The 72,089-nt window shown below is 43.6% G+C and overlaps 2 protein-coding genes across 2 annotated transcripts in view; both read right to left on the bottom strand.

Moving 5' to 3' along the window:
* Positions 1-19,348: 19,348 nt before the first annotated feature.
* On the bottom strand, positions 19,349-51,205 carry LOC308314468 (uncharacterized protein; the record flags this gene model as incomplete). The annotated part of the gene is made up of 4 exons (XM_080762099.1): positions 19,349-19,644; positions 35,067-36,047; positions 45,660-47,298; positions 51,197-51,205. 4 exons carry the CDS (start codon positions 51,203-51,205, stop codon positions 19,349-19,351), a joined length of 2,925 nt encoding a protein of 974 aa, XP_080618225.1.
* Positions 51,206-63,867: 12,662 nt separating this feature from the next.
* The window catches only part of uri1 (URI1 prefoldin like chaperone), a 13,589-nt gene continuing 5,367 nt past the window's right edge, over positions 63,868-72,089 (bottom strand). The window contains exons 5-11 of the mRNA XM_080762009.1: positions 72,004-72,089; positions 71,844-71,895; positions 71,102-71,324; positions 69,444-69,672; positions 68,617-68,765; positions 67,864-68,098; positions 63,868-65,404 (exon numbers count right to left, since the gene is read on the bottom strand). The exon at positions 72,004-72,089 is cut by the window's right edge and continues 6 nt beyond it. Of these exons, the coding sequence (XP_080618135.1) occupies positions 65,216-65,404; positions 67,864-68,098; positions 68,617-68,765; positions 69,444-69,672; positions 71,102-71,324; positions 71,844-71,895; positions 72,004-72,089 (1,163 nt within the window). The 3' untranslated portion in view covers positions 63,868-65,215. The remainder of the gene's footprint in view (positions 65,405-67,863; positions 68,099-68,616; positions 68,766-69,443; positions 69,673-71,101; positions 71,325-71,843; positions 71,896-72,003) is intronic.

The raw sequence follows: 72,089 nt of genomic DNA, 5'->3' as shown, positions 1-72,089 counted from the left end.
AACATTGAGCGCTCGGTTGCAGCGCTTCAACGTTGGAGTGCCTCACTGGCCCCTTGGGGCTAGCGCCTGTCAAAAACACTTCCTGAAACTAAATCCGAAGTCGTCATTATTGGTTCAAATGCCCTCACCCCCTCCACTCAAAACTTCAAAAGATGGTTCCATTGTCACCCCCTCCACCCAACTACCTCTGTACTCCAACCTCTCTGCCCCTTCCCGCTCCCTCAAGTGTGGCGATGCCAACCTCCTGGACATCCCCAAAACAAAGAAACGCACCTGGGGCAACAATTAAGGCTTTCTCAGTTGCATCCCCTGCTTATTTCAAATCCTCCTTGATTACTATAGGCAGAAAGGAGGATGATTTCTATAACTATAATAAGTTAATAAACCTTAAATAAATACAGAAGGGTTATTAACTTATTATAGTTATAGAAATCATGATCCTAAAAGTGGGACTGAGCCCAGCAAGGGCAGGTGATATAGGATGAACTAAGGCTTCAGGGCCTACTGGGTCCTCTGAACAAGCAAATAAACAAATCCAAACAATCTAAATAATATGCAAAACCAAAAGCAAACAAAGTAATTAAAGTAATCACAGCAAACAAAATCCAAACCATGCACTAATAATTAATTGCCCAGTATACATTATGTCAGTATACATGATGTCAAATTCATCACATTATACAAACTGTAGCAAAATGACTAAAATACAACAAAATACCAAAACCTGCCCAAAGTGAATATACTCAAGGCTCCCACTGAATACCCACTGGCACAGGAGTGGATGTGGCCAGGAAAGGACCTTGAGGCTCTGGATAAATTAGGCTAACAGTTGACTAACATTTGTCCCCATGTCAAAAACCCTATTAAAACCCATTCCCCTACCTACCCTGACGGGTGACTCTGGCAGCTACATCCCAGCTCCCCCTCACAAAATATCACAGTCACCTGCCGAACTCTAAATGGAATATAAAATGTCACTAATTTAAATATATACCCATATAGTTTAAATGAATTGTCAAAGCATCAACATTTTGTTGAGGTCACCTCATGCCTCCAGGTCCCCAACAAACACTCAAATCAGGCTGACCAAACACAGGCCTCTTCTTCTTCTATTGGGGTTTCCGGCAGTGACGCTGCTGCGTATTACTGCCCTCCACAGTTCAGCAGGGTGATATTCCGCTCGCTGTTCTATATCCTCTCATAGAGGTCTGTATTGCGGAGAGTCTTATATCCTCCAAAGTGGAAATTCCAATATTGTCCAGTTCCTCACATAACTGCGCTCTTTCTGCCCTGTATTTCTCACACACAAATAGGATGTGAACAACAGTCTCTTCCACAGTCACGCAGTCCATCAGGATGTTTCCTCACTGTTTAGGCGACTGGCTATCCCACAATGCCCAAATGTTAGCCGAGTCAGTTTAACAGAGTCTCTTCTGTCCCATATACAGTCAGTAGGCCTACATGCTTTTCCTTTTGACAGATGCCTGCTCTGAGAAATACAGTCTCCCTCTTTCTTCATTATTCCACTCCTCTTGCCACTGTTTCTCAAGCCCCTCCTTTATGGAACAATAGAATTGAGGTTTTCCCAACAGAATGCCCACAATCTAAATTCTGTCTCTTCAGTGACATTTTGGCCTGCTTATCAGCTATTTCGTTCCCCTATACCTGTATGCCCTGGGACCCAAAGGAAACCTACATCAACCCCCACTTTCTGTATCCTAGACAGACTTATCATGGCTTCATTCACCAGGGCTAGCTATAGATGTCCCACTCCTCAAGGCCATCAAGGCGTCAGCTGAGTCCGAGCAGATTATTACTTTGTTTGGCTTAACTTGCTCAATCCACAAATAGTGCCCAAATTATTGCCATTAGCTCTGTGGCAAAAACAGATGCTCCGTTTGTGACGCGCAAGCCTTGCTGGACTTGAGGCCCCACTAGATAGATTCCACACCCTGCCCTTAATTATCTGGATCTTTAGACCCATCTGTGAAAAACATGCATGTGTGTCCCCCATGATGCCTCTTTTTCTGGTGACTTACCAGTCAGTGACGCACACAACTTAAATATTCATCAAGTAATAAAGTGATAACATATTAGATCTAAAGGAAATACACATCTCAGACTGTGTTTCACTGTCTCTCCTATCTTTGGACTGAGCAGAAAACTCTCATCAAGAGCATTGGGGGCACCTCGACCTGTCACCTGAACTACGGTAATCAGTGCAGCTGCACTGAATGACAGTCAATTGTCAATCTAGATGAGGGCATTTTGTACAGGTATCCTCCTTCTACCTGTGAGCTTGTGATGTCTCCCTGCTGCTTCCAGTCTATGTTTCATGTACAGTAGGCTCTGGGAGCAGCTACACTGGCACAGCTGACCAGAACTGAACGCATGTACTAGGCCTACTTTATCTACTCCCACTCTCTCAGCCAACTCTCTAGCGCCAGCTAGGAAGTTTTCTTTTTTCTCCCAACTCTCGTTCACTAGGCACTTGGCTGAAAGACTCAAAACACTCAAACCTGGTCACCCCTTGCATGCACTACACTTAAAGGGGCAGTGCTACATAATTGTCAAAATGTTAACCATTTTGTAACTGACACTCACACTCTTTCTTTCTTTCTTTCTTTCTTTCTTCAAGACAATTCAATCATATTCCAAAGTTTAACCCAAAGAATTGCAGTGAGCAATATAGGGCTTACAGTAAGTGGAGAAATAGTGGTTAAGTGTTTTCCCACAAATGAGGTGTTAAACACTGCTGTAGCGCCTTGTGTGCAATGTAGTTGTTATTATTTTTTGCTGTGACTCAGTGACTATATCCTATGCAGAACCCTGAACAGTGTTTGAATATTTGAGCAACAGTGCGTCTTGACTACGTGTGGCTACTGGGGGCCACTGACAGTAAGCTGAGTTGTACAACGTGGCCCCTGAGGGCTGCTGACACAGTAAGCTGGGTTGTACAACATGGCGTGACTATTGTCATGCCAGACTCTGGAGCAACCCGTGACCCCTGGAGGCCCCTGGCAGCAGAAAGTTTGGTTGAACAATGTGGCCCCTGGCAGCAGTAAGCTGGATTGTAAAACATGAACCCTGGTGGGACTATTGGAAGAACATATGAGTGGTCTGTGCCACATTTGGTGCCGTTAGAGCAGCCATGCGCCTTGCAAGTCCGGGTGTTATGTTTGTGACATCTTCCGTCCACTCTCTCTTCCAACCTTCTAGGCAATTTTAATATATAGGATTGCATTTAATTTCCTGTATTGGGTACATAGTACCCTGCAAGCTGCAGTGTGTTTTTAACACAGCTTAATGACATTTTATACCTTGGAGAGTCTGTGAGTAAAACTGAAATAGGCCTTTAGTAGTATTAAACTAAAGTGTTTAAGAAGTATATTCTCACTTACAACTTCACTTGTTCAGCCTGAAAATGTATTTTTGTTTTCTAAAGAGCTGCAGAGACGGAGACCCCTGTTACTATGAACACTGAATTAGAGGGTTTGTTTGAAAGTGTCTAGAAATGTCAGTTTATTAAAAAAAAAAAAAACAATGGAAAGTAATATCACTTACGCAACCTTTAACAGTTGATTTAATAAAGCAGCTTGCTTCTTTGTGACATCTAGATCTGGGTTTTGTATTAAAACGACATCATTTATGTTGTACTATTTACCGTTTTACAAGGTCAACCCGAACTACAATAGAAACCATGTACCCTTTTCAAGAAATTACTTTATTATCGGTGTTGGTACGCAGTCTTTGCACATACTGTAGACACAAAGTGTGAGGACAGAATATTCTGTGTCAACTCTCCTGTACACGCACGCACGCACGCACACACGCGCACACACACACACACACACACACACACACACACACACACACACACACACACACACACACACACACACACACACATCGGTATGAGCATGAGCTGTCAAGGAAGTGTTCTCTCTTCTCTCCAGTGTCATTTTCATCAAATCACGAACAAGAGATAGCACTGCACTGTCCGTCAGACAGTCAGACATACTGGAAGAGGCCTGGCGGAAAAATGTGCAGAGACAGGAGAACGTGAGGTAAAAAGGAAAAAGAAATGAAAACAAGTAGTGAAGTAGTGAAGTAGCCTATAAGTCTTTGTATAAATGTATAAGGAAAAGGAAGACATGGTTTGATGGGTATATTGTCGTCGTCCCCCCCCCCCCACCGGAAACACTCCTGGTTGAAGTCTAACTTTCAATGTCCTTGTGTTGGTCTGTCTGGTGCGTGTTGTCGTGTGAGTGTGTGTGTGTGTGTGTGTGTGTGTGTGTGTGTGTGTGTGTTGATGCCAGTATGGCTGAGATTACAATGAATGTCACCCTCCCCTCCTCTCTCAATCATCCACTTCCAATCCATCGCCGTCCTGGGGGTTGTGCGACAGCTTGGCGATGATGCCAGTAAAATGGGATCAATAGCATAGGGAAAAACCGACCAGACAATCTCTTACCCCCTTGAACTTCGTACCCATGATTGATTTGTCCTCTGCCACAGGAAAGGAGACATTAGAGACAAGAAACATGTGAGTGTGTGTGTGTGTGTGTGTGTGTGTGTGTGCGTGCGTGCGTGTGTGAGTGAGTGAGAGAGTGTGTGTGCACGTGCAAGCAAACATATGTGACATTGTTGTGTATGTACTCTACACGTGTGCAAGCATGTTTTTGCAAGCATTGTGAGCTTGTGTGTGTGACTGTGTGTGTGTGTGTGTGTGTGTGTGTGTGTGTGTGTGTGTGTGTGTGTGTGTGTGTGTGTGTGTGTGTGTGTGTGTGTGCGCGCACACTAAGCTCAGTGATTGATGAGCTGAAGCGCACACACATCATCAGCGAGGCATTTGCGAGGTGTGTGAGTCAGGCGCTGTCATCTCCCTCAGTCTCCCCTAGCAGAGGCCTCGCCGGCTGATTTATAGTAAATCATTAAAATCTGCTTATTATTGCAGCAGCTCATCACCCGCCTCCTCCCTCAGTCCCCATAACCTGCCCCTCCCCTAAAACTTACCACACTGCTGCAGAGAGAGAGAGGGAGAGAGATATTACCTGACCACATATTTCTTCACAGGTGTGCATGTGCATGCCGCATGCCCAAAATGCACATGCACAAGTGGATACTTATTAGTGGGATCGTGCTTTTCCGTATAGATATTAAAGCCACAATCTGGATTTATAAATAATACATTCTTATTTAACCAACCTGTATGGTAGCAATCCGACGTTTCTGCAAACCACTGAAACATTACATGTCAATGTTGATACGTTGCATGTCAACATTTAGGTTTAGTTCATTAGATCACAGTTCTTATAATATAAGATCTTATAGATCTATCTTAGATCGCATCATCCTATCAGGTATAGGGATATTCAATATAGAAAAAAGAGTGAAGAGTAAAGTAATACAATAGAACTAGTAGGCCTACATCTACAGTGGTTTGTGGAGACCTGCATTCGAATCCTGTACGTGTTAGAGTTGTGATGACCTCTTTGTTGGGATAGGACATCATAATTACAGATTTGTAGCTTCAAGGTGTTTTCCACTCTTGTGTATGTTTTACTAAGAATATAAATCCAGCATCATAAACATTGATTCCAGAGGTGTATTATTCAGTGCAGCTGCCCTCGACTAAAGAAATTCTCGGCCGGCTTACATAGGACTTTGTAAACAAATTACTTATTGTGAAAGGGTCCATGCTAGAGCTACAAGAGATGTGCTTGTCCTTTTGTTGAGAAATAACTAATTGAACATTTAAAAACACATCAAAGCTAAAATCGCCTACTATTATGATGGGACATTTGTAATTGTAACCGTAGGTCGCAGATTACCATGAAAACCTGCAAAACCCGTCCGTCAGTCATGTCACACCTCCATACGGGTTATCAGACCATCACGCCTTGTGACATCACGCCTCATGACATCACGTCTCCATATATGGCCTTCTCCATATATGAGGATCACGACACTGACCTCATCAAACCCTGGATAGCCATACATGGAGAAGACTGGATCATCACCTAGATCTGCATATACATATGGAGCCGGCCAGCAACTACATCTGATCTCAAACCTCAAACCCTTAGATCTCTATATATGGAGCTGACCTAGTTCTGACATTCCATATGTTGATCCTTTTAAGGCCAAAATTAAGGCCCGGCCCTACCTCATCAATCCCTGTACACTCAAGACACTGCCCCCGCTGAAACCCTAAGCACCCTTATATCTCCATATATGGAGCTGACCTGTTCTGACATTCCAATGTTGACCTCATCAAACCCTATATACACTCAAGACACGCTCCATGTGTTGATCTGACCCCCAATGCCAAAGCACCAGCCCAGCAGTCTGTCATCACCCAGGCGGATGCGCGTACGCAACCTCGCTCTTTAGGGTCCAGGTCGCTTCTCGCCCTCAGGGCGTCTTACGGTATTATTAAGCATAATGCATTTGTACTGTATAAACTTAACTTTTACAACAGACATAAATGTTTGCCGCACACACACACACACACACACACACACACACACACACACACACACACACACACACACACACGCACACCTCCTCAGTCTCATTGTTGTGAAAGTGACAATGTGATGTGACTTTACCCAGTGACAGGTGTATTTGTCAAGGATGTGGCTGTCTCTTCAAATCTGCAGACAGAAGCATCCAAGTAGAGAGAGAGAGAGTTTCTGACCTCGGATCGTATCAACAGCAAGCCCTCCTCACGCAGATACATGTTTGTGGCTTTTGTGCCTTTATTGATAGTTACAGTGAAGACTGACAGGAAAGAGGGAGAGAGAGAGAGGGGAAAGACATGCAGCAAAGGTCGTCATGAACGGGACTCAAACACGCAACGCGCTGTCAGGCCTGAGCCTATATGTGGCATGTGCCTGGACCGCTAGGCCAGCGGGCGCCGCTCCATTTAACTGAGCATGGAGGGACTAAGACTTAAGTGCTTAAGAACAATTATTCTCACTGTGAGGTTCAGGGGTTGTCGTGCGTTCCCTTGAATAGTTTTTTGTATTTTTGTTTTCAAAATGTTTTTGAAAATGGCCACTCTACAAGCTTGCATCGTGTCATATATTCGCCACAATTTTTCATGCAGTATTAGTGATTGTTGGTCTAACGTGTTATTATTGTTCAAATCAAAACATATTGTTCAAATTCTAAACACTGTTTATCTGTATGAGACCATTTTTGTTTTTATTGTTTCATATATACTGTACTCATACATACTGTATTATTAGGAATGTGTTCTACTTGTTGTTTCATGATGTCTTTAATAGTTTTTTCTACACTCTACACTCAATCAGGTTGAAAATGTATGTTGAATAAATGTTTTGGGGGACAGTGTTCATATTGGTCATAAGCAAATTAGAGTGCTGAGCATCTCAGCATTCCATTGTTTCTAATGTAAAAACAAAGAAAAAAGGAAACAGTTTTCCAAAAGTATCAAAAGTTGTTATAACTCATTTTATAGAAAGGCAATGTGACCTAACACCTTTGAAAGTAATAGCTAAAAAACCTCACCAGTTGGCACCACATTCCCATTGAAATCAATGGACGGGGAGGAGCGCTCGCTGATTCTAAATAGTCACCATCTTGGAAATGGTGCAAATGATAGTTTATAGGTCCAGACACTCAATCTCAGGGAGAAGCATTCCAACATTGAAACAGACACCAGGGTTTTATTCGTAGCTCATCAGGTTCAAAAGTTATGGCCAAAACCATTTTCAGGTGGCAGCCATATTTGGATTTGTCTGCTATGGCGACCCCGAAGGTCGCTGGCTCAGGCACCCTCGCTAAATCACTAGAGCTTGCCCTAGGAATACATCTGGGCCAAATTCGACTGATTAGCACGGAAATATTCCCGAGAGCCTGGACTAGTAGACCTCTTCTCACAAAATCACAAATCTTTTAAGTGTGAGTGTGAAGGTCCTTAGATTACTGCCGTGTATTGAGTGCAGCCCACATGCACGTTGCTCTTGTTCTGGAACGTGTTCGTCTCGGCACACAACAATGATACAGTAGTAGCCAGTAGCCTATAATCACAATCACATTCTGTCCACAGACCACATGGATGTAACTCTGGTCCATAGCTCTAATGCGTGCATTAGAGCTATGTTACTCTCAATTTCCGCCGCTCGCATGAATGCAGACCAGCCTCTACTCTTTAGTGTAAATAAAAAGAACGTTTTTGCTACTCACCAAAACAAAGGCGGGTTGTGTCAATAGAAAGACTACTTTCCTTAGTGGAAGCACTCTGAGCCCCCCACCACACGTATAAACTGTACTTTTTGGGCAAAAAGGGATTTTGTTTCCACCGGAAAAAAAACATTTTTAGTTACTCCGCTGCGCCCTCTACTGATATTGCCCAGAGAACTGCCTCATAGAGAATATTTTTCCTCCGGTGAGGAGGAAAATCCCTTTTTGGCCAAAAAGTACCGTTTATACGTGTGGTGGGGGGCTCAGAGTGCGTCCACTAAGGAAAGTAGTCTTTCTATTGACACAACCCGCCTTTGTTTTGGTGAGTAGCAAAAACGTTCTTTTTATTTTCGCCAAAGAGGAGAGGCTGGTCTGATTTCGATTTGAGATTTAAAATTGAAAGTCCCATAGCCTTGTACTGCGCATGGCAGAATCGTAGAAGCAGTAGAAGGTTATGAATCAGAGCTAACATGGATGGTGCAACCGGGCCTTCTATGAGTGACATCAGGCTTGATGGGTGGCAGTGGGAATGGATGCCCTGGGCTGCTCAGCTCAGCTCTGAATCTGAATTGCTATAGCAAAAAAAGTCATAAAACTGCAACTCTTGCAAGAAAATCCATTCTAATATTAATTGAAAGGCTGTATCTGTTTTTATGGATCCTTAGCATAGAAAAAGTGTAAGAAGCACTGTTTCAGAGATGTCCTGTTCAATAAAACTACACAAGCCACCGAATGCAACGCAGACAAACATTTCCGGTGGATAACTCGAGTGAGAGCCTCGCAGCTTGACTATTGTCGCTTAACGATGCACGGTTTGTCAAATGTATTTCAATTATAGTCTTTAACTTCAGGGCACTCTCACTTCGCCATGAAGAGATTTTAATGGAGTTTTCGTGGCAGTGCAAATGTTTGCCATGCAAGACGGTGCTTATCAGCGAAGAGCAGAAAAGAAGAAAGCTTTCAAAACTCAAATGGACTTTGGAGGATAATGTGACATGAGTGGCTGAGCATCAGAGTAACTGCACTGTAAAGTGCCGGACTCAAATTTTGCTCAATATCTGTCATTGCTGTCTGAGTGAACATGTGTACCGCACAATATGGAGACAAGGTTAATCTCCAACACATACGCCGCGGATACAAACATGGGTGCTGGCATCCCATTTGGCACAGAACGTCAGATCCGCCATTCTGTGGGACATGAGTTCTGTCTCCAGCAACACAATCATCAAAATCATCATCATCATCATCATCATCATCATCTCTGTCTCTCTCTCCCTCTCTCTTTCACCCATTCTCACACATAGTAGACTACGATAAAACGTCTCCTCTCCATTTTGTCTCTAAAGTCTCTGGATCTTCCGAGCACAGGTGCAAGCCTGTCGGGCTGCGGCCCACAGGCCCAGGACGCTGTAACAGGAGAGGCGAGCCGGCACGAGAATTACAACACCTCCATTTCTCACACTGACATAATCCCTGCGTTTTATTTGTCCCCTTGTAATTCTTTTTATATCTTAGCGCTTATGTTCTTTGGCATCCTTTCAATCCGGGGCCTCGGGATACAGCGGGTGCGCCTGTACCAAGCCCATATGTGTGCCGTGCTCCAGTTAACGCGTATTAGTTCCATTGTAACTGTGACTAAACTGGCACGTCTCACACGGGAGATGGGCTGGCTTTGATTGACAGCCCGTGTCTGGATCCTGTACTTTGAGTCTCACGCAGACGTGTCAAACACGGGCTCTGTCAAAAGCAACGCTCACTCCGCTCCCCGCCTGCATGTCTGTCAACACACCATGGAGAGCTACAAGGGGTTCACAGCGGTCTGTAGCCTACTGTATGTCTGTACATTACCGTACATTTTGTGTGTGCGCGTGTGCGTCCATGTGTGCATGTGTGTATGTATTACTATACTCCTCACAATTAATATAACTTAGACACAAGTACAACTCAAGTTTTATGGGTTAAAGGGTCCCCCAAAAATACTTATTTTCTATCAATTGCATAACAAATGAAGCATTGAATTAATGGAGAGTTTTTGTGTTTTTGTCACATTCCTAAGCCAATAATTTGATGACTGATTAACCTGCAGTTCAGTCTCCGCTGGTGTGTGTGCGTGCGTGCGTGAGTGCGTGCGTGTCTCTCCCCCCCCCCACTCTCTCTCTCTCACTTCACTGAATGTTATCTCACACTTCACTGGTTTACCATTCAGAGTTCCTGAGCAGAAACCAAATGAAAGAGGAGACAGACATGAAAAAGCAGTCTGCACCAACCTCATGTTTTTTAAACCAACTTGCTTGAGATTTGTGTGCGGTTCTGATTTATTTGGAGCTTTAAAGGAAATCTGTTAACTCTGTGCCACGTGACACCAACGGTCTTAAATATTGTTTTCACAACTGCACAAAGCTAATTACCGTTAATTTTTCATCTGTGCTCCAAGGGTTGTAAAGAGGCTGTGATTAGTGATTCATTACTTCTCATTACCTGCTCTGTCACAGTGTTTCCTTTACTTCTTCAGGCTGATTAGCAGAACCCGCCTCTACCATTGAGCCTGAGAGAGACCTCAGACTCTGAGGATTACCCTAAAAATACTACTGTTGTTGTTGTACTACTACTACTGTACCTCTACCATTGAGCCTGACAGAGACCTCAGACTGCTCTGAGAATTACCCTAAAAATACTACTGTTGTTGTTGTACTACTACTACTACTACTACTGTACCTCTACCACTGAGCCTGAGAAAGACCTCAGACTCTGAGGATTACCCTAAAAATACTACTGTTGTTGTTGTTGTTGTTGTACTACGACTACTACTACTACTACTACTACTGTACTACTACTACTGTACCTCTACCATTGAGCCTGAGAGAGACCTCGGACCAAGTCTGCTCTGAGGATTACCCTAAAAATACGATTGTTGTTGTTGTACTACTACTACTACTACTACTGTACTACTACTGTACCTCTACCACTGAGCCCGAGAGAGACCTCAGAGCATAGGCGGCGGGTGAGTTTTACCTTTGGGTAGGCTACAGAATTGCGTTTGGGGGAGGACTCTCGCGGCCGAGCGAAGCGAGGCCGCCGCCGCGGATTTATTTATTTATTTATTTCCCAGATGGTCTAAAAATGAGTTATTTAGCATACTTTTACCAATGAATTAGCCTATACACAGACAACGACTTTTGGACGTCTTTTTCTCAAGTCTCGAGTCAGTCAGTACTCAGTGTAGATTACCCGGCGGTGTTGCTGCCCCTCCGGGAGTCGCGGCTCATGGCTCTACAGACGGCACAGAGACAGCAGTCACTCCGCTGAACGTGTCAGTGTTACTGCAGTGGTGTGAACTGTGAACCGTGCAGCCTAGGCACTGGTGCTGCTGAGTTCTGACACAGCCGACTCACAGCTTCTTCTTCTGAATTAGGCTACTTTATATTTGCATTGAAAAATACATTTTGCTGTTTCCCAAAACAAACCAGCGCGCGGCCGCGCGCTACTCTTTGCTACAAAGCGACTGGAAGGACGAGGTTTACAGACATACCAATAGTAGTCAATCATATGCTGTATAGTGTATAGCCTATCCGATCAGCGATCACCATGGGGGGCAGCGACAACACACACACACACACACACACACAATAGCCTTCTATAATGCTGCGCACATATATTATATATATTTAAAAAAATATCCAGCATAATTTTTGGGAAGGCTAAGCCTTCCCTAGCCTTATGCACCCGCCGCCTATGCCTCAGAGTATTACCCTAGTATGTAAATACTACTGTAGTATTACTATAATAGCAATGTACCAACCACAGATGATGTGATTGAAAGAAAGAAAGAAAGACAGAAAGAAAGAAAGAAAGAAAGACAGAAAGAAAGAAAGAAAGAAAGAAAGAAAGACAGTGACAGAGTGTCTGAATCTCAAGTCAACAAGTCTAGGGTTTGACAGAGAAAAAGTCAGTATAAGCCTCTGGAAGGCTGTGGTTGATCAATCATGTCTGTCATGCATTCTCTTTTATCTTATTGGGTGGTCCTTAACCACTTTTTATATACCGGTACTTATCTACTATCTAATCAACTGATTACTGTGAGACTATAGGGCTACTAGCAGGGCTTCTTTTGTTTGTTTGTTTGTTTGTTTGTTTGTTTGTTTGTTTGTTTGTTAGTTAGTTGGAGCTGGAATCGAACTAACTATAAATTACAAAATTACATTGAAAATGTAATTCAACTCAAAAGTTCAAAACTATATAGTGACCTTGCTTGTAACATACTTGACAAAGCAGGTTTTGAAGAATTTGCATTAGTGGCTCACCTGAAACTGGCTCAGCTTGTTGTTAATGTTGGCTATAACCTTGGCTAAATTAATGCAGACCAAAAGAAGACAATGCAATCACAATTATTGTCTAATATTACAATGTTCAATTTTAAAATGACAAAGAAAACTAACATTGTGCAGTGCAGGGTCATTAACACTCCCTTATACTAATTATTTGATCTGAGATGTTGCAGTTAATCACGGCATTATTGAACTGTGCAGTTTGGTCCAAATTAAATTAATAAATACGCAGAAATTATTCATTAATATTGCAGAAATGTCTCAGCCAAGGCGGATAGCAATTCTCTAAGGTAGCATACCTTGATTATAATGCACAGCAGGATAATCTGTACTGAGAAGCATTCACACTACTGTGGCTTAAAAATAAATCTTCCCAGGTTGTTCATTTGAAAGTATACGGCCGGACGGTGGTGCTACAGGAAAGGTCATGGGGTCACCTAAAACAATAGATTGGGAGCATGAATTTACACAAAAACGTAGGTGGTCACAAATAGCCAAACAGACGTTAAGGTTAATGTGAAAGAATGGTAGCATTACTTTTCATTCAAAACAGAAAAGCGCCGGCATAAAGTAGAAAGGTTTTATCCTAACTGGTTGGATGTTGAGCCGCACATTTTTACTTTCGGAAGAGAGAGAGAGAACATTTTTGATGACATAACAGTTGAACAATTGACTGTCTGTGAGAGTGAGGTCCGTCTGTCTATTTCCAGGTGGGTGGAAATTAAGATTGACTTACTGAAGGTAAACAGTGTGTAACTTTGAACAAAAGGCCAGGGTTGAGCTAAAGCCCACCTATCATCTCTACATCTCACCTGTCTCCAATAACATTTCAGTCACGCCAGTCAGCCTGCAAAGCCACAGCAGACCTTAACCTTTCATAAGCCTGCTGCATGCTTGATGCCGACTGTGTGGTGTACGTGGCATTTGGGGCAATATGAGACAATGGCAGCCTCAGTGCCATGCAGGCACACAGAGAGACTTGTGGGAGGTCTGAGTGAGGATAGCTGCGCACCTCCTAGATCAGTGTTTCTCAAACTTTTTTGGGCCAGTGTCCCATATCCAATATCCAGGTCCTTTACCCCCCACCCACACACACACACACACACACACACACACACACACACAAGCACACAATTGAAATGTAAGCTTTATTTTTTATTATCTATTGTTGTATATAATTAATAAAATATCTGATCAATTTCCACATTTTGTATTAAACTGGACTGTTAGTGACTGTTGATTCGGGAACTCTGTCATTTTTGTACCCTTTCGGACGCGGGGCGACTCGCCGGAACCGGGACGGCACCCTGGGCGTGTTCCAGTGTTTAATCTCTGGGATCTCCGTGTTAATTTATTTCTGATAATGTATACACATGGAACCAAATGGACTAGTAAGGGTCCATTTGGTTCCACATGAACCCCTGGAGGTTCACGAAGTTGAGAATCAGTGTCCTAGATTTCTAGCCCCTCCTATGCCCATGCAGCTTTGAGGGTTTGTGTGAACACAACATTGGCTGACGATTGGCTGATCACCCCATAGTGATGATTTGATTGGCTGAGAAAAGTGATGATAAAAGTGAGGGCAGAAGTGATTTGATTGGCTGAGCACGGAATGTGATGTATGATGATAAGAGCGCCCCTCACTTCACATGAGTGTGATTTCTAACTGCACATCCAGGGTGCACAGACTGTGTTGACATTATTGGATGGACACCACTAGACTACAAAAACACAGCAAATACAACTAAGTCCGTTGCTATGGTGATCATCTTTGAGCCGCTCTGATGCAATAACTACAAAATGTACCCTCACTGTCAAAACCACACAGACAAGAAGCACAGACCAGGCTAATAATGGCATCTTTAAAGCTACAATAAAACATGACACTGACCATGATTCTGACATGTTACTGACATGACCTGACCATGATTCTGACATGTTACTGACATGACACTGACCATGATTTTGACATGTTACTGACATGACACGGACCATGATTCTGACATGTTACTGACATGACACGGACCATGATTCTGACATGTTACTGACATGACACTGACCATGATTCTGACATGTTACTGACATGACACTGACCATGATTTTGACATGTTACTGACATGACACTGACCATGATACTGACAACGGACGTAACACTAATGGAACAGCACCCTCCGTCATTCTATTATTCCTTGTATTTAAATGTATACCTTCCTGTGCATTAACAACTCTGATAGGCTACATAACACAATTAAACATCGACCCTGCCACACTGAAAAACTGCAGCACTCTCAGCACGACATTGGCTAAGGTATTGAGATGTCAACTGCAACATTCATCACCATTAGGTGTAATTAATAAACTTCTCTAGGATTAATTAATGGGGACCTGCTTTGAGGGAAACAGTGCTTAATTAGGAGCTTTGACAGGATGAGGCCATGGGGATGACTCACATCCAGGGGGCAGCGTTGTTCGGGTCACAACTCACAAGTGACATTTCTCGTTTTCGTTGCCTTTTCTCCTCCCAACACTATACCAGTGGTTTGGTGTCTGTGTTTTCATTTCAAGGATTCTCCCATTAATATGTACTAGACCTGTACGTGCCCATGCCCCACCGGCCGGCCTACTTGGGAACGATACAACTTGGGAACCTAATGATATACGTTGTCATAGCACCCGCTTTAACTGTCAGCCGGTGTCCCACATGGAGATGTGTATGTGCCTGCCTGTGTGCCTGTGGCAATCAATTCGGCCCACTGGCAGAGGCTGATTGGTTGAGCCTCAATTGGCTGAGGCAGAGGAAATTTGCACAGGTGAAAGGAGTTGGCCTCATTAGGCACACTGGCAGAGCCTGACCAGAGCCTTTTTGTGGTGGTTCTGGAGAACCATGGGTCCGACCGACTCTATACCTGGCACTGCACTCCCTGCGGGGGTGTGGATTGCGTGTGGCAAATTTGAAGTCGGTGGGTCAAACGGTTCTCGAGTTACGTGCATTACACACACACACACACACACACGCACACACACAGACAGAGATGTGCCAGAGGCGCAACCATAGAGTATTAAAAGGGCGCAACACGGACCGAACCGAAAAACCCGTCCCCCCCACCATAGGGGAGGGGGGGATGGGGGGGTCTAACCACAAAAACGTGGGGTTATGGTTAGGGTTTGGGGTCGGACTACAGAGAGGTTGTTCCAGTGACTCAATGCACATACAAAACTGCGTTTTGGCACAGTTATTATTATTATTATGAATTACCTGGCTGTGATTCCTCCTCCTTAGGAAAAAGTTTAACCACATTATTAGCAGTGCCTCGAACAGGTCAAAACTCACTGACCATCTGATCTGTAAGTTAGCCTATCCTATATAAAATGTACAACACCTGGGAAGTTTTCAGGAGGAGGTTGTAGGCTAGTTAGTGTTAAACCCATGCAACTCGAGAGGAAAGAAAACCTGGCTGCAGCTTACCTGGTGTTGACAGTTGTGGTTTCATTAGCGTCGTCGATCTCCTCCTTTCCCCATAAATCCCAAAATGGTGTAATATAAATGGCGCATTTATAGTAGGACTAGACCTGTACATGCCCATCACAGTCGGCTACCGGCCTACTTGGGAACAATGCAAAATTTGGAACCTAATGATATATGTTGTCATAGCACCCGTTTTAACTGTCAGTCGGTGTCCCACATGGATATCTGTGTATGTGCCTGTGTGCCTGTGTCTGCACAGGTGAAAGGAGTTGGCCTCATTAGGCCCACTGGCAGAGCCTGGCCCAGGTGAAAGGAGCCTGACCAGAGCCTTTTGTGGTGGTTCTGGTCAGAACTGTGGGTCCGACCGACTCTATACCGGGCAATGCACTCCCTGCGGGGGTGTGGATCGTGTGTGTCGAATGTGAAGTCGGTGGGTCAAACGGTTCTCGAGTTACGTGCATTAGACACATGCACGCAGAGACGTGGCGCATTTATATTAGGATATGGCCACAGACCCCCATCTGACAGTGTTAAATACCAGATATGTGTTAAAATGTTGCAAAAATATATATAAAAAAAAAAAAAGAAGATTTGGGTATTTTCAAACAGCTGATACTGTAAGTTAAAGTTTAAACTGATTTTCATGCTATATATTAACTAATTTAGCTGCATGGGGACTCCCTGGAACCCACTCTTCAAGGAAGTCTGTCTGGGGGTCCCTGGCCCCTGACTTTGAGAAGCGCTGAACTTTGCGTGCCCTTGGGTCTACCACTCCCAACAGCGAACGTGGTCTTGGTCTGGCCCGTCCTGGCCCGGCATGGCTCAGAAAAGGTATTGACAGTTATGACAGCCTTCTGATTAGCCAGTCAGCTGGAGGGCCACGGCCTGTGTCACCTGTCAGGTGGAGAGATGGACGATGAGTGAGCCAAGCCGAGCGCTGGAGCTCAAGGGGAGGATGAGGGAAGAGGAAGACACTGGTAGCGCCACGGGGGTGTGAGAGAGAGAGAGAGATAGATAGAGAGAGAGAGAACAGTGACATTGGGAGGAAAAGGAAGAGAGAATGTCACCAGCGGCGGCGATGGCATCCGACGTTCAGGACGCAAGCACATACAAATACGAGAGGCCCCGGTGACAGTCGACACCAAGATATCACAGAGACACCTGTGTTTGTTGGTTGAACTCCATTAAAACAAGAGGAGCGCTCGAAGATGACAAATGTAACCCAAAGTGTCTGTGATGGGATCTGGGATTCGGAGAGGCTATAGGGACTCTGAAGGGAGCCGGGGGAGAGAGAGAAAGAGAGAGAGAGAGAGAGAGAGAGAGAGAGAGAGAGAGAGAGAGAGAGAGAGAGAGAGAGAGAGAGAGAGAGGAGAGAGAGAGAGGAGAGAGAGAGAGGAGAGAGGAGAGGAGAGAGAGAGAGAGAGGAGAGAGGAGAGAGAGAGAGAGAGAGAGAGAGAGAGGAGAGAGAGAGGAGAGAGAGAGAGAGAGAGAGAGGAGAGAGAGAGAGGAGAGAGAGGGGAAGAGAGATAAATAGAATGGGGAGTGTTGAAGTTGGGAGGACAGTAAACGGATGTCAGACTACCCAGGCAGAGAGACAGAGACACAGAGAGAGGATGGGTGGGCTTTGACAGACATGTCTCGCGCAGGCTGACAGCTCCGTCAATAGCCCCAGGATGGCCGCCTTGATTGACAGCTAGCAGGTGGCGCCTGAATGGAGTTGTCAGGTGGACTGTCAGTCAAGCTCACGCCGACCGTGGCTACAAGGCCACAGCTGCACCGCCGCACAGCTGCCCAAGGTGATCTCTGGTCGTACGGGCAGGATGTTGGCACGCCGATCCACTGCTACACAGTTACATCCTCAGCGTCTGTTCATCCTTTTGTAACTTAAGTGTGGAAATCATTGCACACTCTCTGAGTTGAAGGGGATGTAAGCTAGTATAAGTGTTTGTTCTTTCCAGCTCTTTGGTAAAGAGAAAATAAATCTTCCACTCTCACAGAACTGAATGTTAGGGCTGTCATAGCCCTATCACAGACCCTGTCATGTGACATGATAAGTATCAGGGTCAATATCATGTCACTATCATGTCAGTATCGGGTCAGTGTCATGGTCAATATATTGTCAGTATCAGGGTCAATATATTGTCAGTATCAGGTCAGTATCATGGTCAATATCAGTAGCATGGTCAGTATCATGTCAGTATATCTGGTCAGTATCAAGTCAGTCTCATGGTCAGTATCAGGTATCATGGTCAGCATCATGGTAAATATCTTGTCACATGATACTCACATTCTCTCTGTCTCTCTGTCTGTCTGTCTGTCTGTCTGTCTCTCTCTCTCTCAAAAAACACACAACCCCCTTAAAAGTGGTGTAGTGTATTCGAATTATGCTCAAATCTCCAAATCACTACAGAAGCAGGCTGCATGCGGTAGCTTTTTGTGTGTAGATTGGGCCTTATTGTGCTGTAGCAGATATAAAATATAGACTTTCCTCCATCTGCAGAGGGGAAATAAATAATTAGAGTGCATTATCAATGCATCTCTGCTTTTTCCTCCACCATCTCCTTGGTTCCTCTTAATTGAGCATTGTTCCAGTGCTAGGGTATGAGGCATTGGAGTTAATGGCCAATAATTATACATGCGCAAGGCTTTCTCCCTAGAGTGGTATCCAGAACAAATGGATGCATTCTACTTCATTACATCTGCCACGATTACAGCCTGAACATCTGGTATACCATATTCTGACAGATAGACAACACTTGTGGACTGGAAGGGAAATCGAGAGACATTTTACCAAGAAGAAATCTATGGGTTTTAGGGCTGCAACTATTGATTATTTTTTGAATAATCAAGAAGAGCACTTTTTTGTGTGAAAAAGTTCAAATATATTCTTTCATAAGTGATTTCCTGAGTGATCTGAGTGATTATTTCATAACTAATCATCTGATTAGTGTGATTAACAACGTCAGCCCTTTTTTGTTTCACCTTGCAACGGTGTCGCACAAAAATAACAAAAATAGCCGATCAACAAGTTCCCATGTTACAATGCTACTGTTATTCTTACCATATTCTTATGATTTCACAGGCTAGCAAATACTCTCTTTTGACACCAAACACTCTCTGTCTGTCCACTTTCACGTCACAACATTTTATTATAGACAGCTTCTTTGTTACAGATAAATACATATGGTGTCTCTTCAAGTAAACACTGGAATGTACATCAAGATTTATTCATATTTTTGTTTTCTTGTTTTCCTTGTTAACTTGTCATATTTTCACCTCAGTCCGCCGGTCCTCCGTGGCCACGAGGCTCAAACAACATCCATAACTTAAGTCTGAAACAGCATCAAGTGCCACACGGTGACGCCACCGCGGCGCTCCGCTCTCTCCCTGGCGTGGTGGGAGGCGTGTCCTCATCCAGATCCAGCGGCGGCGGCGGGGGCGAATACAGCTGGTGGGGCGAGGGCTTCTGGGAGGAGGAGGAGGAGGGGGAGGAAGAGGAGGAGTGTGAGCGGCGCAGGCGGCGGTCGGGGTAGAGGCTGTTGTCGAAGGGCCTGCGGTGAACACACAGCACGTGAGTCTTCAGGTTGCCCTTCTGAGACGCGCTGTACGAACAGTACCTGCACTGGAACGGCTTCCCACCTGGGAACACAGTGACACAGAACACCCCTCCCCCCTCTCAGTATGTGGACTGAACTCAATCCTAGTTTAATTTTGTCGCCGTCGGGCAGTAAAGTTCTCTCCATATTTCATTCATTTCAAATTAATGGCCCTTTTAAAACTTAAAGGGTCAGGACACCATCCCCCCCCAGGCCCAGTCACTGTTGAATCTGTCAAAACCGAAGCCTCAGTTGAGGTGGAGGATTTTCCACGATCCTCCGGAATGCATGGAGCCTCGTGAAAGCACACGAACGGCCCATCGTGAAAAATAATACAATTAATAAATCCTAATAAACCAATTGTAAATAGTACTAATAATATAAAAGACTAACTTTGAAGAAACTACTTGAATTGTCCAACGTGCCCAGGATTACATTAGATAATTGACACTGGGTGAAAAAATTAGTTGCAAAATCGTGGGATAAAAGATTATAAAAAAATTAAAAAATATATACGAGAGGCAGGTAGAAGTGTGTAAAGCAGGAAACAGGGAGGCACCGAGACAGGCGACGAGCGGAGGTGTAAGGACAGTTAAACCAAGCCCCCCTAATCTAGATAAAAACAAACAAATATTAATTAGATATGCCTGTATATCACGTCACAGAAATCGAACAGAGTGAGCAAATATATGTAATGAGTGGCTCCAAACATTTCTTTTCTACCCAGAAACTGGAAGTACACAGAAATATAGCTACAGAAACAGCAGAAAGCTCTGAATCCACAAGCCTATGAGCAAATTGTATCATATCATTGCTCGCTATCACAAGCAACACATTTATACTATAAAATGTGATTTTGGGTGTCCTGAGCCTTTAAAAGTATCGAAAATACAAGATTGTTGATTTGTTGTTTTTGATACTTTTGACATTACATGCAGTGCCGGCCTTATAGGGTCTGCCAAAATCTCCCGGAGGGGGCGTTAACATATGTGTCACGTGGTAGCGGCCGCCATGTTGGCAGGCATTTCTGCTTTGTTTACATTCAGCGACCATCCGTGTGCGAACACCAGAGGGAGTTCAACGCTCGTTCCTGGCGACAACACTATGAACAACACTAGAAACCCTATGAACACACTGACTGAACAGAGGATTCGATCTTCTATCACCACTAATGCGACTACATTTAATGCTTGTCCTTGTAAGGTATGTCGAGGCCGACGTTTTTTCTTTCCATCCTGGTGTTGGCTCACTGTGTTGTCGCTAGGAACGAGCGTTGAACTCCCTCTGGTGTTTTAAAATTAGAACGCACACGGATGGTCGCTGAATGTAAACAAAGCAGAAATGCCTGCCAACATGGCGGCCGCTACCACGTGACACATATGTTAACGCCCCCTCCGGGAGATTTTGGCAGACCCTATATATGTTTCAATCGTTTCAATTGAAACGGGCCTCGAGCCTCCAGGGGCCAAAAATAAATAAAAATAGTAGTAGTAGTAGTACTAGTAGTATTAGTAGTAATATTGCATTTGCATCGCGGCCTTCCAATCATCCATGTCAATATTCGGCCTCATCCTGTATGTCCACTTAGCAGTACCACTGTCATGTCAAGTTTGTTTGTAATTGTTCCCACTTCCCAGTGTGTGCACTCGCTGCACTAGCAGCGCTGAGAGTTGCGATTGCATCATTGTATAGCATATGCTGCCTCCCAGTTATACCTTACAGTAATTTCAAGACAAAGTAAAATTGTTTATCAAGCTGCTTTTGTGTATTTTTCTACTTGGCTGTGCTGTATGCTGTTCATGCTTTGAAAAAAATATATATATATCATTATTAATTATTAAAATTATGACGTCATGAACGGGGCCTCCTAATCCTTTAGGCCACCCCTGTATACATGCATAACATGAGTGAGGCCAGGTTCAAGCAAGGTTAAGTCTGTTTGGGGGTTTTTATAAATATTTAACCAGTGAAAATAAATAATATTGCAGACCTCTCAGCCAATGGAATATTAACAGTACAACAGTACACAGCAAGTGACAGGGTGTCAAGTAATTTTTCACCCAACTTTTTAATGCTTTCTTTCTTTATAAAGAAAGTACAGAACTCTAGTATAGGCCTACTTTAACTTAAGGATACATGTGAAAGAACAATTTTAACTTGTAGTTGAGTAATATTTGACTGGGAGTAGGCTACTTTGACTAGCGTATACTGGGATTGAGTCGTTTGTCCACCACTGGCCATATAATACAGTACAGTCAAAGAGTGTTGAAGCTGCAATTTATATTTCCAAATGTCTATACCTCTCCTCCAAAAAGACATCCATCTTTAACTCTGAGAGTGGACAAACATATAACGTCCATTTCGTTACATTTTGTCCACTCCGAGTTACAAACGGTAACGGTGGAGACTACAAGAGCCATTACAGACAACACACTCATCTACAGTTCCAACTCTTTAAGTTATGACTTAATGCGTTTGATTAATGGGACAATCAACGGCTCCGTTTCAGACGGACGGATACATAGCATAAGGTCTCACGTACGCTGTGCGATGTGCCGGGGATATTAATCTACTGCCGTCATTCACCGTTTTGTGATTTATCAGGAAAAGCTGCCGTGTGTCAAACAGTGACATCATAGCAGTGATACTTCACAGCCGTGTGTTAGTCAGTAGTGGGCGGTTTATTTTTGCACTTTTTCTTATGGAATGCCAGCAAGTTAGAATTCATTGGAATAGATTTCTTGTCCGTGGTAATAAACACAGACGCGTCCCGTACATGCACCCACTCACACACTCCATTGTTTTACAATACTATACTTTGAGCACATCAACATTTTAGGACAGCAATTTTATAAAATACACGTTTTTTTTGTTTGGCCATTTTACCCCTATACACAGGATTTTCAGAAACACTATGTATTAACGTTAAAATAAATAGGTAAATAAATGTCCACTAACCCTGAAGCCTGGCATGCAATACAATATCACTCAGGTACAACTCTATAACACCATCCTAAACCTATACTAAATACTATATAACTATATATTTATAAAGTATTTGCCCATAACTTAGCATAGCATTTCTCACAGACTGTCCACTTGCCCAATTCTACTGTACCTGCTGTGGGGACTTATGACCCCGTCCCTTACAAGAATACGCACACGCACGCACACACGCACACACCAAGCGAGTGCACAAACATAAAGGCACATAAACTGTGGGCTGAGTGTTGGACTGAGGAATGACAGGCATGTGGCAGCTGGCCGATGACAAGCAGGCGTACTTCCTGTCTGCTCCTCTCGTCCCCTCCCTCCTTCCTTCCATGGAACTATTCCACTCCAACTAACATGCAGCACTGCAAAGTGACTACAGTAAGTACAATTACTCCAGTACTGCGTACTAAGTACGATTTTTAAGCATTTTTACTTTACTTGAGTGACTCTACCTGGCTAAATTTGACAGCTACACCTGTACAGATTTTGAGATTTACTGTAGATTATTGATGATACAAAACATACTAGTATTCTGTGCTATTATGTTAAGCCACCCAGCAGCACATAAAGTAATTACAATCAGCCCCATCATTACCAGCTGCAGCATTAAAGTGAATGCATTACTAATTACAATAATAATAACATGATTGTGAAAATGGGACATTCTGCATAATGCCGGCATGTGCACTTAAGCCTCTCCAACTGATCCAAAATGCCGCAGCTTGCTTGGTCTTCAACCAGCCAAAATTCTCACACGTCTCCCCCTCCATTGGCGCCCGGTCGCTGCCCGCACAAAATACAAAACTCTGATGCTGGCATTCAAAGCAACCAAAGGTATGGCCATATCTTACAAGTATGATAGAACCCTACAAACCTTCCCACGCACTCAGATCAGCCAACGCAGGGAAGCTGGAAGTACCTTCACTATAAACCCTAGGGACAATGCTCCACACATCCCAAACTCTTCTCCCTTCTGGCTCCAAAACTATGGAATGCACTTCCCATTGCAATCAGAACTGCAGCCTCACTCCCAATCTTCCGCCGTAGTCTGAAAACCCACCTTTTCAGACTCCATCATGGCACGTAGCACTTGCCCTAGCCCCTTAGATAGCACTTCATGTAGTTTTAGATAGCATTTTATACATACATAGCATGTTACCTAGACAGCACTAGAATTGCATTTTATGTAGTCATAGCACTTTATACAGTAGGCCTACATATAGTAGCCTATGTATAGTTTATATATAGTTTCATTACATAGATATTCCACTGTTACGTTCTTAGCTTACGCATGTTTCATGATAACTGATGTATGCCTTGCTTTTTGTTATTGCTTAATGTAAATCGCTCTGGATTAAGAGCGTCTGCTAAATGCCTAAAATGTAAATTGTAATGAGTACTTTTACATTTAGTACTGTAAGTATATTTTGATGCCAATACTTTTGCACTTTTAATCGAGTACACTTTTGAATGTTGGTATTGCTAGGTATTGCTATACTTTACTTAATCTGAGTACTTCTTCCACCATTGGTAAACTCTAATACTAACATAGCAGGCCTGTTTGTTAGTTTGATTCAAATCAACTTTAAAGTCCCTTTGAAGTTGTATAATTTGGGGACCCAGTACCCACCTGCGTCATGGATAATTCCAGTGGCTTTAAGATCAATAGAGGGCTTTGTGTGCTGGACTAGTCATTAATTAAGCTTTGGGTTTACAAGTCACTGGTTCTCAAAGTGGGGTCCAGGTACCTCCCAGGGGCCCTTGAGGGAGTTCGAGGGGGTCCCCAAACAAAATGAGGAAAAGTTTAACCACTTACCGCTCTATTTCATGTTTTTGACCCTTCGTAAATAGCCTATGCAAAAGCTCACAACGCGTTGCATGGTGACATGTTGACGTTGTGAGCTTGTGTTCATGCTATGTTCAAAACAAGTTGACAAATCTTATGGGCTGCTTCACACAAAACCTATTTATTTTGACATGAAAATATGTGAGTGCACACTGTCTTATGTGGCTGTGCATCCTTGTTCACCGTGGTGCTATTTTAAGCGTGGGTTAGCTCACATAATGACTTTTCCCTCTCAGTCTGTCTCTGTCTAATATTTCAGCGTGTCATCATTGAGTGGTTTGTTTTGTCATGATTCATGGCTTACAGTAAACCATTAAGTGATGATGTCACCGGACATCACTTCCCAAAAAAATTTAATCCGTCACAACCTCTTCACCCCCTCCCCCTGTCTATCTCTCTCTCTGTATCTCTCCCATTTACTCTCACTTTCTCCTCTCTCTCTTTCTCTCTCACCCTCTCCAAATTCTCTCTCTCCCACTTTCTCTGTCTCCCTATGCCCCCCTCTCTCTCTCTCTCTCTCTCTCTCTCTCTCTCTCTCTCTCTCTCTCTCTCTCTCTCTCTCTCTCTCTCTCCCGTCAGGAGAGAGGGACAGCTGTACAGAGCTGAACAGTCTCTTTCATATCTACATAAAAAAAGTTTTTTTTGAAGGGGGTGGAGTGAGAAAGCTCACAGAAGGTGTGAGCGATAAAAAGTAATGCTCCATCTGTTGGTGTATAATAACCTGCTGGCCATAAAGGACACACACACACACACACACACACACACACACACACACACACTCACACACACAGAGAGACACAGACACAAACACACGCATGCATGCACGCACGCACGCACACACACACACACACAAAGCCCTGTCTGTCATTTCAATGGTATTCAGATGTGTCAGACCTTCCTGTGTGTGTGTGTGTGTGTGTGTGTGTGTGTGTGTGTGTGTGTGTGTGTGTGTGTGTGTGTGTGTGTGTTTGGGGGCTGAAGGGGGCGTCTATGACTAGTCCCGTCCATGGAAGCAGGGAGCTGTGTGCATGGAACAATAGTAAAGGAAAAGCTTTGTCAGTATCCAGGTACACAAGAGAAAACAACCTTGTCGCTGTCGGGCAGAAAGCTTATATCTTGCATATTATTTAAACGATTTATGGTTAAAAAGAAAAATGTAAATGAATGGCCTACTTGATCATACTACAGTGTCACACAAAAGTATCAAATAAAGCAGATTCACAAGCTCAAAATGCGATGCATTGCGATGTCTCAAATCTGTTTTTATCCTGAAAAAAGTACACGTTTTGGACATAAGAGGTTTCCAAACGACAGCATGAGGACATATCACCGTGCATCTGCTGTACATGTTCCAACTCCCAGCTCTCCCCTGTCTCGGTAAACGTGTGCATTGAGAGGAAACGGGAGGGCGGACGGACAGCTTGAAAAATAAACAAAACAAAACAAAAAAAAAACCCACCAAGGAATTCCTGAGACCTTTCTTTCACCTACTGGCTGATCATATACGTACTTTGCCATACGATGGTGTCACGTGGCGAAAATAGCCCAAAAAATATAAGCAAGTCACTGACAATGTGTTATGAGAGGGAAGGAGGCACTGGAGCAACTCAGACAGTTTATAATCCCTTATTTTGTTATCAGGGTGCAAGAAAAAAAGCGACAGACAACGTTTCGATGTATCAGTCACATCTTCGTCAGGTCATCGATGTGTTATGAGCTTGTAGATCCACTATTTTCAGGGCGCGACGCGCCGTCATACGACTGGCCATAAATTAGCCATTAACCTACACAATGCAACCATGAAATTGTAGCCACTCTCGACTTGCTCATAACTAACCCTTTAACGACTCAACGTGAACCCATAAAACTCTCGGAACTGAGGTATGAAAAAAAAACACAGTAAGTGAACTGATCTACAAGCTATGAGCTTGTAGATCTGCTATGTTCGATGCACAACACAGACAAGGCAACTAAATATAAATCAGGCATGAGCCGCGAGTTCTCATGTCTACATCAAATGATTTGTTTTGGTCCTGCTGTCTCTCTCTCTCTCTCTCTCTCTCTCTCTCTCTCTCCTCCTCCTCTTCCGGGCCGGCCATTCTTTCTTCTCCTCCCACCAGAGGAGAAGGCAGGTCCAGCAGAGGGCAGCCTCCAAATAAGTTCCATTAATCACCGGCCAGAGTCTAATGTAACTAATATTTTACAATTAGAGGAGACAGCAGTGGGCCCAGAGCCATCCATCTCTGCACCGCACCGTCATCCATTCATAGGCTGCTGTACACAGCCCGGCAGAGAGCAACCACAAGCACACACACACACACACACACACACACACACACACACACACACACTGCACACATGCACTCTCACATACAAGCACAGTGATGCACACGCGCACATATATCCACACATGCATGCACGCACGCACAGGCGAATGCACACACACACACACACACACACACACACACACACACACACACACACTTATAGGACAGCGATTTTGTACTGTTTTTTCCATTTGTCTTGCCATTTTGAACCATAACCCAAACCCTGCGATGCATTGTGAGCTCATAGATCGTCTATTTTAGAAAATCTTCGCTGAGAGAGATGAAGCAGGGACCCCCACTACACTTTTTTTTTTAAATCAGGAATAATCGCAACCCTTAAAAATAACCTCTAAATACCTAATCCTAATTCTAACCTGAGTCTTTTCCTGATTGTACTGTAAATCTAGCTCAAAAGATCTTATTTTTTAACCATAAAACAACCAGGAAAAAATTATATTTCTCAAATTCTCTACTATACTTGTGGGGACATTTAGCCCGCACAAGTAGAGAAATAAAAGTACACACACACAACCACACGTACTTGCACAGATGTACACACACGTTTAGCAGGAAACGAGAGGGTGGGAGGGGAGGAGGAGGGGGAGTCATGTAATGTGAGCATCTCTGGTTCTTAGTGGCGCGCGCGTACAGAAACACGTGTGCACGTCTGAGCTCACATCTAGTGTGTGCGTCTGACAAAGTGAGAAATGAAGAGAGAGAGAGAGAGAGAGAGAGAGAGAGAGAGAGAAAGGGGAGAGAGAGGAAGTGAACCACATTTCGCACACAAAACTTGTGAGATGTGTCATCTCTGAGCAGAAGTGTGCAGTGCATGGTGGAAGAAAAAAAAATGTTTTAGTATTGGCATCAATATAGAGAGAGTACCAAAAAATAAATTAGCTACTTTTAAAAACAAAAAGACAATCTACAAGCAGTAGTACAAAATACAACAGGCCTATTTGTCTCTGAGGTGGAGTAGAAATATCAAGTAAGAAAACGATGGGAACACTCAAGTAAATTAACAACACCTCAAACATTGCACTTACTGTACAGAATAGGCGAGTAAACAATACTCTGTTTCTTTCCACCCTCTGACATTGTGTGGCGCGCGTGCGCGTCCTGCGGCGGCCATGCGCGTTGGAGGGGGTCACGGTCTGAGATAATGACCATGATGACAGTGGCGGGGCCGGGTGGGGCGGGGGGGGGCAGAGCTGAATGGTGACGGATGACACGGCGCTGAGCTCTGATGGCGCTCAGACAGTGAGTGATGAGTGCACATCCATCCCCTGGATGCTCCACCCTTCATTATCTCAATGGGGAGACGCCGGGGCCACAAAAGGCAGGCCGCGCTGCCCTCTCGCTGCCCTCAAACGACATCTGCTCACAGGGACGGACACTCTTTCACCTCGCTGTCTCTCCATCTATCTCCATCTATGGTGATCTCTCTCTCTCTCTCTCTCTCACCCCGTTCCTCTCACTTCTCGCTCTTTCGGCCTCTCACTGTCATGCGCGCCGCGGAGGGTACCCAGCGGTCAGACAATGAGTTAATGACTCACCCCTTTCAGATCAGCCCTTTTCTTCTCTCTCTCCCTCCCTTTCTCTCCCTCTCTCTCTCTCCCACACATACACACTCAATCTGCCCTCTCTCTCTCTCTCTCTCTCTCTCTCTCTCTCTCTCTCTGACTCCCACACATACACACTCAATCTGCCCTCTCTGTCTCTATCTTTCTTTCATTCTTAATCCCTTCTTTATTGATCGTCTCATTTTCACTTTGTGTTGGTGTGTCTCTCAGAGCCCTGATCTGATGTCTCCCATATGTGGAGGCGGGGACAGCCAGGTCTATTCATGATAGCTGGTTGCCTGGCTGCCTGGTAAAGTTAGACAAAAACTCTGCCACCTCTGATCAAAGCCGCCCACCTTCCTCCCAAGTTGTGTTGAAAAGATATACAGTATGTGAGATGACAAGCAGTGTGGGGGAAAAAAAAGTTTGTGTGTGTGTGTGTGTGTGTGTGTGTGTGTGCCAAGCGTGAGTGTGTGTGTGTGTGTGTGTGTGTGTGTGTGTGTGTGTGTGTGTGTGTGTGTGTGTGCCAAGCGTGAGTGTGTGTGTGTGTGTGTGTGTGTGTGTGTGTGTGTGTGTGTGTGTGTGTGTGTGTGTGTGTGTGTGTGTGTGTGTGTCAAGCGTGAGTGTGTGTGTGTGTGTGTGTGTGTGTGTGTGTGTGTGTGTGTGTGTGTGTGTGTGTGTGTGTGTGTGTGTGTGTGTGTGTGTGTGTGTGCGAGTGTGTGTTTTACTTATTTCGACATGGGTGTTGTTTTTATGTTTTTTTCAAAATAGATATTCCCCCCCCATGAAAACATAGGGTATAATAATAAGTGGATAAAGACGGCAAACTAAAGAGAGCAAAGTTTTAGTGGTATCTGTCGCCATCTGGTGGCCGGTGCTGAGCAGTGCATGTAAAAGAGTGTGGGTCGCTGTTGTTAAACAACAAGGGGAACAGCTCCATGCACTAATGAGCATGCAGACAGGTTCAACCGGGGGTCACCATCTGGCCAATTACCACTGCTGGCACACTGGAGTCGACCTGAACTGTCATCACAAACACATCACTCCATGTCCACGGTGGCCGGCAATATGTCACTGTGCCACTCGACGTGCCATACAGTATGGACGGGACGGGATAGGGGGGGGGGGTTGACAGGAGGAGGCAGGGCCCTTGACAAAGCCACCTGGTCAGCAGGACAGGCTGGTGGGATGAGAACGATGCCGGACCACCTGCCTCGCCCGCACGTAGAGGACGAGACTCTGTGGACGCCCAATGTCAATTAGCTGTCTCTGCGTTTGGGTCACGAATGACTGACGGATGTTCGCGGTGTCACGCGTGTCTTTGACGACGTCCAGCGGTGGACAAAGTGTACACTCAAGGAAAGAGTCATAGCAGTAGCATTCAAAAGTACAAATTACAAATTGCATTTTCTTTTTAACATCATGCATTGCTGTGTTGAAATTTTAAAAACACCCCAAAAAATGTACTTACAGTACACAGTACTTCACTGACTGTGTGCTACCTCGGCGCTTCACACCGAACCATCCCACGAACAAATGAGCATCATGCGAGACATGATTACTGTAAGTGACTTTTTCTTTTAAGCTTAAGCTTTAACAAAAAGAGGAAGACCCTAGCTCTGGTCCATAGCCCTAATGCCGTTGCTGCCATTGCATTTGAGCTATGGGACTTTCAATGTATTGATGAAATGCACCACAGCCTCTCGACTTCTGCTAAAATAAAAGGATCGTTTTCGCTACTCACCAATACAAAGACGGTTTTGGTCATTAGAAAGACTACTTTCCCCAGTGGACGGACTTTGAGCCCCCCCACCACAAGTATAAAATGCACTTTTTGGCTATAGGAAAGGATTATTGTTTTTTTCACCTGAAGGAAAAGTCTTGTCTATGGGATTTTCTCTTGGCAATATTATCGGTAGAGGGAGCAGTGGAGTAATTACAAGTATTTTTCTTCTGGTGAAAAGAAAATCCTTTTCTGGCCAAAAAGTGCATTTTATACATGTAGTGGGGGGCTCAAATCAAATCAAATCAAATCAAACTTTATTTATAGAGCAGTTTATTCAGTGGCAGAACAGAGAACAGGCTCAGAGTGAGTCCACCGGGGAAGGAGTCTTTCTAATGGCAGAGCTTGAAGTCAAGACAAGTTTACAAGCTGAGAAGGCATACACAGCACGCACTCACACACATGCACACACAGAATAATGAAATTTAAAGATTACGTAAATTTGATTTAGCAATAATTAATTTACAAATACATGTTCAGTCTCTGTTCTTCACTGGATATGCTCATGTTAACCACTGGTTAGATACATTGAAGCTATATAGTTTTATAAAAGCAGTTAACATGGACTAGGGCTACGCTTGCATGCGGGCCCTTTGTCTAAGACAAATTTCTTCCTTGGGAGACTAATAAAGTATATCTCTATCTCTATCTCTAAATCCTGGATAAAGGTTAAAGCTGTACACTTTACAAGATTCACGGTTCAGGATGTTTATTAAACTATAACTTCCCATGAAATGGGGCAGGCAAAACAAGGACACAATAAACACGCTGACATGAAATGGCGATCTGACAAGGGACTGAACAAACTGGGGTATATAAATAGACAAAGACTAACTAGACACAGGTGAACTCAAAAATACAATCAAACACAGGATAGGCTAACAGGACAAAGAGGACACAGGTGAAAACACTGACACATCACAAGGTAGGTGAGACAAGGCAGGGAACAGCAACTAGGCAAACAAGAAACACTAGGGACCATACTACAAAATAAGATACACAAAACCAACAGGGTAGCCTAACAGAAAACCAAACAGAACAAGACATGGTAAAATACTGACCATAAAACAACCACATAACCAAAGGTCAAGCCACATATTAGTCCAGTGGTTTGGACCTAAGTCAATGCTCAAATACAAAGGCAGAGGAGCGAGGCGTGACACTTTCAACCTCTTTTGGGCATAAACATTTAGATTTTTGAGTGGTGCAACCACTCCAAGGAACAGCAATGTCTGTGTTAACCTATGTATGTGACTATGTGACTATGAGTACCAGACCAGTAGGGGCAAAAGTAGCGCTGTTGTGCCAGAAACAGAGAGAGAGAGAGAGAGAGAGAGAGAGAGAAAGAGAGAGAGAGAGAGAGAGAGAGATAGTGTTGCACTGTTGCCTAGTGCTAATTACAGAGAGAGAGAGGCAGGGGGAGAGGGGAGTTGCACCACTGAGTTCACACAGGTGTGATTTTTTTTAAAGAAAAAACACTGATCTACAAACTCATAATGCGTCACACCGCAATTGTCACACCCCTGTCTCAGGTGAGGTTATATGTGACCTTTTGCAATCTCAGTTCGATCAGACAATTAGCCCTTCGCTAAATCCCACCCCAAAAAGCGATTGTACAATGCCAATCCAAATAGTTTAGCAACTGTTGCTATGCAGGTCAAGCTTTCGCCACCGCATAGCGCGATAGCTGTCAATGTTATTTTGCATGGCTGTGTTGTTGAACATATATATATCATCGGGAAAGTTACACGCCTGACCCACCCAGGTGATGGCAATAATACTAATGACCGTAGTCTTACCATGCAACATGAAAACTCCTGTTGGGTAGTCGTTAAAAGTTGATTTCTCAGTTCCTTGTATTTCTAGTTTATTTAAATAGTGTCATGCAAATTTGTCCATTGCATAGCCTACTGCAGGCCTGGTAGACTAGATTTAGAAGACATTTGATGCTCTTGCTACTGAAATGATGGAATATTTATATGGAGAAATCCCATCATATATATATATATTTCACATAATAGTAAAATATTTTATATTTAATAATGGAAGTCAATTTGAAACCTTACAAACAACGGCCATTTTGCTCTCACGTCATTTGCGGGTTGGGAAGAAATGCCACCCCCGGGTGACACATATGGAGTCATGATGTACATCATAAACATGTCATAGACATGATTGATGTCACAGGCGCATGGAGTTCCAGATCCACATTGGAGTAACGCCATTCCCACATGATTACATTTTTTGCAAACCTACAAAACATGTCAGTCAGTCAATCTGTTATCAGTCAGTCCGTCCGTCACACCTCCATATAATTGTGTCCAAATTTGACTGAGGGACTGCCATTGGATTTTTTGGAATTTTAGTTTTTTCATGTCATATGAAAGCAGGGAATCATAGCTTCAAATTGACATATTGGTTGCTCAGTTTGACCCACCAGTTTTGGTTTTTATAGCTACCCTGCCCAAAAACGTCAAAGAAAAGTCCATATGGGCATTCCCAGACCTGTAGTTTCAGCGCGACCTCACCCTCAGGGCGTCTTACTGGTAGTATACCTATAAATTAAGCGGGTAAAGGCAAATTATAGAACGCTTGTGCCCCATCAAAACTATGGCTGCTTATGTGAATATTATTAGAGTATTTTTCATTCAATTGGCCTCTGGGGCAATACAGTATATCACTATTATATCAATATTGTGATACGAGACTAGAAATCATCTGGGATTTTTGGATATAGGATGGCATAACTGTTGTCTTGTCCTGCTTTGAATCACTCACAGTAGCTAAAATAGACGATCTCCAAGCTCACAACGCTTTGCATCACGATGGATTGTGAGCTTCATAATTATGATCGGGATCACCTCTTTTTCTGCATTAAAAAAAAATGCTTAAAACAAATAAAACTTTTTTTTTGCGAGGCTATTCTTTTAATATTGATATGGAGATCATTTATAAAAAAATATTGTGATATTGGATTTTGTCCATAACACTATAGCCCTACCCATTACAGCATGTGCAACACACAGAAGACTTGGAACATTGTATGAACAGTATGATGACCATGACAGTAGTTTGGGGGCGGGTGGGGGCTATTATAATAACCATCTGTAGGATACGTTCAAATGGAAAACTACATCTTGCTGTTAGAATCATAAAGAAAGAGGAACAGATGTTAATCCCTAATGGAGCTGACAGGCTCTTCCCTGTCTTTCACATGAGCATATCGAGTTTCTGAATAAGAGAGAGAGCGGGGCGGGGGGGGATCAGAGGGAAGGTGTATCGCGTTGCACTCGTAACACATGCATATCAAAGGCCCCAGCTGTTAGATTCGCTCTCTTGAGAGACGGCATTATTAAATCTGCACTATCCGTGAGCAGCACATCACACTGGAGCGTTGAGCTATAAGCCTCTCCATCGGGTTTGGTTTGATTTGTGACCCATCACAGGAGATGAGAGATTATATCATCTCTTAACCGCGTGAACCCTATCGTTCCTAGTCTGGGGGGAGTGAACGTTCGGCGGAAATGTAGCAGATGAGATCTACAAGCCCATAACGTTGTGATCTTGTAGATTGGTTATGTGAGCTTGTATTGTATATTTTCGCTATGAACACTATGAAATGTTATCCGATAAATTATTATTATTACTTTCTCCGGACTGGAGGAAACACACCTGAAATCTTAGTTTCTGTAAAGAGCTGGAGGGATCAAGGAAGATTTTTCTGACGAAAATGTCGGTCTGGATGCCGGGGATGCGCCATGACGCTTTCATGGATGGCACTGGCAAACCTTGCATCTGAAGTTTGATGAAATACATGGCAGAGATTGGAGCCGGCTGGACCAGCTCATGAACAAGTACTATTCATGAATGATTGAGACCTTTGTCATATAATCGGTTCAGGAATATAAAAGAAGACATATCACAGTTTGATTTCTAATCACTTTCTCTTCGATGTGCTCAGTAGAATGTATTGAGGATCTAAACAGCGGCAGGTATCGTTTCTGTCTCTGAGGTATCGCGGGATTTGGTTGCCAGACAACGGTGGACAGCCTTGCAATACTTGGCTTTGTGCTCTTTAGATACCTCTATAAAATTACACAATGTACACATCAAAAAACAAGTGCTATACTGTATGTCTTATTTTATTTTCCAGAAGCGATAACGGAATTTTACAAAGGTCTCAGTCATTCAGAAAAAGTGTTTGTTTATGAGCTGGTCATAAAAGTTTTTTGGAGTCTCATTGACTCCAAAAAAAATTCCGGGGGCAGTTTGGGTCCTAATATACCTTGGTAGAGATGAGGAGATTACAGTAAGAATATGGAGCTTTAACTTTCTTTTGACCAAAACTTTTCACTTACAGCACATTTAAAGTGTACTGGTCACACCACCTGCGCCTCCTTCAGCTCTTGTTTAAATTCATAAATATGACACTCGTTCACGTTCATGAAACAATTCAACCACAACCCTTTAAAAATGCATTAAGAATCAGGTATTTGGCGAGAAAACTACACAAAAGGAATCTAATAATGTTCCTCAGGTAACCAAGGACCATATCATAGTCAGATGGCGTGTTTGGATATCCGCTATCTGGAGATCTGCAAAGGTTTTCCCAGAATATGAATGCTGGGGTTCAGCAGAGACACAAATTCTGATTGGCCGGAAATTAGATGATGTATGATGATGTACGATGATAAGAGCGCCCCCACTTCACACAAATTTTTAGTAAAATTAAAAGAAGTTTGCATTTTTACCTTCCACGCAAATTTCCACCTATGACATGCCCAATATAGTATAGGGACACCTAGGTTGAAAGTTGAAGTCAGTGGAGTACCTGCATTTGTCCAGTAGATGGAAGCATACTCTTTCAAATACAAAGGTTGCATTGAGCACTATGGGACAATGGTTATGAGACACAAAAAGCTGAACTTTAAATATACATAAGTTAACAACACTAACCTGAAGTGGCTTCTTTGTCCAGGGCCCCGTCCGCGTTCAGAGTGGCAGTGTGACTGTTGGCGGACAACAACATGTCGCTGAGGCCCCCAGAGGACCTCAGGACGGACAGCAGGCTCCTGTGATGCTGCAGTGGATGACCTTGGCCTGGTGTGACTTTTTCCAGAGAGGAGATGGGAGACTCGGTGACATCTCTGCCCCACTTAGGCAGCTTCTCGCGGGGAGGTGAGAGGGCCTCGTCGGACCCCTGGAAGTCAGTGGGAACCTGTGGTTTTGGCTCCACGGTGTTGTTCTTCATCATCATCCAATTGCTCATGACCTCTTCATCTTCTTCATCTTGATCCTCCGGGTCAAAATCAACGTCCTCAAATCCACCCATTCCGTTTTGATCTGCAGGGTCGCAGTGAGGCAGGCCTGCATAGTTCTTGTGAGTCTGGATCAAGCAGTCCTCTCCGGCTCCTCGTGCCAGCAGATCACACTGTTGCGCCGGTTTCACGCCAGGCTCATGTGAGTAATTTCGCAGCCTGGGAGTTGTGGCAAACGAGGAGTTTCCGTTACCATAGAGACTGGCCGCCACAGGTACCAGCACGCCAGGACACCTGTCCGCGTGGGACATGACGGATTCCGGACGGACGGACAGATCCAACGGCTCGTACTCACATTTCCCCGTCTGGCCTTTCAGAGAGCCGTTCACGACCTGGTTGCCGAGGTCAGGTTGTGTGTTGGCATGAAGGGCGTCGTCACCATGGCTCTCCGCGGCCAGGTAGAGACCCGCGTCCGGGCTCCAGTTCTCCCTGGATCCGGGTCTGAGTGTGTGATTAGGACTGGGCCCGGGGCTGGTGCTCGCCGGAGGCTGCAGTGGTGATGAAAGATCCCTGGCGCTTTGCCAGTGAGTGAAGTGGTAGCGGTCCATATGGAAACCCAGGGACGTTGGCTGTGTGCTGGTGTAGTCACTGGGCAGGGTGCAGCGGTAGGCCTGGTCACCTGTCACACACACAGTCACACACAACACAAATGGATCAAAAACAGATTTTGATGCTTCTGTCTCTATTTTGGGCACAATTCTAAATGTTTACACCTTTAAGCCGCCTCTGGTATGTGTGTCTGGGGGACTAGGAGCTAATCTTGCAAACCACTGGACTGATCCGTGCCAAATGTCTTAGCTGCCAGTAGGCCACAGTACCAACTACCTCCACTAATTTAATTTCATTTCACATATGTTTTATACTTTGAAATATTCATATACTTTAATTTTATAATGGAAGTCACTTATCAGACTAAAACCTTGCCCAAATTATTTTTTTGTTGAAAATAGCAGATCTACAAGCTCACACCACATTGCAATGTGACTCGTAAGCTTGCAGATCTCTTATTTTCACTGCATGATATGAAGTATAAAATAAAAGTTTTTAAAGGAGCACTTCACCTATTTTGAACCATATTTTCATATAATTGGTCCTAATGCTCATTATAAGATGGCACCATTTCTGTCTCTCTCACCAGTGGGCATTGTAGCCCTCCTCTGTGACAGAGAGTGAGTAGAAAGAAATGGTGCCATTATGGGAGGAATGGGAGGTGGTCCTTTAAGTGGCTAAGAAACACATTCAGATTCAGGTACAGTATAGGGAGGTTCTTCTGACCTGATATAGAGACTCACAACAAAAGCATAACAGATCCAAACTCACATTTTTATACTAAGCATGCATGTGCATATCAAGCATACAGATTTTTATTTTATTTCTCTTCTTCCTGGGAAGCGCATACACAGTGCAGTAACACACCGTTCTGCAAACATGAAAAATGTTGCAATCCCATACAAGGCTGAGTTGAATGATTTAAGCCCTGCGCCCATAGTAAATCAAGCTTGTAATCAGCTTTCAGCTCCAGTGATCCATCATATCACAGTATGGATACGACTCCTCCATGTGCAATAAATACACTCAAAGATGTTAACACCAAACAAGATTCTTCCTCCAATAATTACCCAGTCACACCGCAAAGCAACGAGCGGGTTGGCAGATGTCGCAGACAGGAACCTCATTCCATCAAAACCAGTAACGGGGTTTCCCAGTCAAAAATAACCAACTGTAACATGTGGTGCATACTTTTTGAATAACTTACGCCGCGCACTTGAGTTTATTTATGCTGCATACCAGGAAATAACCGGCGTATATAATTCAAAGAGTGCAAAATGAATTACCATGCAAAGTAATAAAGGGGTTTTGCTTTGTTCTGTTTTTCTTTTTTGTTTCTTTTTCAGACCATGCATGATGTTCATTTAAATGTTCAGATTTCATCCTCCTATACACAGTATGATACTTAGAATTACAGGTGTTTGGCGTAATTTCATTCAGTTCAAATATAAAGTTGCAATCCGTAACTTTCACATCCCACCCGGCATTCAAACCCAGGTTCTTCCGAATTAGCACCAAAATTGTTAGTGTTAAAGGAAAACGCATTTAGGAAGATCATCATGAGATATTTCCCTTTGAATTTCATGCAATACCTCTTGTCAACCTGTAGTGTATCCTAGGAGCAGGGTTCAAATGTCCTAATGGAAGAATAGGGATTAATACTCTACTGTACAGACTGGTTACAATAACAGGTTATGGAATGGGGCTTAACCCTTTAAGACCTGAGGCCGATTCTACAAATGCCTTCTAAATCAGTAGTTCTCAAACTTTTTCTTGCCAAGGACCCTCAAAATCATATATATTTGGCCGTGGAACCCTCATCTGGAAATGTTTTGTGCCAGGGACCCCCAGAAGAGACGATTTGTGAGTAAAAAAAAGTTCACAAAAATAGCAGATGTACAAGATTATATCTGCAATTTGTGAGAACCACAGTTTTTCCCGGTTTGATTGGGTTTTTGAGCTTTTTTGAGCTACGGAGATCATGTCCAGAGTGCTACACATGCACTGAGTGAGACGCTTATGCTCAATGATTGTGGGTGTGTGATCATGATGTGTATGTCTCTCTTCTCTGTGCATAGAACTATTCAAAAGTTGAATTATATCTTCAGCTCCGCAAAAAAAAGAACAATGCGCAGTGCTAGGAAGAGGGGTGCTGTCTGTACTATAGATATGCAGAAATGTAATCGCTAGCAGCTTAAACAATGCTTTCCCATTTCCTGTCAGCCTACTGTCTGTCCCAGAAAAAAGCTTTCTGTGACTGTTGACAGTGGACACTGAACCAGACCTAAGCCCTATAGTGTATGAACAGTACGTTGGTGTATGACCAATAGCCAAAACAGCCGATATGCAGCGCATTCTTCAGCTTCTGTTATTTTTTGTCCCCCTGATCGCCGACAACAAGCGCGCAACAGAAGGTTCTCGAGACGCGTGAACTACAGACGGAAGGACGTACAGACGTGCAGAGGTGATGTTCAGGCTAGGTACCCTCAACAAAAACATGCAGTAATCCTGGTCTCTAAACAGGCTGCCTGATGGAGGGGAAAGGAACAACGTGTTCCTTCCATGCGCTACGTCCGGCCGGGGAAACCCCCCCGTCAGGTGAAAAAAGCAGGTTGGACTACTCATGCATAAAAGGAAGCATGAAGTCAGTCCGCTGCCCCCCAGGTTGGCAGAGGAAGTGTAGCGCCCAGGATTACATTCACACTGGTGAAAAAATGGTTTGCAAAATCGTGGGATAAAAATGTAATTAAAAAACAAGAGGTGATGTTCAGGCCTCAATGCGCCCCTCACATCTACATTTTCAGGTCTCCATGCATCCATATATGGGCATGCTACGTTTGTGACGCCCACCGTCCACCCAAAAGGCAATTATGTAACCTATAGGAAAGGATATAATGATTATGCCCAAAATACTAAAATAGGGACGCCATGGTTGAAAGTACCAGCTCAGTGGCCTTGTGGTTAGAGTGTCGGCCCTGAGACTGGAAGGTTGGGGTTCAATCCCTGGCCGGGTCATACCAAAGACTGAGTCCTCCTTGCTAGGCACTCAGCATCAATGGTTTGGATTGGGGCCGGGGGTAAGTCCCTGTTATATACTAGTGTCATGTCCAGGGGGTGTACTTGTACATCAAGCTGCCTCATGCTACAGAAACAAGACTACTTACAAAACATCAGTTTTTCTCAATGTCAGGCATGGGGACCAAATGGACCTGTACGGGTCTCTGTAACTCGTTTTGTACCTTTGTACACTCTCAAGAGTTAAATTAAAACTGAGTATTTTATAGTGTAATTTGGGGTTTTCAGAAAAAAATAAAATTGGGAATGGGGGTTCTTGGCCTAATGCTTATCAAACTAGGGGTCCTTTCCTTGCAACGCAAAACATGAAGAATAATTTGACTACATCTCATGTAAGGTAAGAGTTAAACGCATACAACTTCAGCATGCATTTTAAGAGTTAAGCACGCTCAACATCAACATGTAACGTCAGGGTTAAACACACTCCCTGCCACCATTTTGAGTTAATGATTGTCGGAGGCCTCAGCCTCACACTGTCTTTAAACAGCCCAGCTGTTTCTCTGCCATTCCAATTACAGTAAAAGTCATCTGACGCCATTAAGCCACAAATATTGGCAGTTTATTGCCCAACACTCTCCTGGCATTTGAAGGTCAGGTCATACATTATACTGTGTCTTTTAGGGATGCGTCTGGGATGGGCAGATAAAGCCACCACCATTAATTTAATTCTATGCATATTGATGCCGTATTGTTCTTCTTTAATGGACTAATATCTGACTTACAACGGCGATTCATCTCTGCCAGAGAAATATCAATTTCATACACCTCGGAACCCGACCCCGAGGCGATTCTCAGAGGTAAATCTAAACCCAGTGATCTATAGTTCCTTGTCTTGAAGTCACTACAACTTTAATGCATAAACTATTTGCGATGTAATGGGCTGAAGGGCAGTAAAGGCCTTCGTTCCGATATTCCAATAGCCAAACCACAAAATAGAACGCAGAGATTAATTAAGTAGAGCTTTGGCCAATAAAAGCATAGCTGAAATGCCATCGTGTTCAATAGATGTCCTTAAACTAAATGCAGTTGTTTGTGCATGGGCGCGTGCGTGTGTGTGTCACAGTGTGTGTGTGTGTGTGTGTGTGTGTGTGTGTGTGTGTGTGTGTGTGTGCCCGCGCGTGTGTGCCCGCGCGTGTGTGTATTTTGGTTTATTTTATAGCCGTGTGAACCACAAGTCCGTTTGTGTGAATGCGCATGCATGCGCGTGCCATGGTACGTACTATTGTGTGTCACAGTGTGTGTGACAGTGTGTGTGTGTGTGTGTGTGTGTGTGTGTGTGTGTGTGTGTGTGTGTGTGTGTGTGTGTGTGTGTGTGTGTGTGTGTGTGTGTGTGCGTGCGTGTGCGTGCATGCGTGCATGCTGGCTACGTTTTGGCTGCGTGGCTCAATGCGTGTTTGCCTGTGCGTTGACAATTTGCACGCACGTGCGTGCGTGTGTAAGAGCGGGAAACGGCCTTCCAGAATGCCACACCCCTGTCTCCAGTAACAAACAGAAACATCCAAACAGCTTAATGGAAGTCTTTCAGACAACACTCTATATCTCAATTATTCTGTGGCTTGGATTACGATGACATTACCGGCCAGCTCCCAACGTACCAAACACACAAATCTGACCTCATCTTTCAACGGCAGACTTCCCTAAACCCATTTACCCTCCTCTTCGTGAGCGCTTAAAAAAATAAAAATAAAAAAAACAACACGCAAAACAAAGACTGAAGACAGACCCCCCCCCCCCCCCCCCCCCGACACTCCCTTTCTCGTCTTTTGGAAGGCTGCCATCTTTGTGATTGCCTGGTTCATGCTAACTTAATCAGTTTAAGATTTACTTACAGTGCCGCAGCTCGCATTATGTGAGGAGAGTAATTTTAGAGCTTAGATTTATCAACCCCAAACTCCAATTACTGCATCATTACAAACCCAGCCTCTCTCACCTAAACACACAAGCTTCTAATGAAGTGATGCATATGAGCTATCCGTGCATATACTGGATATGGTAAATAATGAAATAAATATAATGCCTCCAGTGAGCTGGTGGCTGTGGTAAAAAAAAAAAGAAGCCATGCGGCTGGTTCATTTCATATGGAAATAGGCTTCATGATTTACAGCCGTGCATCACGCTTCAGTGCGATCGCAGACTCTCATAGGCTACTGCACTAAAATAGGCCTTTCGGCAGTTACATTGTAGACAGATTGTGTACAGTGGAAGCCTCATCTAGGTCTGGGCAATATGGACAAAATAAAAAAAAATACCTCAATATCAATATTGTGAGGATGACGACGAAAAATAACATTTTGTAATAATCTTTCAAAAATACATTAAAAATAGCATCACAATGTATCGTGATGCTATTCAAACCAGGAAAAAAACAACACTTACACTAGGCCTATGTCATATCGCAATATTACAATATCCAAAATCCCAGACGATAAAGTCTCATATCACGATAAGGATAATATCAATACATTGCACAGCCGTAGCCTCATCTCTCTCAACTGTATGTACATTCAAGCACCTGAAATACTAAACTCTGCTACAGTATATGGAGACTGGTCTGCTTACAGATGAAACAGACTGAGCAGGAGGGAGTCATACACACACAGCAAAATTCAGAGTATCAATTTAACCAAGAGAGAGAGCCAAAATGTACCCACACGGGTCCATTTCTATACTCTCCAAGCTTAAATTGACACTCTGGATTTTGCTGTGCACAAGACTTGGTGAGAAAAACAGGGGCACCAGATGTTCTTTGATGTTTATAATAGCATATATTATTAATATTAATTAGACCACATAGTCAATGACGCATTTGGGACGTTTCCAAGTCAATTAAGCCAAATGGCATTCAGGAGACGGTGGAACAATATTTCAAGGCAGGTGTTCGGAACTCCCTGGATAAATCTTTTTATCTGCATGCTAGGAAAACAAGCATTTTGAGCTTAATTTGAGCCTCATATCTGCAATAATAATTAAAAAGAGGATTAAAAGACAGAAGTGAGAGGCAGTGGAGGGATCCAACAGGTAATCAGTTTAGACAGTTGCTTTAGACCAATATAAAAGCCCTGTAAGTTAATGTGATAAAGCAGGATAGAATGTAGATAAAGCAGTGGGTCTAAAACACGTTCTTGTCAAGGACCCCCACGTATTTGGCCCTGCCGACCCCCATCTGAAAAGATTTAGTGAAGAGTTGCCGAGCCCAGGTTTGTGTTGTTAAAAATATGCAAAATTATTCAAAATCTTTCAAGAAAATAGCCAATCAAAGCGGTACATGGTTGCAGCCTTGTGAGCTTGTATATGAAGTATAAATTAAGGTGTGAAACAGCGTTTAGGATTCCTGTTGGTTCACAGACCCTGCTTTGAGGACCAGTGAGCTAAAGGTTGAATCTCTGACTGTTTCCGTCATGTAAATTAGGCTAGTACTCCCATACTTTTTTTAAGAGTTTGATTGTAGATGGGGGAAATATGCTATTTGTAAACGTATCACCCCATCATAAATCAAAATTCAAAATATATTGTAGATCTGTTACAAACAATACCAACGTCAGTGAACCAATTACAGCCCCGTAATACAACAATAAGAGTTTGAAGAAGATATATATATATTGTTTGTAGAGTTAGTATTTCTGTCAAGAGCTGAGTCAATCGCTTGGGGAATAAACAGAAACACCTCTCTAATGCTGTATTTTATTTTCGGTGGTAGGGTTGTCCATTTCTTTCCGTTTGGACCACTGAATACTTTAAAATATGTTAAGTCTCTCTGGGAGTGTACAAATGCAGGCAAATGGACCCTAACAGGTTCATTTGGTTGCATTTGTACACCCGAGTTACACATGGATGAATTACGTGGTTGTCAGTAAATCCACCCAACAGTCTCCGGACACACGGACGTGCGTTAGCTACTTAATCCTGCTCAACATTCCCATTCACCATTTTACAGTTTGCTTATCATTCTGGGCTATCTTAATGCACTGTGCGTATACAGTGGAACTAGCATGAAAGAAGGGCATGAGGGACAAAAGACAAGTGGGGACAACATCATTACATGGTGTCTGCTCATTGACCCCGGGGTTAAGAGTGCTGAATGGATCTAATTAATAACTGTCAGAGCATTTTATGTGGCGTTAGGCATGTTTGTATTCTTCCAACTGGTCTAATATAGGTCAGAAGCCTTCAGGCATGCTCCCATCGTTAGTTTATCATTTTTTAAAGAATCATTATTCATAAGATTATGCATAAGATTATAATTACAAGTCAAAGTGCATCGCCAAATCTGTTTGGATTAGTTTTTTGCAAGCAGCATGTTTTTTGTTTTTTTACACATGCAGATGCAGTCTACATCTACAGTGTATCCATCGAAACCAAACGATGATTTGTGTTTCAGCTTGGCTTGACGTTCATATTTAAATCTAAATCCAGTGCTATATCTGGATGTACCAAGCGTGGTTTGTCTCTTAATTTTGACAGCCACAAGTAAGACTGCACTATATTTGTATCCATATTGGAGACGTCAATAATTTCACGACCACCCCGGTCTGAATATGAATAATGCAACCGCTAATTCTGGACTAATCAATGTTCCTCAAGCTGAACATCTGGCAGCTCAGGCTCTCTACTCCCCTGAATTAGAAAATACTCTGTCTCTCTAAGGCCAGCCATCCACACAGACAGACGTGATCAGTTACTGTACAAAAACCCTCCTTCCACCCCGACAAAAGAACGAAAAAAAAAGACCCTATCCCTGTTATTAAACCCTCATCAAGTGGTGCGTGTTCTCCATATGTGTAGGATTTACCTATCTGTCTCGCGGCAGACCTGTGTGTTGAGTCGAGGCCAGCCGCGTGTGATTGTGTTAATTAATCTGTCATTGTGAGCGCAGGGAGCAGCTGCAGAGGTCTCTGGGATATATTGTCAGAGCTAAACAATGCGGTGCTAAGCCCCCAGAGTGAGTCTACCATTACACAGGACTAAGAACAGCGAGGAGAGGGAGAGAGCCTGCCGGATCCATCATTGACTAAAGCAATGACGCCTGACCTTTACAATGAATTAGTTTCCATGCTTAATATTGACTGAAATTAGAGTCTCATCCTGAACGTGCCATCCCAGAACTCACTAAGCTTGCCAGCTTTCATAAACGTTTGGTGAGAAACGATACAGTATGTTGAACCAGTTTGGAAAATAGTGGGGAGGCTTAAAAAAAAAAACCCCAACAACAACAAAGCTTGTTTCATAAAGAACAAGCCAGACAGGGATTCATAAAATGTCCATAAAATGCCAGCATTACATGTAAATATGTATATATCAGTATGTGTGCACAATGTGGACACAAAAGATGTAACGAGATTAGACACGATCCATTTATCCGTGCGATGCGGCCATCATTTACGAGGATGCTGGATCGAGTCCCACGCAAGCATGTGACACTCAGATATGTGACATCAGCTCTCCAACAGTGTTGATTTCCTCGACTAAGGCTATAACAAAAGAATGTTTGTCGGCTACCTTTTTTCACTGACAAAAAATGTCACGCGTGTGCGTGCCGTGCGTGTGTGTGTGTGTGTGTGTGTGTGTGTGTGTGTGTGTGTGTGTGTGTGTGTGTGTGTGTGTGTGTGTGTGTGTGTGTGTGTGTGTGTGTGTATGTGTCACACACATAAAACACTATTATGGCAGCAATTTAGACTGGTGAGAGCATGTTAGCAGGACGCCATGACAAGGAAGGCATTTGCCCACCGAGCCAGATCATCTGAATCACCAGGTGGAACAGAAGACTATCAATAAAAGTACCAGGTGGTAGATCAAATCATAAAAATCACTGGGTGGTATAGATCAAATCATTAAAAACACCAGATGGCGTGCATTAACATCTTGTGCCCCCGTAGGCGAGGGGTGGGGAGGTGGAGGATTTAAAATAGAGGATACTAATTATCCTACCGTTCAACACGGCCGTTTTTACACTTAAAAAGGGAAAGACAAAAGTCCTTGGAGATGACAGCAATATATATTTGCGGTGGTTTCCTCGCAGAGTGCTGCTGACCCTGTGCTTTGCAGCCACCTATGCTAAGTGGATCTCTGATACCAGGCCAACGTTGTCTCTAGTTGTACACTACAATAGGCAGCTCAGGGACAGTGAGGCGAGTACATTAATAATAGATTCTTGAGAGTTTTGGCTTGTTTGTTGGTAGCACAGTGTGCCATATAGTATAAATAACTGTCTCGTGGTTTAGTCTATAAAATTGCATAGATTCTCTGTCTAAATTACCTGCAAAAACCATCATGAGAATTAAAAAACGTTTTCTTTCAGACAGAGTGAGGAGCGCGTCTTTTTGGCAGAGTAAAATCCAATACGGTGTCCTTTGATATAAAAGTGATAAAGTTGATGCACAAGAAGAACAGTAACCAAGACAGTCTTGTAGGAAAAAAAATACCGTAAATGCTTTTATTTGTTCAACAAAGCAAGGAAAACGCACCAGTGTGACGTTTTCTGTCGCCCTGAAGAAAGCTGTTTTTAATTTTAATTGCCGTACAAGTAAAAGGCTTTTTATTTAATTATTTTACCACTGCCTTGGTCGCTCTCTTTCTAGTGCATCAATGTTTTCTTTCAATCGACAGTTACCTGTAGGCGGAGAAATGGTTTGTGGGTAGCTGTCCTGGGCGATGCCGGAATGTGTGGGGCCTATCTCGGAGACAATCTCTGACTGCTCGTGGTGAGTCAGGCTCCCGGGGGTCGTGGCCCTGCTGATGGCCTCGGCGTCCGCTTCGCCGAGGCACGCTTTCCTTTCATCTACGGAACGGCGTCTCTCGGACAAGTACGAACGTGGCTGTTGGATCTCTTTAGGAGCGAACAGTTGTGGCTCCACAGCCATGATGGGCCAGCTGGGGAAGCCACTGCCATTGAGTGCATCTCTGTCAGCCATGGCAGTCTGCAGGTATTCCAGCCTGTTGGAGCTCATTGTGGGGAAAAGGTGATTGAGAGCCAGCAGGGAGGGACTGTCTCCTTCGGCCAACACGCCTTGTCCAGACACCATCATCCTCCCTAACATCTCCCGAACCTTCACCTCGATGCCTGCTGTGGCCAGGAGCTGGTGATATTCTTGCTGGCCAGCTCGCTCAGCTGACATGAACCTGCTATGTATGCTGGAGATGTACTGGGAGTAAAGGCTGGTCTGCGGGTCCTGCGGGACGTTGCTCCTGCCGACAGGCGCGTTGCGCTCGTCGGGGGGTTTGTTCTTGGCGGCCAGCTTGTTGAGGTGCACTTTCATGTGGTTCTTGAGGAACCAGGGCTCCTTGAAGCGGCGGCCGCAGATCTGGCAGCAGTGCTCGAAGGAGTCTTTGTGCTTCCGCATGTGACCCTTCAGGAACCAGGCCTGGCTGAAGGTCTGACCGCACACCTCGCACGGGAACTCGCCCACGGGCTTCCCCTTGTCCGCACCCCCAGCGGCGGCCGCCTTCGGCCCCACAGCGGCGTCCGCGGTGATGTGGGCGGTCTCCACGTGGCCGATGAGCTCCTCCTCCTGCGAGGCGGCGAACTCGCACAGCGTGCATTTGTAGGGTTTGTGTAGGATCCGGATGTGGCGCTCCAGCTCCTGTTGCTTCCTAAATTTGCCCTTGCAGAACGAGCAGCGGAATCCAGCGAGCTGGATTGGTTCCTCGCGGGCGGTGAGCTTAGGGGGCGTGGATGCATGCGACGGGCTCACCGCAGAGCCGGGGGATGTGAGGGACATCTGGGGATGTGCCGGGACGGTCGGTGGCAACTGCTGAAGCTGGGCCACGTGCGGCGTCCGCAGTTGGCCGCCCTGTCCGCCTCTCATCTGCCGCCGATCCCGTAGGATCGCTCTCTCCTCCAGCTCGTGAAGCAACCGGTTTTCCTCTCTGATCCGCCCGCGGCCTTTCCCCAGAATGCCTTGTTTATGGGTGCGGAGGTGGATTTTGAGATTGCCCTTCTGTGCGGCCCTGTGGTCACAGTAGGGGCACTTAAACGGCTTCTCGCCTGTGTGTGTGCGCATGTGAAGAGACAGGATGCTGTTGAAGCGGAAACGCTTCCCGCACAGGGGACAGGGGTACTTCCTGTTCTTACGGTTGTCTTCCTGGCCCGGGTTCATCTGGGGGGCGATCCCCTGGTTGGGGACCCTCAGAAACTGGGGGAGCTCAACTCTCCCATTCATACTGCTCAGAATCCTAGCATCCATGAGTTGATTGGCCAGAAGCGCCATCTGGTTCCTAATTGGGTGGCTGGCTGGGGTAATGAGGCTCTCCTTTCAGGGATTGGTTGATGTTACAGTATGTTGGTCAGCGATGGCAATCTGGTCCTGGCAGGGGGGTTAGCAGTGAACTGTATGTCGGTTGGTAAAAAATTATGCAGATGAAATAGGCGTTGGATTCATGTTGTTCTGCTCGGCTTCTGTGAACATCCAAGCTGTAGACCCGTCCTGAAAAGAGGATAAAGGGAAGTTAAAAGTATTTCGGTCCAAAGTAGTTTGACAAGAAAAAGCGCCATAATACATTTCTTTATAATTACGGTATTTGAATTGATAAATTAGAGTGGTAAGGTAACTGTTTATCATATCGTGTACAGTATAGTATACAATATATTTATTACACCCACAAAATGACTTGTTTCACTTTCACTGTGACACTGTAGTATAACCAAGTAGGGCATTCATTTATATAACACACACACACACACACACACACACACACACACACACACACACACACACACACACACACACACACACACACACACACACACACACACACACACACACACACACGTTGAATATGGAGATACAAGGTTTCTGCCAGACAGCAACAATATAAATCTTTAAATCTGCACTCGAATAACTTCCACCAGCGGCTGCACCATGCCAGTGACGCAACTCAAATAGGTCAGGAAACAGAGCGAAGCATCCTGTGGTAAGCAGCACACCTGTGGTTTTACATTATTGTTGGAGACAGTGAAAACGCTGATTAAGTCTAACCTCAAAGGCTTCCTCTACAAATAAAGCTCATACTCAGTTAAAGCTATAGAGTGAAAAAAAAAAAAAAAAAAAGAAATGTGTCTCATTTTGATCTCATTCTGTTCAGACATACAACACTAAAGCAACATTCACATCAAAGGCTGTCTGTTTCACATTGCACATTGCAGGTCTCCCTGACTCCCTCAGATGCCTGAAACATTTAAGACACTGAGTTTAGACTGAAGCATGTAAGGACTGCTGGCATATTGCCTGTTTGACTTAAACCACTTAAGCCCTAATGTATTATACTTTGCGCCATTTGATGAATAGCGGAAATACCCGATCTATAAGCTCACAATGTGACGTGTTTAAAGTTTTGAGCTTTAGTGATTAAAAACAGATTGACTACTATAATGACAAGTCCAAAATAAGGGTGCCAGGTTCAAAGTGGTTAAACTTTTACCAGGGCTAAAAAGAAGGGAAAAAAGGACACAGGAAGGGGAGGGACAGGGGGTGGGGAACAACAACTTCCATTGAGACTTTTACGTCAATGAAAGTTTGAAATGGAAACATGAAATATTCCGACACGTCTCCCCTTTCCCTGGACTCTCTTTTCAATTCCTCTGTAGCTGCAAAACAAAGCTTCAAATTCACATGGGCGCTACAATGGTAGAGGTCACATAACAAGCCCTGCTCAGCTCTATGCAGCACCAAAGGGCACAGAACAAAGGCTGCAGTGTCCAAACGCAGAATGAACACAGGCTTACATCATCCTGGACTGCAACCTCGGTCAGTCATGAAAATGATGTATACAAAAAGCACACAGATAGAAAGCGGCCAGCGTGATCCACCCAGGCGGCGTGTTCGGTGTTATCTGCCCGTCCATGCCAGGTCTCGACCTAATCATCTATGACAGTAGAGAGAAGCGGGGAATTATGTTGGAATGTTTGCGGCGATGCGTATTATACTAAAACATGAAACCATGGCACAGACTCTCTCTTTCTCTCTCTCTGGGGCCCCAATTTAAACTGTAAAATCATCAGTATTTAATTATTCAACTCTGGGGTGTGTAAACAAATTGACCCACTTGAGTCCATGAGTCCCTCAAAATGTCCCCTCCGCCCCAACTTTAAACTTAAAAAGAAGGTTAGGCAACGTCCCAACTGAGGAATGGATAAAGTGTTTGGTTTTAGTCCTCATCTAATTACAATACGCCCCACTAACTAACCCATCAGGGTCCATTTGCAGTCTCAGATTTACCCATTTGGACTCCTGGTGGTCCCCGGAACTGACATTAAGAAGCAACGGATTATTAGACCACTTGATTTTCGTTTATTTTTGCTACAAGTAAGACACGCAAACACGGGAAGCGAACGCAGCTCGTAAATTGCAATAACAACAATTAGAATATATTACGTAAATGTTTTGTCTTTTTTATAATGTAAACACACAGACGGACAGACAGACAGTTCTGCCTAGGTTACATATAGTAATCGCTCACTAAATTCGCAATCACTACATTCGCAATTATAACCACTATTATAATCTTGGCAGGTGGCCTTTCTGTGCTGAGTTTCCATGTTGTCCTCTGGTCCTTGTGTGTTTGATCCCTGTACTCTAGTTTCCTTCCACTTCTAAAGTACATGCTGGGTAGCGGTGGATACAGTACTCCTGCCGCTGCCTCTGATCACGGTACTGGCATTGTCACACAGTGGCTGCTGTAGTTTGGATGGGTCAGATGCAGAGGACAACATTTTACAAGGTATATTTTAACAGCTCAGTGGCCTTGTGGCTGGAGTGTCAGGCCTGAGATCGGGAGGTCGGGGTTCAAGCCAAAGATTATGAAAATGGGACCCAATGCCTACCTGCTTGCCAATCAGCCTCAAGTGTTGGATTATCCCTGTGCCATACTGGCGTCATGTCCAGGGGATGTACTTAAACTGCCTCACGCTACAGAAACAGGCTTGACAAGGCTTACTGTCCTTATTAATAAGTAGCTGATACCTTAACCACTTGAGGCCTAGCGTCCGTGCTTGGGGTGTTAGGTGAAATCAACCCTCAATGTCGTCTGACAGACATATGGGAGGGGATGCGCGGGGCGAGGCTTCCCCTCCCCCAACCACTCCCCTACTGTTTGGGGTTTTTCCTTTTCTTTTACATGACTTGGGCGTGAAGTAGACTCTAGAAAAGCATTCCAGCAGCCAGCTTGTAGCATGCCTCGTTATAGACAATAGATTTTCAATCCATAACTCCTGGGTTTGAATCCTGCTCATGTCATTTTTGTGTCCACCGCAAACAACTTTTTTTGAAGTTTGCTTTGGTCCGACGTGCTTGCGGTTATGTTTAGGTTTTGGGGTAGGGTTAATAATAGTAATGTTTGACATACAGTATGTTCACCCATATGCGTTGCGACGTGCTTGCGGTTATGTTTAGGTTTGGGGTTTGGGGTAGTGTTAGTAATAGTAATGTCCGACATACAGTACATGTTCACCCGTGGTGCCTCTCAAAGTGACTACTGGGTTGGGTAACTTGGGCTTGCTGGATTCATGTTCCAACCCCTAGTATGTCTGTCAGAAGATGTTGAGGGGTGATTTCACCCGCATGCGTATTTGGGGCATGTTGTTTTAGGCAAAAGTAAACATTTCCAAATGATTAAAAGAATAGCTAAAATAACAGATCCACAGTGCAGGCTCACAACACGTACAGTACATGTTGTAGGATCAGCTATTTTTGTTTTGTTTTGTTTTTTAATAGGGCTTAACCTACAAGAGGAAGAGTACATGCATCATGCATGTCACACAAAACCACAAGGTAGTTTGAAATCTCCCTAGCAGAGCAAATTTCTCTGTAACATATTGTACATTTCATCATACGATAAGTACAATGAAAAACTCATAGTCATGCACATACTGATTCATCCAGCCAGCCACCCTCCCACCACCCCCCCACACACACCCAGTCAGCCTGTTGGCTGTCCTGTCAAGGGTTGAAGCACTGGTAGAAGGCAGAGGGCAGTGGTAACACAGCTGGCCACCATGACCCAGACAGAAGATAACACACCCATATACTCTGACAGCCGGATTAATGAAACCCTATAGGAGCTTCACTGTGGACCCCCCACTCCCTCCCCACCCACCCACACTCCCCCCCACCCCCCAAAAAGAAAATCCTGACGGAGACAGAATAGTCTCACCAGCGCCATTCATTACTGGAGGAGCACACAGCGCAGAAACAGCACACACAGCGCTGACAAACTAGCTCCTCATGAGTAATAGCCAAAGAACTCATAAAGGAACACATACACACACGTTGTGGTCGCCGTAAATCTATGCCACTCTTTTTAGAACTATCAAAATCTGCCGTGTTCCCTGTAAAAATAAATATTTGTGTGTGTGTGTGTGTGTGTGTGTGTGTGTGTGTGTGTGTGTGTGTGTGTGTGTGTGTGTGTGTGTGTGTGTGTGTGTGTGTGCGCGGTAGGCTACACAGCCTTCATCTTTGGGGGTGTCAGCTATTATACATTTCGGGGGGTAAAAACAATTATTTTGAATCATTTTGTTCTGTATAATAATGCACATTAAGCGGCTATGAGCACAATGGGTGCTAGGGGACAGTACCACACACAAGCAACAGAGAAGCATTCAGATACCCGGGACTGGGTATGCAATGCCAAGCTGTGTGGGCACCTGTGACACTTAGCAAAAATATTTTCATTTCCATTTTTTTCTATGAAAAAGAACTTGGGTCATATTTAAACAAGAAATTATGACATAGTCATATTATTACCAGCAGCTTTTATTATATACCGTATTTGCGGCGGTGGTGGTCCACAGTGGTGGTCCATAGTAGGCTATTTTTAGCCTACTATTTTATTTATTTTGTATTATATATTTTGTGAAGGAATGGTTTTGGTCATACAAGGTTTCCACCTGACAATATTGTTCTGTATCAGTATCTGTCAGTTTGATCAGATTCCATTCAAATACTACTATGACTGCCTATGAATTCCACAGGCCTGGGTATACAACGTGCACACAAGTGAGTTGTCTCTGTTGCGTGCCGAGAGCGACTGTCGTGATTCTGTCATGATTGTAACAGCTCCAAACTTCCCAGTTAGATTCGACACGCACAGGCTGTCGGTAGTGTTGACAGGCTTGGCCTGCGTGGGGGTCCGCGGGTACAGGCTGCGGAGTTCGGCGGGGGGCAGCGGGGGTCCGCGGTTGTATGCGTGGGGGTCCGCGAGTACAGTGACTGAGACTCAAATGTGTTACTGTCTGTTACCCATTAAATCTGTGGGTCTGTTGCTGACGTTATGCCAATTTTTAGCGGCGCTCCACGGTTATACTCAAATTAGTGCCCCTAAAGGATTCTGAGGCAACATGGCTGGAGACGAGGTAGCCAATTAGAACTGCTCGACTAGCCATGCCATGCAGACGATGGGATGTTCTGGGTTGTTGCCAGTGTTGGCAACTGTCGTGACAGAAATAAGATAACCAACCTCCAAAAACCAGGCAAGCAAATGTGGGGGAAATCAATCCAAGTTTTGCTGGAAATAAGCGGACTTGGCAACCCTGGAGTCGACTAGGCTGTGACTGGTCGCGTACATTTCTTGGTCATTCTTCAAACCAGCCGCTTTCCAAGCTGCTAGTAAAAATAACAAATCTGCAATTTGAATAAATGGAAATCTCAGATCACAAAACGTAACAATATGTGATGACATAAGTTAACACTCAGTGTTGATGATCATATTACGTACGTATACATTCATATGTATGTACAGTATACTATGTATGTGTATGTATTTGGTTAAAATGGGTAGGGTTTAAAAAAAGGCAAAAGCATGCTCTGTTGCACTGGCCTAAAAGTGGGTCCTTAAAAACTGCTTCAACTTCTGGGATGTAGGTATGTATGTATATGTATGTATGTATACACACACGCACGCACACACGCACGTGCGTATGCATGTACGTACTGTACGTATGTATACATGAATGCATATATGCAGGGCTTGACGTTAACTTTTTGAGGCACTTGTCCTTTGGACAAGTACATTTCCCATGCACTTGAACATGAAATTCAACTTTTCAAATTTGTTTTTGTGCTTCCCTATGTTTTCTATCCCCACAAATACGTAAGTTTGAACAATCAGGCCTTCTCATCATATACGTAGGGGCTTTTATGGAAATTGCTTTCAGGAACAGCTCAACTGATTTTCGTCGTACGCGTGATTTAATCTGTGTCACCCTACTTTGTATAATTCCTCCTCCTCTTCAGTCTTCAGTTCCAAATTTGCATTGCCACTTTGTTTACAATGTCCGCCATTGTTGATTTTCCAAACTGGCATAGAATGGCAACAAGGCTGGGTTTATCTTTTAATGACTCAAAGATTAAATCATTTGCATATCAGCGCCCCCACCACTTCAGTTGTGGCCAAAACTGCTTCAGAAGCCAGAAAGAAACTAGAAATGCACTGTCGAGGTGCCAACTTGCACCTTGCACACAAACTGTAGGCCATACATGGCCTACTTGTGCGCAAGCAGAGCGTGCAAGTACTGCTACTAACTAATGTCTATTACAACTGCTATTCTAAATCCTTTAGACCCGTTATTGACCTTATACCCCCCAGCCAGTACCCTATTGGCCAGTGGACACCACCGACATACCCAGCCGTACATACATACATACATACATATATATATGTATGTATGTAGTGCACGTATGTGCATAGTTATGTTATTATGTATGTACATATCGTCGTTGTCGGGCAGAAAAACCTGTTACAATGGATCTGTAGTTATATATCATATAGTCACAAGCTGTGGTTACGAGTCTCCTGAGGTCTCTAGCAGTGGTCAATATTGAAGTATGAGAACATATAAATATGATGTTGCACACTGTCGCTTGAAAGCTCTCTCATATCTCTGCTGTCGGTAGGAAACCTCATAACTCTAAAATGTTCATTTTTCAGGAAATGAAAAAAAATTCAGGAAATTAGGAAAACCGTATATTTAACAAAGCAAAGTTGGTGTTGTGACTTTATATATTGTCAATTACTTCCATGAGAGGGGGAGAGGTGGTGGAGTTACCGTAGTTGCTTTAGCAGACATTTTGAGGGTCCAATGGAGTTAGTTTTGTCCAAAGCATTTTTTACTACTTTCCATTTAATTGGTTAAATATTTTCAAAACAACACACAGACGTAAAGAGTGTTCAATAGCACAGATTTATGCCAAAAGAAAACTAAAAAATTGAGTTATGAGGTTTCCTCCCGACAGCAACGATTAAAGGTACATACTCATAATACACGCACGCACATGCACACACACACACGCACACACACACACACACACACACACACACACACACACACACACACACACACACACACACACACACACACACACACACACAATAACTTATTTTGAATAGCCATTGTGTAAACAGTTGCTCTTGTTTGCACTGACCACCTGTTCTTTCTGGACACAAACGCAGCACTGGCGTGTGATGGGATGTTCTAACAGTGTGTGCTGCTGGGTAGAAGGCTCCATCAGATGGCTGGGCCCTGCAGGATAGCAAGCATCTCCAATAGCGCTCACTCACAACTCAAAGAACTCCACATCGCCATGACATATGTCTCTTTCTCTAAAAAGAAGCATTCCAAGGAAAGCATTGACTGCTTAAATGAAAATAATGTTTCCAGCGTGTCATCTTAACTCCTCATTTGCATGCTATGAACGAGCTGCAGTGATTTTGATATATCTTATTTGATGTATTTTATTTTCTATTTTATTTGGCACTTATTTAGTTTTTCGAAACATACCGAGCTGCCCAAAAACTATCAATCTGTCTCATTTTTTTCAATCAGTTGCTAAAGCACTCCGAGGCACTAAAACAAAAGTCATTAAACGAGTCATCACAAAATCACAGCAGGGGTCTGGTAATGCCACTTACAGTATCTCATTAAGCTATGGCATCTACAGGAAAGAGAGAAAAAACAACAACAAACAAAGAGCATGATCCAAGGCACATTAACTTGGCTGATAATTCAATGAACTCTTATTTGGCAGACATGTTGCCCTTTTTAGAGTCACTACTCATAAGATCTCTTTGACTCTCTCTCCCTCTCTCTCTCCCCCCTCTATCATTCTATCCATCTCTTTCTCTCCCCCTTCTCTCCAACACATCTCTCTCTCTCTCTCTCTCTCTCTCTCTCTCTCTCTCTCTCTCTGTCTCTCTCTCCCGTCTCTCTCTAAAACAACAAAACATCCACCATTAGGCAACGGGGTACCGGCATAATTAGAAAATGACTTCCTTTGCAATCCTAGCTAAGTAGTTTACACACTGTAATTACAGGGACAAAATCATCTTTTCATCATTTCAGTGATTGAGCTCATCAGCCCAGTAGGATCTCCGGCAACATCTGGGCTATAAGAGAATTAGCTTTTAGTGTTGCAGGCCTTACACAGTGGCAGGCATCGCAGCGTGCACACCGGCCGTGACCATGATGAACTGCTCCACCATCACTTTTTGGCTTCTTCTATTAGATTGTGCATTAGCTCAAAAGCCAGATCATTCAGTCGTCCCTGAGGAGTGTTTCCATACAGTAAGAAAATCCAAAAGTAAAAATCCAACCTAATTGTACTCGAACAGAGAGCTATTCAGGAGGACATTTTCACCACACTTATCTAAAATTCCAATACTGCCAAAAAGTCATCGAGATGTCTTCCTCCCCCTTAGCCCCAGTACACTCCTGCGGAGTGAATTAAAAGCATTGAAGACTGACCTTGTAGTAACACAACAACATGGCTTTTCATGGAGCAACCTTGTTTTCTCATTTTCTCTGCGTTGCCCTCTGCCATGACTTTCTACCAAACACATGTGGGAGACGGTCGGTGGTGAAGAGCTTTTCTCTGTCCATTCCGTGGAAGAGGCGCTCTGTCTGTGTGTTGGCAACAGAGGCAAGAGTTTAATGTGGCAGCTGTTGTTAGCCTCGTGGATTTTCACTAATCACTCTCTCCTGATTGCTCTGATGAGTGTATGCTGCTCTTAAATAATCAACCCACGATGGAAGGCATTTTTTTCATCTTCTTCTTTCAAAATAATTATCATCATCTCCCTAAGTAGTGCAGCTGCACCCGCCTGCAATAATTACAAATAGAGCAGGGCGCCTTCTCTCGTCACTTACAACCACTTATTATTAGAGATAACGCTAATTGGTGCGCTGGTCGTTTGGGTGGGGGGGGGTCAATCCTTCATGGAGTTCATGAAAAAAAAATGGAAAAAAAAACCTCCCCACCTCGAAAGTTACGGTACATCTGAGATCTTATAGCCAAGGCGTGGTATTAAACTGTGTGCTGAGGCACACTGATAATCTGAGCTGGGAGAGGAGCAGATCTCATATTATCAGGACCTCCATCCACCCAACCCACCGCCTCCCACACACCCCCCCCAACCCCTCCTGGTATCAGGCTGGCAGACACAATTAACGTTTTCATAAAAACAATTCCCTGCCTCCGATAGTCCAATGTAATTTGTTTTCCATCTCTGTTCATTAATCATTGTTTAAATCGGTGAGCCGTCCCCTCCACTCTCTCTCTCTCTCTCTGCCATCTGCACTCAGCTGTGTTACAGATATGACACCTTCCCCCCTTAATGGGAGCTGACAGCCAGGAGAACAAGGTCTGCTGGTGGAATGGCTTCCTGAACGCGCACCCGGCCTCCACGCCATGTCCTGCCAGCAGGTGATTGTACAGGTTATATACTGGTTTAAACTGACACTATAACACTATATCCTTGCTGTTAGGGAGGCTGGGATTCGTTTTGGTTCAACCCCTGACTCGCCAAAGCCATGTGTCGAAGTATGCCTGAGCATGACACTGTGGTCTGTTAAAACTGAAATTCCCAGGAAGTAGGCTAAAGCACCAAAACGAATGATGCCGAGTCCTATAGTGCCAAGGATATTTTGGAATTAAGCAATAACAGCATTGTCAGGAATTGTATGTATTAACTTTAAAATCGATATATAAGTAGCTACATTTCCGGTGCTTGTGCCATTTTAGCATGCATTAGTGTCAGCCGTCAGGGACACTCACAGCTAAAAAGAACGAATAAGAGAAGTCAAAGAACACCTTCATGTGGAATAGATATTGTGAAACATATCAGTGAAAGATTATATCAAAAATAACTTTTGTTTAATTGAAAAAGTTACACAGTATGAATTTAACACTCATACATCACTATATATCTATAAACAAATGCCTAAACATACAGTGGCATCGTTAATTTTAAAAACACACAATAATGTTTTTCTCATCTCCGACTAGTACTTCACAACAATGGCAACACTCAATTTGTTGAAGCTGTCGAGTTTTTATTTTCTTTTCGTTTCTTTTCCCCCCCCACCCCTCTAGTTAAATTAGTGCAGCGTTCCTACAATATGCTATTGTTTTCCTGGAATTGGGAGCAAGGTTATTAATTATTCACTGTTGTGTTCTCATATGAGGGGGGCTACGCTTTTCACCGTGTTGCCTCATAGCTCAAACACTTAGGGCCATGATGGTAGTCTGGCAAATTTCACGAGGCAACATCATAGAGATATTAATTATTATCACGAGGCAGACACTCATGAGATCGACAAACTTTCCTGAAGAGTTGGCAGTGATTGAGCTTTTACGGATCATCATGATTTTTAAAACCACCCAATATACTTAGTTGACTGGGTTCCCCACCACGGACCCCCATCTCAAAATATTTTGAATTTAGTGAAAGCAAAGATATTAAAATAAATTTAAATATAATAAAAAATATATATTCAAACTAAAAGTTGTGACAAAGTTTCAGGATTTTTAATAGCCAACCAATGTGCTATTTATGACATGGATGCTTTCCCCAGTTTCAATAGGTTAAAACACAGTTCCTGGATGTCAACAGGCCACACGTACCAGAGGGGAAAACCAACTCACACAACTTTCACCTAGCTCTTGTTCAAAGTGATATTAAGCCTTATCCAAATAGCTTACACATTTTTGGGGATGGAAAATCCTACTTAATGTGGTTGGAGGGTGCCAAAAAGTTCATCTGGCCTGTTGATTTGAGCATGGATTACAGATATTCAAATCATGTGCTTCATGTTCAAACAAGTGCTTCCATCAGGGGATAAAAGTTGCCAAGGAGAGCTTTTGTATGGTAAGCTGAGTGACTTTTCCTGCAGCAGAAAATAATGAGGAGGGGCTTCGCAACTGTGTTTAATACACGCAGTAAAATCCTCAGTTTTAATTTTCCCATTTGTGAGGCTGGGAGTTAAATCAACCACTTGACTGCATCCGTATTCTGAAGGCAAACATTCAGCCTAGACTACAAGCTGCACAAAGCATAGCAGTATTGTGATGGGCTTGTAGATTGGCTTTCTTTTTCTTTTTTATAAATGTGGTCCATTAAACTGTTTCTCATTTTTGCTGGGAACCCGCCTCAAGAAGGCCTGGCTGCACCCCCTGGGGGACCCAGAACCCCACTTTGAAAACCACCTGTGAGCTTGTAGATCAGCTATTTTACTAGGAGAAGAGATTTGGTGTTGAGGGGAAAAGAGACCCCAGTGAACTAAGTATACGGTTTAAGTAGATTTTGCATCACCTGTATACTATACCCAGTCAGTTTTCCAAGACGTCCACACCAGAAACAGTGTCCGTCCGTCACACACCTTATAGTTCCAATCACCAAACACATCCGACATTAAACGCTAAACTCGTGCTCTCTTTCTATTATTTCTTTTTTGGGTTTCGTTTTTCCAAACAGGAAAGCAGGCGGCTCAGCAGCAGCAGCAGCAGAAGTAAATGATGTGTACATTCAAAGCTGAATATTTCATGTTGATTGATCGCAGCCACTGCCACCCACCTGCTCTCCTCCTTCCCGTGCAGTCCCACAGGAGCTGGCAAGAGGAGAATTCAGTAATTGAGAAGAGCAGAGCATGGTCTCTCCTTGCTCACATATGACAGATGGGGCATCATCGCTTCAAAGGAGAGCATTTGGAAACAGGAGGAAGTAGGGTGTGTGTACGTGGGGGGGTGGGGGGAGGGCACAGAGGGTGAGGATGAGGGTTTTGGCTATACAACTATGCCACTCCACACACACACACACACACACACACACACACACAAACACACACACACACACACACACACACACACACACACACACACACACACAGGTAGGCTACTGATACTGATGAAGGGGACACCCTGTGCTATAGGATGATGGGCACAATACGGTTGTCATCTTAAAAGTGTAGCAAGTTGCAAACACAGTAGGCTATATGTGCCTAGGGAGTGTTTGACATTTGATATCTTATAGCTCGGACTCTAGGCTGCAATCAATCAAATAAAATAACGCGATGACATTTTAATTCACAAACACAGTGAGTGACATCCTCTCCGAATTACACAGTCCTACTCCCAATTAAATCTTTGGAACTATAAGGACCATGTGTTTTAATACAACCCCCCAAACAAATTAGGAACCATTCACATTTTAAGAAGAGCATTATGTTATTATTAAACATATTCATCATTTGATTTAAGTAGTAGGTAAATGAATGCGCGTTGATTTCGAAACCACTTCATTCGAATAAAAGCCTCTAATCAAACTGAGTGATATCAGGTGGTACGTAGCCTATGTAGCCTAGCTTATGTTCCATTGAGTGACTATAGACAGTAAAAAAAAGATTTTTAAAATATATAATTGGTTACCCATGATATGAAATGAATTATATATGCCGCTCGCCATATTACTTACTTTTCACCAGAAAACAGCAGCGGCAGCTTTGGAACTGCTTGTGCAATGTTGCTCTTGAACTCCCTTTATAATCGTTAAAGTAGAATTAGACTCACTCTGAAAGTTATCCTCACTTCTACAGATAAAGTACACTATCAAGTGACACCCATGTTCTTACCTGGGCGCTCCAGACGCAGGAGGACACGGAGTGACAGCTGGAGTTCCGTGACGAGCTGGCTGACAGACTATAATAAAACTGTACGCTCTTGCTTTCTCATTAACGTCGACTTGGACTCCTGTCGCTTCCACTAACGCTACAGCGCATTCGTCAGAGAGGCATGCCGCAGTGTGTTTTCACTAATAATCCCAGTTCAGTAAGTAAGCGGTAATGAAATCTTCCAAAAAAAAATACTCAGTGATACTTCCACATATCCCGAAGCGGTATGTCTCCCTCATCTGGCAGCTGGCGTGAAGTGGAATAGACGCCTCGTGCGTAAAATGCGCATTTGCGTCTCCAGGATGCGTGTGGTCTTCATCGTCAGTCCATGTTCTTATGCAGCGTGCGTGCGTACATTATTATGCAGTTGCATGTAATAATGCCAGACAGACAGCACATTTATGTTAAACAGCAACACATGGCAATATGCCCGTAAGCGCCACACATTATTACCTATGCGTGAAGTAAGTAAATGTAATTTATAATTGTAAATGTGCATTTATTTTAATCTAAATGATCATTGATAATCCTTAATTACAAGATACTTAATATTACGAAGTATATTTACAAACGAAAGTGTGCTTGCTTGTTACTGGAATGGATGGCGAATGGCGATGACTCGTTCTTTCTTGCAGACTTGCAGCCAGAAGAAGAGCATTCATGGCCCCAACATGATCAGAAATATAGGAATAGGATTGTGTTCATGCTGATCGACCAATGCATTGTGAATATAGGCACGGGAACCACTTGTAGCTACTCTCAGCAGCTTGTCACATGCAGGCGGCAGGCCATAATACAGAAGAGCTGTGGTTCAACAGCAGTGGTTCTCAAAGTGGGGTCACCCAGCCCCAGGGGTCCTTGAGATGGGTTCCAGGGGGTCCCTTGCTAAAACATAAAACTAAATGGTATTTCAAAAATCACACACAAGAGTCTGATTGCCCTGAGTGCAGTCACCCGTGGTCACCTTGGGCTTGGGTGATGAACTCCTTATACTATTTAGTACTATTTAGTAGACTGTTTCTCTGTGTTCAGTGCTGGTTCATAAGTAAGTGTAAGGTTCTCTGTTATTTTCCAGTGTACTGTTATGAGTTCAGTTTTCATTGTTACTAGTATTTCCGGGTTTGTGTTACTGTGTAAACACAAAAATTGAAAACAAAAGTGAGAACGGAAAAGTGAATGCGCAAATTGTGATTGGCTGGAATCAGATGATGTATGATGATGTATGATTGAGAGCGCCCCTCACTTCACACGGGTGTGATTTTTAGACAATGTAAGATTATACCATTTTGGTTTTGATTTTGTGCTATATATGACTGACTAAACTAGTCAAAATCTATTAGCTTAATTTGGTTACATCACCTCACTGTTCCGACCTCCCGTTAGTCTGACCCATTACTAACAAGGTTCAAGGTTCAAGGTTATCTTTATTTGTCTCCCTTGGGAGAAATTTGTCTTGGAGACAGAGTCACAGCTGCATACAAATAACAGACACGTTCACATACGAAAAGAAAAAACACCATGAAATACCCACATACACAAAACAGAGATATTGCACACATTCCCTTGATAAAGTGCAACTATAGTCATTAAAGTGCATTCGGCAATCCCTGATTGAGCATTTTAGTTGACAGGGGAACAAAAGAGTGTTTAAATCTATTATATACACATTGTGGAGTTCTATACCTCCTACCGGATGGCATTAGCTCGTACTCTCTGTACAGTACATGCAAGGGGTCAGATACAATATTCCGAGCCTGTCTCACCACTGCTTGTTCAAAGATGGTCTGGGGAGTGATGGGTGGGGTGGACATGCCCATGATCTTCCCAGCCATGTTTGCTAGCCTATTTACACCAACACAAACTAACTAACCCTATAACCTCAGTCTTAACCGGCCATGTAGGTCAGACCCTAATCGGTGTTAACCGGCCATGTATACAGGTCGGACTAACGGGATGTCAGACTTATGGGCAGTCCACAATTACTTTCTCTTTTTCTCAAGTGGCATGACACTCTTTAAATGACAGTATGAGTCGAGAACTGGACTTTGGGCAGACCACTTCAGAAACGTGCAACTCTACGGAGGCCTCCTACGGGTCACGGACAAGGTCAGGGAGAGGAGGATTGAGCCTGGCGGCAGGCCAGTGGCAGGCACCAGAAACAGGTGTAGCGGATGAACTGAGACTGTGGAAGCCAACCCAAGGCAAAGCTATAGGGCAGGGGTTCTCAACGTTTGGCCATGTCTCGTGAGTCCAGAGTTGGTGTCACTTAGTCCGCACTTTCGCATTGCATCGCACATTAAGCAAAATGACCAACAAGACATGCCAACTACTAAACAAAGGTCTCGGGTAAGACATATTTCACAGAAACGCAGAGCTTTGATGTAAAGCCAGAACTCTTTTGTCCCTATTCTTGTGTCCGTATAAAATAGGTCTAGTCTACATTTTATAGATTGGCTATTTTCAGAAGAGATTTGGTATGGAAAAACTTGCAGGCCTATAGTAACCTACAGTATTTATCTGTAGTTTTAAGATGTTAAAATGTTTCACACTACTAATCACATAATACAAATAGAAAACAAAGCAAACTGCCAGTAACCGAACAATACATTTCCTCACAAAGCCTGCAGGTATATATATATATATATAGCACATACTGTAGTATATGACTTTTTGCAAACCATTTTGATGTTGGATCTATCAAGCGTGCAGTTTAATCCAGTAGTTTTGACACTTGGAAATATGAGTAACTTTTTTTTCTCCCTCACAGACCCGAGTACCTGTCTGGACAACAATGCCTGCTTGAAACCCCCATCATACAACTCTTAAAATCCCTCTTAATCCCTGAAATGCAGATCTGTTGTGTTTCGGGCTATTACGTAGTTCACATTCTAGATGTCTTTGAAATGCTAAGTGGTGCCTATATTGCAGCATATACCTCTTCAGCTTAACTCACGTAAACCCATTGATCTGTGACTCGCCAGTGCAACGCTACCATGTTAAGCATCGGCTAATCTGTCTCAAGCTACCTGGATTTTCATATTTCATATAATCCTGATGAGTGGGAATCAGGTCGGGGATAGGAAGGTCAACTCAGGACCCCTCTAAAAGCTTCTTATCAGAATACTGCACTACTACCACCTTGCAAATTATGGGGAGATAGCCTTTCAGCCTACTAAAAAGATGTAGCTTTTGGAAAACACATGTTCAGAGTTTGTAGATCTGTTATTTTAGCTAATCATAATAGCAATGTATGGATTAACTAAGTAGTTAATGATAGGCCTACTCTGGAGTGAGAAAATTGACCAATCATGAAAGCCAATCTTATAGCTAATCAGGATGGCAGAGGTTAGTCGGTGGCATCCCAGGGAGTGTGCGCAGTTTGGCGGGCCAACGGTGCCGGAGATTAGCTGGTAACGGACGGACATATACACACACACACACACACACACACACACACACACACACACGGACGGACGGACAAGAGTGCAAAACATGCTCTCCACATGCCTTCGGTCTGGTGGAGACAATTAAATCTCTGGAAGGATGCATAAAATAAGAGGTCGATTAACAGCATGTCTTCCCTATGGATCATTGATGTCACGATGAAGTCAGTCCTGACAAATATGTAAGGATAGCGGACGGTGGAACAAACATCGGACACCCCTTTAGAAAATGTGAAAGAATTCACACAAAATGTATTTTTCACAATGAGAAAATATGCAGGGATCAGCATCCTTAGCCTATTGGCAGCATGCACTAGACATCATTTGGCACCAATCGTTCCAGTGGTTTGCGAGATTAGCCCTGTACAGTCAGACAAACCCTATTCTAAACGGCTTGCCACTTCTACGAGCAATGCCATGAACGGAAAATTAAACCAAACAAAAATAGCCAAGTAATTTATTAACCTTTCAATTTACAAGATTTCTTTTCTCTTTTTGTTCTTACATAAAGCTGGTCACAGAAGTGAACCTACATTCAACAGAATCAAGAGAAGGTTAAATGACAGGCTGTTAGCACCTAATCCAATCATGGGAAGAAAAAAAACAAGAGAAAAAAACAAGTCAGACAGTAGAAAAGCATGTTGCACTACAGCAGGCAATATCTTGGATGAACAGAATAGCAGTCAATAAGACCAGGGTTCGATTTGGGGGGGGGGTGCATTTTGTTAAACCATATACTTCATATAACAAAAGTAGCAGATCGACAAGCTCACAAATTATCACCATTGTGGTGCATTGTGAGCTTGTAGATCAGCTATTTTAACTAAGTTTAATCATATCATCACAAGTAAACATATCAGTCGGTAAACATTTCCCAAAAGGAAATGCAGGTATTTAATTCAGTCTGTCCATTACTGACCCTTTCCCCCTGCAAATCAAACCCTGGATGAGACACTGGCCTTCACAGTATAAGAAAGACACCAGCACGAGTACAACCACCACGAAACAAGCACAACGCCAAGGTGGACAAGTGTTTAAGTGTCATAGTATTGCAGGAAAGGATAAGCTAAATAAACTACATATTTATTAAATTTAATGTTTTTGAACTTAAGTGCTGCTTGCTAAAGAGCAGGATGCCGTGTACAGAATAATGATAAACAGATCAATTGATTTTCTTTCCTAATATTACAATAAACAGAACCATTGCATCATCGCCGTCAGGTAGAAACCTTGTATGTCCATAACTCAATTTCTTTCAAAAATGTATGCCTTATATTATAGTCATTCCTTTGCTATAAGTTATAGCATGAACCCAATTTACATAAACAACACTCTCGTATCATGACAGTGTCATGCAAAGAGAGCAGATCTACAAGCTTAAATGTGATCTTTTATTTTATATATACACGTTTTGCATTTTTGGGGGAAATGTTCACCTATAATTACATGCCCAATATAGGGACACCAGGTTGGAATTGTTGGAGCCTGTGAGTTTTATATATTTGAATCAAATTAACGGTATTACCAAGAGCTTGAGACCAAGTAACTACAAAGGATCCATTGGAACACAGGTTCCATTTTTCTATTTTCCTGAAAAGTTCTGGTTTTGATTTTGAACATAGGTTTGCACCCGACAGTGACGATATGCACTAATACCAAGCTAGGGGATGTTTAAGAACACAACAGTTGCTAGGTGGTGATCTGTCCAGCTCAGAGTGTAGGAAAAAGAGAAGACCACTGACAGTATAAAACGGAGCTGGAGCAGAACCAGGACATTTTGCTCGTGGATGCTCACTTTTGCTGCAGCCTGGCAGCTTTGAACTTGGACACGCGTTTCGGGGCTTCCTGGGATGGTGGCGCGTCTGGAGTTACTTCCTCCTGTTTCCTCTCTGGTATTGTGGGCAGAGCGGGTGGGACGATGGTCAGATGGGGAACGGCTGAAGAAATGGGGTCCTTCTCCACCACGGTGCCAGAAAACGCCTAACAAACCACCACACAAATAGTGAAGGACCAGGGATTAGTTTTCTGTTTTTTATCACCCTGTACATGTAGCAAGAGTCTGCTATTTACGGCACGCAGTGCCATCATACTTTGGTCTGAACTTTGCTTAAAATACCCTACTGAACCTAGAGGTCATGCCATGTGACATGGTCAGAAGCCATGAATCCGGTGTGAAAGTGGGAATTTTGGCCTAAGGAGGAAAGGCCCTGGGGTCATTGAAATCAGTAAGGTTGCACAATAATGAGTTCCATTTATCAGTGGCCATAACCAAGGCGGGGTGGGCGAAAGGGCCTTTCTGTGTGGAGTTTGCATGTTCTCCCCGGTAGGTACCCTCATAAAAAACATGCAGTAATCCTGGTCTCTAAACCTCCCCCTGGCCAGCCGGGGCGCCTGGTGAAGGGGAAAGAACTGGTCGGAATAACGTGTTCCGTCTACACGCTACGTCCGGCCGGGAAAACGCTTCCCCGTCAGGTGAAAAGAAGCAGCGTGGCGTGGACTCCTCATGCATAGAAGGAAGCATGAGGTCAGTCGGCTGCCCCTCCAGGTTGGCAGGAGGAAGTGTAGCGCCCAGGATTACATTAGATAATAGACACTGGGTGAAAAATGGGTTGTAAAATCACGGGATAAAGTTTTATTGTTCTCCTCTAGTGAAATTAGAAAATCCTACCAAACATAAATCTTAATACATGTGCACTTTCCATTGGTGATGACCATTGGTCATAATATTTCACACCTGTAGTGAAAATATTATGCCTTAATATTTCACACCTGTAGTGAAAATATTATGCCGCTAGAAACAGCTCTCAGAATACAGATATGACTATAATAAAAGGATATTTATTATAAAAGATAATCTATGAAGAACCAACCCCTATGACAAAACACACAATGGAATGAATCTAGTGCAGGTGTTCCCAAAATGTTCAGGTCCTGATCACCCCCTGCCCCAAAAAAAGAATGATATTCTAACACCATGAACGCCCAGGGTTATTTAGGACCATTAAATCAATAAACATTTAGCGACACACCAGGCGCTATCCCAGATGTAGCTGAAGTAGCTTGATGTAGCCAAAACACTCCCTAGGCGAACAACAACAACGGGAGGTATGATTAATTCTAACGCGACTAGCGACGAGACCGCGATGGGCCGTCTAAAACATAATCTTTGCTTAGAATTGGACGGAACGAATTAGATCAAGAGTGATTCACGTTTTAAGATTTTCGATCTAATCGGCTAAAATGAGGGGGGGGGACGACGACACAGAAATGACATTGAATATTGCCTAACAGACGCTCCCAGCCTGTGGAGCGATACGATCGGTTTTGATACCAATAAATCTCAGTCCTGAGAGCTGGGCGTTGCTATTTGATAGGACGGAGAACTCCTGCTCGGGGTGTTAACTGTGACCCTGACAAGCACTTGGAATTGTAGGAGTTGAGGCATTGAATTTTGTTTGACTGCCATAGATAAATATTGTGAGTCACTCCATATATCTTTTTGCTTTAATTAAACCATATATCATTTACACAAGCACAATTTCAATCATCAAGCTTTATGAGACAACAGATGGTGTAAACATCAGCCACTGGCATCGTGAATGTCATCTTGTCATGGCAGTCAAAAGGCGAGTTTGGCCCACTTGAACATCTCAAAAGCGTTCGTGACCCACTCATCTGACCGCTGAACATGGACGGCATGGCCTTGTGCATGTTCAGAGTATGTTTATTTGAATGATCAATCAATTGATTCTGTTCTCTTTTTAGCCCTGATGAAGACCGTTTCGGACGGTCCTAACATGTCTAACAAGTCTGTTCCCTCTTTTCTTTTTTACTCAGACTGCCTGGATCTCTCTTTTTCCCCCCTGATTCTGTTCTGGCTTTGATCAATAGAACCCATGTAGTATACTTTCATTCTTTAATACTTTAAAACTTTAATATTATCAATTAAGAAACGAGAGACTCCGTGTAGAGTCGTTGCTTCTTCGCCTGTAAAGGAGCCATCTTAGGAGGTTCGGGCATCTGGTTACGATGCCTCTCGGGCGTCTCCTCGGGCGCGCCTCGAGGTCCTCGAGGCACGTCCCACTGGGAGGAGACCCCGGGGCAGACAATGGCGCAGTTTTAGCAGAGGAGACCGAAAATCTTAAAAATGTGAATAACTCTTGATCTAAATCATAACGTCCATATCTAAGCAAAGAATATGTGTTAGACGACCCATCGCGGTCCCGTCGCTAGTCGCGTTAGAATTAATCATACCTCCCGTTGTTGTCGATCGCCTCAGCAGTGTTTTGGCTACATCTAGCTACTTCAGCTACATCAGGGATAGCGCCTGTCCGTCGCTAATGTGCTCCGCTGCTATAAATCGATGGGGGCTCCGATTTAATGGATTAAATAACCATGGGCGTTCGGGGTATTGGGTGCCTCCCTAATGGTGACGGTACCTCAAATCGATTGGGTGGGTGCGCCGTGACCGCAGTGGGACTGTCCTCCGATGTGATGCCATCACTGGTGTCGCTGTGCTCATCATGGCTGAAGCTGCGCCCCACCACCCTGCGCTCCTCAAAGTCGGCCGCGCTGCTCTCGCTGGTGTCGCTGCACACGCTGCTCTCGCGGCTCCGAGATTTCAGGATGGACTTCCTGGGCACGGGCTCACCGTTCCTCACATCCACAAACAACCTGGGAAAATGCCAAACCACCCACAAAAATTCATGATTGAATTGAACATTTATTCAGACTAGAGAACCAGATGTGTGATTTTTTTATGTGTATGTTGGCATTTTTTTAAATAGAAATATAGCTCTATATTCCCCCATTATAGTCATTAATATAGACTAGACTTTTGGAGTTTTAGGTCAGTATCACGGGCCCCCTAACTATCAAGCGAAATGCAGCTCTTCAGAATTTCAATCAGAAAACACATTTTCGGGTCAGGATACCAATTCCATCCAATCAGGAGAGAGAACACACACACCGGATAAATAAGTGAAATTGGAAGTAATAAAAGAGTAGAGTACGGTAATGAGCTCATAACTGGGTTCTCCTGACTGTATGAAATGGATTCATTTTCCCTTTACATAAGAGCTGGATACCTCTGTTACTAACACTCTAGTCTATACTATAGCAATGATTAGTATCAGAATATAAATAGTTATCTTTTTAGCAATAAACTTTTTGTTATAACAAAAACTATTAACCTGTAGATGTCCGTCGGTGTTGTGATTTTATGGACTTCATGGTAAGAGTGGCCGTTGCTGTGGCCGTTCTTCTTTTTCTTCGAATGTTCCTTTTGCTCTTTCCGTTCGCTGAACTTCAAAGTTGTGTTCTTCCCCGTGTTTATCCTCACCTGAGCAACACAGTGTCGGAGGGGGACAATAATTAACAACACAAACCCTGGCTTCCCTATTTTGGGCATGTCAATATAGGCAAAAGTATTATCAATTTCACAAAAATATATATGGCTTAAAATTTAAGCCATATATCATGATCATCATCATGATGATTTGACCATTTAAGCCTTAAATGGTCAAATCATGACACTTTGGTCGAGGTTTGTGGGGTGCAATTACCTTGCAATGACAACTGTAACTCCCAACATTGTAAAGATATCTTAACACTTTCACTTCTATTTCATGACAAGCAACTCAACGGTCAGTGCACTGGCTGTTCAAAGGTAACTTTAAACATAGGCAGTCTAGCCTGAAAGACGACCGTAAATTGTCGGCATTCAAGCTGTTAAATAGGTGGATCCGGATTTTCAAATAGTAAGATCAACATCAAGTCTTTTAATGTTATACACTGGCAGCACCTGCTTTATGTGGTAAAACAGTGGCTTTGACACCCGTTTCACAATGCAACATACTGTAAGTCAATATCCAGAACTATAAATCAATGTAGCAACGATTGAATATATCACACCAATATTTGGAGGTACATCATGTCAAGGTAACTACACAAATCAAACGCCTACCAAAGTGATTTTAAAAAGCATAGGAGTGCAAGACATGAAGCTGATCGCACAAACCTTCTTGGGTTCAACTGTGTGAGAGAAGTAGATGGTGGGCAGGCAGCTGTCTCCGTCATCTTCCTCCTCCATCTTGTGTCTGCTTGGCGGAGGAGCTTTACCGTTGACCTGCTTGTTTTGAGGAATGCAGTTCCAGCTTGGCGTCTGCGGCCGAGGGCCGTCTCCCTCCTTCTCCTCTTCGGATGAGGACATGGTGTCCTCAGCGTTTATGTCCACCGTGTCCAACATTCTGGAAGCGGTTGATGTGCGTCAGTACATGTCTTTTACCTGCTTTTTACTAACACTAACATTACAATGATGACCAGAACATCGGGATGAACCCGTGTAGTTTATGGCTGCTCCAACAGTAGTGGCAACATTCCCAAAAAAAAAGAAGAAATGTCAAAATATGGCTGAGAGCAGAGCCAGAGTAATGGTTGAGACAAAGCAGTGAAAGTGAAAGATAAATAACATCAGTCTTGCCCAATACCCAATCTTTCTGTTTTATGAACAGTACACAATGGCTGCTGTACTTTATACCTCATACTATACCTCATACTAAGCAATTAAAGTATGAGGTATAAAGTACAGCAGCATTGTGTTCATAAAACAGAAAGATTGGGTATTGGGTAAGACTGACGTTATGTATCTTTCAGGACCTTTCACTGCTTCGTCTCAACCATTACTCTATAGCTCTGCCCTCAGCCACTGCGGTGGATATTTTGACATTCCGTTTTTGTTTTTTTTGGAATGTTACCACTACTGTTGGAGCAGCCATAAACTACACAGGTTCATCCCGATGTTCTGGGCATCTTTGTAATGTTAGTGTTAGTAAAAAGTAACGTTTGAGGCAGACTGTACATCAGTCACTCTACCATTCACCTTAGTAGAAGAGGTTTTTTAAGAGGCAGGTTTATCCCGCAGTTATGTCGGCTCCGCCTACAGGAAATACGTAAGCTGCGACCATGAGACCCGTTTCTGAATTAGTCTATAGCAGTGGTTCTCAACCTGTGAGGTTCCCCCATTCCCACTGGCAAAGATATTGCAAGTGGGACCAAAAAATTATTGGCAAAAGATTTAAGCCTCCCATACGCTGATTTTGGAAAGATTTAAAAGACGACATTAGACTAGAATGTAGTCTTTTAAAAATCTTTCCAAAAACATTAAAAAGTGGTACCGACTACCGAGGCCTGGCCTGATGGCGTGCCGCAGGACTCCCGATTCCTACGGCCTTTGCCGTGTGTCTTCCCCCCCCCCCATCTCTCTCCCCATTGCTGACTCCTGTCAGTCTAGTTTAAATCATAAAAGACAGAAAAAGCCTATAGAATATCCTATCCTAAAAAATAAAAAGAGGTACCGATAAGAACATAAAAGTATTCTACGCTAGTTGCATTGATCCAAGGTGGAACACAATGGATTGATCATTAAAATGAATATGCTCTGAAGACTGGGTGGGTGGGGCGCAAATGCTTTTGAGATTTTCAAGTCGGCCCTGATCCAGAAAAGGTTGAGAACCACTGGTCTACAATAACAATCATATTTAAAATACAAGCCTTATTGTTCCTTTTGAATTCAATATCACAATATTGCCATAAACACAATGAACAAAGGACAATGTCACAAGATAATGGAAAAGAAAATCATCATAGTGTGACTTTAGAAATGCTGAGTGATCCTACCTGTCCTCTCCGTCAGGTTCTTCTTGTTTCTCCAGCCCTTTCTCCAGTTCCTCCCGTGACTCCTCTTCCTCCAGTTTCTCCAGCTCGTCCAGCCGGACCCAGAGCTCGTCCTCGGACAGCACTCCGTAGTTGCAGCCTTCGTTCTCCTCTTTCTCGTCTGGCAGATTCAAAATGGTGTCCACCTTGGGCTTAGAGTTGGGCTTGTGGGCCATGCGCCGCTTTCCTGTTCACAGGAATACCAACAGAGGAGAAAGAAATGCATGTTGTGCTCAGAATAACAACACTCGGCAACTATAATGTTTAATACAGATGAACTAGGAAGGCAATGAAAAGACTAGAGCCTTGGACACTCAGGCATGAAGGAAGCATGAGTTCAAATCCGTTGCTCTCCCCATGTCCCCCATATATGGGGACTAGGTTGGCGGAGGGTGTGTAGAGCCCAGGATCACATTAGATAATTGACACAGGGGTGAAAAATGGGTTACAAAATCGACTAGAGCCTGACCGATGACTGATTTTTGGGTGACTTGCCGATCCCGGTTTTGGAGAGTCCTAGACCAGCGATTCCCTTTGGAAATTTAAGTTGACCCTGATGCAGCAAAGGTTGCGTGAGCCACTGTCCTAGCCCACCGATTAATTACCAATGTTTTGCTCGTCATTTTGTAAAACAATCTTGAGATTAATGTGAAAAAGGTACTTTTGATTAAAGTTTCTGTAAAGAGTACATACAACTTCCACATACCTTTGGTGACAGGTTCAGTGTTTCCAGCCTCTTCTCTGATGTCATATTTATTCTAAAGGCAAAGCACAGTTAATGGAAGTCAGTAGTATGTCGCCTAGTTTTTAATATGTAATAAAATACTTGCTAAAGTATGCTAAATGACCAAAGTAATACCACTTACGCCTGCTACGTCCTCTAGACCTTTGGTGAACTCAAATCTGGATTCAAAGTTTTTCATTGTCTTGTGCAGGGCACCGAGTTCACCCT

Source organism: Protomyctophum bolini (genome assembly GCF_963924005.1).
Source record: "Protomyctophum bolini genome assembly, chromosome: 4".
NCBI classification, from domain to species: Eukaryota; Metazoa; Chordata; class Actinopteri; order Myctophiformes; family Myctophidae; genus Protomyctophum; species Protomyctophum bolini.
The sequence above is the reverse complement of the archived record's forward strand: the minus strand, read 5'-3'. Positions and strand labels throughout refer to the sequence as shown.